Source organism: Ochotona princeps, chromosome Y (assembly GCF_030435755.1).
Source record: "Ochotona princeps isolate mOchPri1 chromosome Y, mOchPri1.hap1, whole genome shotgun sequence".
In the NCBI taxonomy this organism is placed as follows: domain Eukaryota; kingdom Metazoa; phylum Chordata; class Mammalia; order Lagomorpha; family Ochotonidae; genus Ochotona; species Ochotona princeps.
This window is the reverse complement of record NC_080866.1, coordinates 9,882,202-9,954,290: the sequence shown is the minus strand read 5'-3', so window position 1 is coordinate 9,954,290 and position 72,089 is coordinate 9,882,202. Positions and strand designations below refer to the sequence as shown.

The 72,089-nt window shown below is 40.0% G+C and overlaps 1 pseudogene; it reads left to right on the top strand.

The window, feature by feature from the left end:
* The first annotated feature begins 18,252 nt into the window (after window positions 1-18,252).
* LOC131478716 (histone-lysine N-methyltransferase PRDM7-like) lies at window positions 18,253-62,152 on the top strand (annotated as a pseudogene).
* The last annotated feature ends 9,937 nt before the right edge of the window (window positions 62,153-72,089 follow it).

Genomic DNA, 72,089 nt, shown 5'->3' with positions numbered 1-72,089 from the left:
TTTTGTCAAAGGCTTTTTCTGTATCTATTGATACTATCATATGGTTTTTGTTCATCAGTTTTTGGATGTGGTGTATCACATTTACAGATTTCCATATGTTGAACCATCCCTTCATTCCCGGGATGAATCCTATTAGGTCTGGAAGAATGTATGTATTTCAGTATAAACCACTGCGGTCCAGAGTGCTTTAAATATAGATTCTGATCTGTTGGAGATGTGTAAAAATGGTCAGAATTCTGGCATTTATCATATGACCTTTTCTGACACAGCACCTGAAGGGAGATACAGAGGTCATAGTGAAAGTTGTAGTAAAAAATGTGTTAATTTATATTAACACTAAATAAGCAGCAAATTCCGTGACATATATGTCATGTGTGTTTCAGTGATTCTGTGCCAGACTGAGAAAAGTAATGTAGATCAAGTCCAGCTATTTGTGTGACTTCATGTGATAGAATGGGTCTGTTCCATGGATTTTACACCATGAGCTGAAATGAACAAACAGACTGAAATATTGCACTAGAGACATGAAGCTATTAAATTTCCAGTTAGCAACACCATATACGAACATTTATTCACTGTTCATAGATGATCCTAGATGTGAAATGTTGTGGTAACATTTCTAGTTAAATTCATAGCCATACTCATGTGCATGTGTTAAAAAAAATCACTGTTAGCATCTCACACAGACTCTATTGCATGTTTGTATCAGTGAGTGTTACAGCAATGTTAATTCATGAAGCTTCCAAGTCAAGTGGCCATTTCATCTTCTGTGTAGGCTAATGTAAATTATTTCAATGCTTGGAGATGTCAGACTAAAAATTACAAAACTCACCTGTAGCTTGCCAAAACTGTGCAAATTTGCTACTCTTGTCTCTGGCTGCTGGATAAGAATGGCTAAAAAACGGATGGGAAATGGTATTCTCTGCCAAAGATGGAAAGGATCATTGGTATCTTTGGCATGCACCTAAACATAGTTTGGTTTCACTTGTTGTTAGCTTATATCATCATTAATTGGCAATGAAATTCAACACTTCAATACCAGATTTGGTAACATTTGCCACAGTATTTACAAATCAATTTGTGTTACTCCTCTCCCTTATAATGACTCCATTGTCTCTCACAGTGATATTAAAGTTCACCTCCTAGGTGTATGAAGTGACACATCTCCTAATTTTTGCATCCACAAATTAAATGCCCAGATTTCTACCATCTCTCACTCTCAACTTCAGCCCATTAAATGGGATGTGTTGCTAATCAATTTTTGCCATCTCTTTCATCTTTCATTTCTGACAAGATATTTCCTCCATTTTCTCTTATTTTCAGAATCACACTAATTGTTCTCCTCTTTGTATTGTCTTTTGGCCCATTCATGTTCCAATGACTGAGCTCCATGATTCAAACACTCGCAGAGATCTCCACACACTCAAATTTAATAATAAGAGCAGGGGAAGTGCTGGGGTACGTGCAGTGGATGTGGGGGACAAAGGTGTGAAGATTATTTGTCCATTGCAGACATGGCCTCAAGCAATTACCTGCTCTATGGCAGGGCCCGGTGCATGTCTCTACAACAACCTGAATGCAGCTCTACCTTCCTTTGCATGAACACACTGGACCAGCCTGGCGAAGAATTCGAATCCTTGCAGGCATTATTCGCTACCATGGAGTTGGGTTTATACTCAGTGTGAGCTTGGAGGTTAAGGCCAATGATAACATCTTGCAAAAGGGCCTTTTCTTATGCTTACTGCCTTGACCGTCTCCATTGACCTCATGCTAATCAAGGGACTTGTATTTAGGGTTTCATTCTTGCCTTGTTCTTCAGGTTCTCCTTTTCTTTGTGATACAAGATTTAGTTATAGCATAAGATTTGTACTAGGAACTTCTATTGTTTTTAGGTGAAACCAATGGCAGAATTACACTTGGATAGACTCTTTTGACTTTTATGTCAAAAACCTGTGTCAGAACTTGAGATTGCTTCTGTAAAATAAAGTTGGAAGCTTTACCGCATTGTCCATTATGATCCTGGGATTGTAGTGGTCTGTTTCATTGCCCTTGGTGCATCATCCACACAGCCTTCCAGAATTCTGAACTCAAATGGACCTGGACTCTGGCAAAAGTATTCTATGATGAACATTATAGAATACTAATTAAGCTAACCTTAATCAAATCAAATCTAATCAAACCATATCAAAACAAACCAAATTAGAGATATACAGAAAGTAAAGCATGGAAATTTCACCATGTTTCTAGACTTGTATAATCAACATCATGAAAACGTTCACATTGTGTACAGGGTGGTTGATTAACAAATAAATCCTCAATTTACACATGTCAGGAAACACTATGGCTACCGATTTTAATTCTGGTTCCCATCCAGCTCCATGCCTGTGGCCTTGAAAAGCAGGCAAGGATGGCCCAAAACCTTGGGACCCTGGAACTATGATGGAGACCAGGAAGAGGCTCCTGGTTCCAGGCTTTGGGTTGGCTCAGCTCTGCCTGTTGTTGCCACATGGAGAGTGAATCAGCAGAGGGACAATCTTCCTCTCTGTTTCTCATCCTCGCTTTTCATCTGACTGTGCACTAAAATGCATATAAATATTTAAAGAACAGGTCTATATTACTAAAAATAATGAAACAATTCAAGAGCTCCCAATCAAAATCCAAGCAACAATCTTCTCAGAAAAGAAAAGAGATCATGAATAGCCAAGTCTATCCTGAGGAAAAAAAAAAAAAAAAAAGCTGAAGGGACCACAATTCCACACAAGACATGGATAGAACAGAGCAGTGCCATCAAAACAGTCTGGCAATGAGAACATTTTACTCTTCAACTTAAAAAATGTAAAGGTATTTAGAAAAATGTTACTTTTATCTTTTCTATAGGAAACAGTCTTTTGCAAGACAATAGGATCTTGAAACTGCACAATTTTGTCACAAATAATCTTGAAATACTTCGTTTAAACCAAATCCCTTTGGTGCGTACTATGTGGACTTATGTTTCAGTGACATACTCTCAAGTAATTTGTATTCCATGTTACTTACCTTGGCCAAAGCTTTTCTTTCATTAACAATCTGTTGACTTTGAAAGAAAAGTTTTATGCTATGTAAGTGTAAGTGTAAGGAAGTGAGAGAGATTATTTTATCTGGTTTATACTCTCCAAAATATTTAATGGCTAGGGTTGCAACAGTCAAACTAGAAGATGTGTTATAATCTTTATTCCAGTTACAAGTTCCTAATAATAATTAGCTAGGCAAAGGCAAGCGAAATAAGTCATAACTGGCACTGCACAGCAGATCTGCACTGCAATGCCTTAATCGATTACAGAATTCTTAGTGCAGTAGTTGAGTGTCTGAGCAAAAAAGGGAATGAAACTGTGTCAAGGTGGTTAGAGACACCCACCAGACCCTGCCAAACTGCTGGCAGCTACCCTAGGTCCTGCCAAACAAGGGAGCTGTTCTCTTCACACCTTTGAAGTTGCTGTGTTATCCAAACCTACTGCATGGAGCCCAGCAACTAAATCAGCCTATACTATAATTCTACAAACGAATGATATTCTCACTTTAATGTAAGTGTACCTTCCAGTTTCCTTTGACATTCTCCATCGGTTAACTCCTATTGTTAGATATGAGAAATCTGTGGGTAAGTGTTTCAATGTATGTGGTGAGGTCGTGCTTGTTGTTAGAATGCATCCAACAAGGTAAAATGGGGGGCCAGATTCAAGGTTGGGGATGTGTCAAAAAGAGAATCCAAGAAGAGGAGGGACAGGGCCTCTCACCCAGCATACATGGTACCACCACTGAGTCCTCCAAGGTGTTTTCATGCACTCCTTGAGGAAAGGCGAACATCCGTGGTCAGTCTAATCAGTTAACCAAGGGCAGACAGTACTCTTTATCTCTTCTGCATTTTAACAGTGCTTGGACAAAGCTCCCTTGTTAATTTTCTTTGAACTTCCTGCTTACATTCATGATCTAATTCTGAGTTGTGTTTGAGTTATTGCTTTATAAGCATGTAAGAACTGAAACCCTGAAAATAAATCTTGATAGCTCTCCAGGCAACGGCCCCTGCCCCTTTCTTTTTGATTGTTCTTCTCCCCAATGACGCACAAGGCAAACTTGCAGCATTTGTTGAGATTTTTACAGTCTTCAGGACTAGATCAGTCATTTGTGTGAGAAAGAAACTCAAACTCAAACTTCCTCATGAACAGCAGGAAATATATTTCTTGGCCATCACCTGTTCCTTGCTAGGGTGCACAACTGTAAAAATATGTATCCAAAGAGGTATATGGCAAGACAAGAAGAATTCCAGTAGCGAATGTCATTGATCCAGGAATTTCACTGAGATATGTCTTTCCCAATTTCTCTATTGAAGACAAAATTTTAAAAGAACATATATGTTTAACATGCTAAATAATTAATTTCAAAGTAAGGAGAAATGTATCAGAATAAGATGATAGGATAACTCAAGTTTGGATTCACTTTTTATATATATTCAATTAGGATTTAACTTCTCTTCCATCTGTGTAGTTAAATTATCCTATCCAAATTTCAAAGGCAATTCTGAAAGTTTAGTATGTGTTTTTCAGAATATTCTGTTGCAAATATGTGGAATATTAATATGTAATGATACAGAAGAAAAAATGAGAAAATAGTTCTCCTCTCAATTTTCAAATCTCCAACATACACCTGACCTTGCATATATTACAAGATTATAATGTCAAGAAAAACTAAAAATTCAAGAGGATTATTCCATGAAGACAACAGCATTCCTTTATCTACCATAGGATGAAATGTAAATTTGACTCAGATTACAGGAAAATGCCAAGTCTTTTATCATCAATATACCACAGGTTAATATGTGGGGAATTCTGGTTAGATTACTTGCCATACACAAGGGAAATTAGGCCAGATTAAATTAACTTTACTCACAACTGATGCAGTGATTTGTCAGCATTGTAAATCTTATGTGTCTGATAATTTTCTAATTTGGATGAGGAGATTGCCTTCTCTACCAAATTATGTGGGATACAGTTTGAATTGTTGTTTGGAACAATCTGTCATTAATTCTGTTTCCATGTTGGTGGTTCAAATAAAAACAAGATATTTTAACATGTAAACCTTGGCATGTGGTTTCAGCTGCACATGGCCTTATAACGAATTCAATAACAATCAATGTCCTACATCATATGGGTAACACTGAACTGCAAAAAAAGTGCTTCCTCACAACTCAGAATTGATGTTCAGGGATTCAAAGAACAGTTCAAGTGAAAAGCTAGATGTACTGAGCTTTCCGTATTCAGGAAATTCACAAAGTGCTAGAAAATCACTTTTCTTTACAAAACTATCAATATTTGAGAGCATGATTCATTCTCTGTTTATAATCCGTCTTTCTTCCTTTAAGAAATGTGCACAAGCATCTAATAAATGCATTGCATTTCTTCTGTTGCTGCTGTTGCAGATGCGTTATTTGAGAAGCTTATATACACTTGATACATACAGAATAACACTCAATTAATCACGTTCAAATATTTTCTTGCATTCTCTCAATTTCTTCTTCCCTTGAATAGTTGTTCAAAATTTATACATGTTACAATATGTAATACATAATTAAAAATACATCTATTTTTAATATATATACATATATACATATATAATGTAAATATAATATATATATGATGAATGTATAATTTATGTAGATATGTATGTATATATGTGTATATGTATATATGTCTCTATATGTATTTTTGCATATATGTATGTAATGTATGTATAACATATGTATAATATATACATATAACACATATGTATAATGTATATTGTGTATATATATATATACATATATATAATTAAAAATATATAACTCATATGGACCAGTAGGAGATAGTGTCACTTTGGTGTGCCCTGGATTATTCAGGAGAAATCACCACTTTGAGATCAGCAGGTATTGTAGTGGCTGTGGTGCACACCTAGTTCTACAAGAGCACTGCTAGGTGATTGTATTATAAGGATAATGCGTGGTCCTCACTGACTTTGAGCCCAGTTTCTTGGGCACAAACTACGAAGGCAGGCCATTCATAACTGGCGCTGGAAACACCACTCCTCACCCTGCAGGTGGGGCAGATTCACAGAAACGAGAGAATCCCCAACATTTTGTGACTGTTGGAGTCTTCTATGCAAAGACTATGGGAATGCTGTGACTGCATGACAGTGTATGGTGTAAAGCTGGGTCTTTGGGCATTCAACATGGCTGACATCAAGGCTAAAAAATCTCTATGTATCCAAGGTGGATCATTGCAGGGCTCTCTGCACTTACAGGCCTACACTGAGGTTCTGTGTGGTGCAAGTGCTGACAGTTGAAGCCATTATGGGCTAGTCATGGCTATTGCTCTTCTTGAAAGAGAGGATGTGATACTGTGATTATGCTAACAGTCTTGATAATTCCATTGATCGATACACCCCCAGATCTTCACTGAAGAAGTCATGCAACCAAGTCACAGAGAGTAGTTCAAAGATAAAAGCCATCAGAGGCAACACCAAAATGTAGTTCTACATATGTCTAAAAATAAATACAGAAATACAAGAAACAAAAACACAGAAGTGAATAAGACTCCCTAAAGGAACACAGCAATTCTTGAAAACTAGAATATGAAAAGAGACATGAAATGCCTGATAGTGTCCCATTCACAAAGCTGAGAGAACTAGGTAAAAACCTCGAAAAAACTTAACCATGGAATTAAGGGATCTTTACAATGCAAATTTTACAAACTCGGCACTGATATTCCATTTAGCCTCAGAGTTTGTTAGACTTTAGTCTAATGTTTCGTGCTTTGCTAAGATTCTCCTATATATTATCACCCTAGACAAAAGATCATCTCGACAACACAGGATCCTAAGGTGTTCTTCAAGTATAGTACATGATGATCTGATAGAAACCCACAGCATGCTTTCCTATCTTTCTGAAATATTTGCCATACAGTTTAGCTTATTGGCTGTGAGAAATCTGAGTGGAGAACATTTTACATTTCTGACTCATTCAATTATGTCATGAATCAGAGTAACTAGCAGAACTGAACTTACTCAAAACACACTTACAAGTCATTCCACTTTACAAGAAACCTAATTTTGAGATTTATCCCCCTATTTGTATGTCTGAGTACAGAGCAAAGACCTGTTGCCTCTAAATTTCTTAGTCTTCAAACTAAACAAAAACAATCCTGGATTCAGATGATAGAGGCGAAAATAGGCTGTGGAATAGGGGTAAGAGGGAAGGTAAATCCTAGAGCCTATGGAACCACATCATAAAAAAATATTAAACTGCAGTTTTTTAAAATTGTGTATGAAAACAAATCTATCAGGTTGCTTCTCCCAGGAGTGGATATGGTGCTGCAATGTGACTATTGGGCTGCCTCTAAGAATACGCAAAACACCAGAGACAGACGTGGGTAAAGATGACCACAGTTGGCTCCACTTTGAGAGATGGGAGAGCTACTCTGTGTGTTCCTCCAAAGGAAAACCAGAGATGTGCATCTGCAGTCAGCCCTGCAGTGGTTCTGTGACCTGCTCAATGCAGACCTGTTCTCCCTGGAGCTGAGCTTCTGTGCGGCACTATTTCACTCTCAAAAGATGTGCAACATCCACAGCTAGGCTAAGCCAAAGGCTGGAATCAGAATTCCATTTACATTTCTCAGGCAGGTGACAGACATCTAGACTCAGGAGCCATCACTTGCTGCCTCCCAGTTTATGTGTTAGTAGATACGTTGAAGCAGGATCAGAGGGAAACTAATATCCCTTCACACAAGGACATCCTCCCTTCCAGTCCAAGTGCATGTCCTCTCTTGTTAATAATTGGTTGTAGGATGTTTACGCACGGTATTACTCAATGCATTATGCTCCATTTGGCATGACTCAACACTGTGTGGGAATATGACAAAGCATCTATAGAAAATGTGAAATGATATATGTATCTCCAGGGTCAGGTTTCTCATTGGAAAGGCATCACCCACAATCCTAGAATTTCATTTGGGGCATGATTGGAGTCTTCGTGCTCCTCTTCTGATCAAGCTTCCTGCTAATGTGACAGAATAGTGGAAGATAGCCAATGTGCTCTGGCACCTACACACATGCAGAGAACATCATAATGGCCTACTCCTGGCTTTTGTAGCGATTTCAGGCTGATTCAGCAGATGAGAGACATACTTTCCTGTATCCTACCCCAGCCAGTCTATTCCTTCCCACTCTCCCTTTCTCCTTACCTACCTTATTCTTCCTCCTCCCTTTCCAGTCCCCACATTACTCTTTCTAAAAAAAACAAATGGTTTTAAATTATACACAGATTCAAAAATGTATGGCAGCATAAAATAAAAAGCTTTCAGCTCCATTCCCAATGACATTATTTTTCTGTACTCTTACACAGATATGACATAATTGGTGCACCTGCTCACCCACTAACAAACCCTAGAAGAGTGTCCATCATTTTGTTGCAATGGATAGGGCTTTTATATGGATATGCACACACGTGGTTGAGTATAGCAAGCAACTTAGCAAGCACTGTATAACAAAAGTGAGCAAGTTCTCAGAAAAGAGTGATCTCATCACCTACATGCATTGTAATCATCTTAGTTTGAGCAAACATCAAGGTATTTATACACACAGAAAACTGCATGAGAATGTGTTTCTCAGGAAGTAAGCATTCTCACGAAGCAAGGAGTTACTGTATTGGGCTAGACCTGATTTGGTAATTACGTAGATTAAAGACAGCTGGAAAACAAGGTCATTCTGCATTTACCTTTGAAAAATTCCCAAAATAACTTTGACAGAACCAGAAATCTATAATGATATATATATATATGTACATACATACAAATAATATATATATATATATATACATACATACAAATAATATATATATATATATATATTAGTATCTTTTACAAAAGATACTTTTATTGGAAAGTCAGATATACAGAGAGACACAGAGACAAGGGAGAAGATCATCGGTTCACTGATTCACTCCCTAAGCAGCTGCAATGGCTGGAGCTAAGGCAACCCAAAGCAAGCAGCCAGGAGCTTCTTCCAGGTCTCCCCAATAGATGAAGGTTCCCAAGTCTTTCAAATGGCTTACCATGCTACAAGCAGGGAGCTGAGTGAGAAGCAGGGCCACTGAGATTAGAAATGGTGCCCAAATGGACTCCTAGTGTAGGTCAGAGATGAATTTCTGGTGATTCCCAGCAACAGTAAACATAAACATTAGGGCAAGAAAAAAAAAAAACCAAGAAAATTAAACCTAATGTACTTGTAAGGCCCCATTAAACTTGGAAAAGTGGAGGGAGAACATAGAAATCTACATCACCCTAGAAGGTGTGAGGCAGACGGGAAATATAACCTATCAGAATCATAACTGGTAACTCATAGACAACAGATTCAAATTAGCATTAGACAATAGTAAATATACAAAGGCATATGGGGGAATCAGGAGTAATCCTAACAACCTCTTAACAGATGGTCATATGCATAGAGCAAGGGGGACCCCAGAGTGGTCAGGCGGACAGGAGGAGGCGTTTATCCCAACCCTGAAGACTCCCAGATACTCACCAAGGACTATCAGTAGCAAGGAGCACCGAGGACTACATCCCTACTGCCAAGGAGAACATGAAGAAATGGAGCGCCTTCGGAGACCAAGAACTCTGAGGTCAACCACCCCCATTTGGATCTACCACATGAGATGGAAGAAGCCCAAGTCCTGCATTGCAGGATCCAAAGTCATCGGAACAACAACCAGGAACCCTGAGTGGTCCCCAGACACAGAACAGTAAACTTCCTTCAGGACTAGGGAGAGGAGCATTCTCTTGTCCTTGCCTGCTTCCAAATTTGGGTCCCCACCCCCTCTCTTTAATAACCATCAGGAGTGCTCCAGTAACCCCTCAAAACAAACACAAAAACAAACCAGCAAACCAAACTAGAATAGATAGAGAACAACAAGGAAAGCTTAGAAACAGACAGGAAATGGTTAGCATGGATGCATTTATAACTCACTGGGTGGGACACAAAGATTAGTTACTCCTCACTAGGGTATGGAACATTCCTCTGCACACCCCTGCTAAACATGCTCACCTAAACTGTTGACATATATCCAGTTAGAATTATAGAGTTAGACCACCTGAAAAAGAACCAGGTTCAGCAAAAACATGCTTCAATGCTATAAACTGCTAAAGACTAAAATGAAAATAGGCATGAGACAGCTGAATAGCAATCTAAGCCATTTTAAGATGTATAGAATACGGTTGAATGTAAACCAAAATTGAAATGTCTATGAAGAAGTCACAGCGTGTGGTTGAGAACCTGCATTTTCCCTATTAACATATTGGTTAATCAATACCATGTCAATTAATGTTATAATGTTGTAAATGAGTGGAAATATTATGTTGGGGCTTTTAATTGATCGGGATGATACTCTGCGGCTCTACCTTCAGACCAGAGATGGTCTCACCAAGAAATCATTAAACTTACCAGGACAATAAGATGCTGCAATTTATGATTGTTCAATACCTCGCATGAAAGAATCTCAACTGAATTTGAACTATAGAAAAGCAACAAGGTGAAGCAATCCACCATACTGGGAGGGTTTGGGGAGGGGCTGGGGGAATCCCAATGAATTAAAAAAAGTATCACATAATGCAATGTAATTAATTAAAAAAAGAAAATGCAATAAAAATATGGTTTTAAAAAAATTATCATTTGTTATATTTCTCTATGCTCATTGTGACATTTAATACATCTCTTGAATTTAATTTTTCTCTTCTGCTGAACACTTTTGTGGTTATTCAAGGCAAAGACATTCAAATTTGTATCTTTCTCTAAGTTGACATTATTTTTTCTGTCTCTAATACTTTATCTTCCCCTTCAGCTATAGATTCAAGTATTAAATATGTGTATTTCCTCTTTTGATTCTGTACTGTTAAGTTCTCCCTTATTCTGCTTCATTGTTTTGTCATTTTTCTCCTAGCAATACAATTTCATTTCTTTATCATTTTATTTTTCATGAATTGATTCATCAGGGTTAGCAAAGGTACACATTCACTACAACACAGACCTGGCAATGTGGTATTAACAACAGAAAATAGACTCCACAACTCACAGGTACAATCATAATGCTATAACTAATGGCTTAGGACTTGAAAATGAGACCAATACCACTGCCAGAGGAATACAAGTGAGAGCTATCATCGCACACTCCTAGGAAGTAACACAGGCACAGTCTCCAGAATTCAAGAAAACAAGATACATCTAATCCCAAGGTTCAAAGAGAAAGTCCCTACCTCAGAGCCCTGCCTCCAATAAAATAATTAACACATTGCCCCTAGCCTTTCCGCAAGCAGTACACATGGAGAGATACTGACCACCAATGAATATGCATTAGTTCAGATGGTGACATTTCAGAAAATAGCACACATATACACCCTGAACTCCCAGGAACCATCACACACATAGACACTGGCACACGCAGAAAAGCCCACATGTTCTTCAGCACACCCAGGACACAATACACAACACACAACAAGAATTTTGACTTTTCAGGACACAGCTGCTTCTGCCTGGAGTTGAGGTATTGGAAACAACTCTGGCTTTGGTTCCAGAAAGGCCCAGCATAAACGCAGCATCCTGAAGTTGAAGCTTGACTTGAGCTTGGCTCCTTCCTCTTCCCTGCACCATCAGTTCCTAGATTGCCAACCAGCACTACTGCTTTCATCATAGCATCATCAGAGAGCCAGTACCATACAAAACATTAACACTCCATGGTGGCATTTTCTGTTATCCCAGACGTGTCACAGGAGGGAAAACAATGGTTAACAGCACTTGGGAGAGCAGGAATAATAGACCAGAGCCCAGGCTGTGGCATTGTAGTGAGACCCATTTCACCTTAGCCTGTGCCACAGGCCCCTTCACTCTGATCACCTACCAATCTCCTCAGGGTGATAGAGTATGGGTCCTTTGCAGTTGAGAGACCATGTCCACTAGCCTGAGAGAGCCCTTTGCCCTCAAGCCTGGTGTGCTGCAATAACCCCCACCCAGCATGTCACCAATCACAGAGTTGCCCTTTGAATAAAATCCAGGGCCAGTCCTAAACTGCCCAACTTAAGAGATCCCAAGCCTCAAATAATGCATACACTTACCCAGGATTCAGTAACCTCAAAGTACCAAAGGCATATACTCATCAGTCAGGCTCATAAGCTTCCCATCTTAGATTCCAACCCTGTTTCACCTGAGACCGCAAATTTTATCCACCTGTGGGGAAGCCCATCATTCTTCAGTACAAACCTGAAGGTCTGCAAGTTGACATGCTTGGCCCCCTCCCCACCCCCATGGAACCCTTAATTCCAGTGTTCCATTAACTCCCTGTCTGCCCCACATTCTATTTTCCACGACGATGCACCTCTCTTTGTTGAGACAACAGATGTCTAGAGCTGTAGGAATTTAGTGAGTGTGCAGAGCCTGCCTGTTGATCACTATCCTGCTGGTACCACAGCCCATGGCTGGGTTCCTGGTTTTTGGACCTAGCTCACAGCAAGCCCCTGCATCTTCCCTCTCTCAGAATTCTTGCCTGATGACAAACTCAGAGGATTTTGAGTGGGATACCAGAATCACATGTGTCATGGTTCCTGCAAAGCAAGCTTGGACACACCCAGCTTCAGCACTGGGAAATCTGGAGGTGAGAGCCTTGGGAACATTGCTGTGTTAGTGAGGTTGGCACAGGAGGTTCAGGAGAGACTTTTAGCATTGGCAGAACAGACAACTGTATCGAAACCAGAGGACATGGCTGATACCTTGTTCTTCCGTGGCCACTATGATTACACAGCAACATCTCATGTCTTCTGACATTCCAAGATGCCTTCCAAAAACCTTCCATGTAATTCTCCAAGGGATAGTGTGCAAAGATTGGCAAGTCAGAGAAGACTTACTTTCAAAAAAATGAAGTGGAAATATAGCATGCAAGTCCACACAGACCTATGCAGCAACAGCCCATTGTGCCTGTGTGTTTCCCCTCCCCTTGTCCCACCTGTTCAGGGATGAATATGGACAAGGATGTTTGTGTTCTGACTATGCAGACCTCTCACCTGTACTCAATACTCCCAGTCCATCCTGGGAGTGCTATGAATCGCTTTGCCTTCCATTTCTCCTTCTAGGTGTATTGCCTAAAGGGAAGATTTTGCTTTAATCTAAATCTGAGAGCTCCCTCAACTGGCTTTCTTATGAGTGCTGGCTCTCACAGCCCCTGGACAACACTGAAGCTTTTGATAATAGATTCTTAGTAAAGAAAGTGAGGGCCAGGAGAAATAAGCAGCAACTGAAAACCATTCTTGGGATCAAACTCAGCAATATTTGATTAACACCATTTACTATCTTGAAAACAATGCCTGTCAGAGGCTGCTGACTTAAGATCCTAGAACAGCAACTGTGATATTGATTAGACAAAAAGTGGAAAATGTATGAACAATGACAGTTAACATGAACTAACTAATTCAAGAGGGAAATACAACCAAGCTTGTACATAAGTGGTGTGTGTATGTTGTTCAAAGTCAGAGACAGGGAGCGAAAAAGGGACAGAGAGATCTACCCATTTATTCACTCCCTAGTCTGTTCAGATGAACCTGGTCAACATTAGAGACCGGAAGCTTTCATTTGGGTAGAAGAATCCCAAGTATTAGGGCCATTGCTTCCTGCTTCCCCAATTGCACCCCCAGGTGATGAAGTGAAAGTGACAGGTGGAACTGAAACCAGTGCTCAAGAATGGGGTTGCTGATGTTATAGACAACTAAAACTGTCACCCAAAAATTCATTGGAAATGTTGACTTTCTTTCTGATGACTATGCCAGTTTTTTTTATTAACCCTCACAGGTTGTTAATGGGATTTTCAGGGTTTTCCATGTGTAAGCTCATGCCAAATGCGAATGTAGACAACATGTTGCTTCATTTCCAAATTGGAGAAGCTATTTCCTCACGTCATTGTTCTGTCTAGGAAAAGTTTCAGCTCAAATAATAGTAGCAAGTATGTAGAAACCATGCCTTGTTTCTGGTTTTAGAGCAAAGATTTTGAATTTTTAAAAACTAAGTATGCAATTAACTACAGATTTTTCCATATGATTTTAATTTTCGTTTCAAGGAAATTTCCTTCTATTCCTAAATTGTTCATCAGTTACATTCTGAAAATCAAATTACTTTATTTAATTGAACACAATAGACATAAGTAAGAGGTGAGGTGGAAATGAAGGATTTCTTTTGCTTTTTGGGTCTGTTTTAAAGAAAAAAATCTTCAACACATACACATACATCTCAGTGATAGTTAAAAGATATTTTCATGTCACATCTGGATCACGGTTAGAATCACTACTCTCTGATTCAAATTTCTTTCCTGTTAAGTGTTTGCAAAGTTTTGAAATATTTATCAATGCTTTCTTGTCACCTTCTAGTCAAACCTTGTCACATGGCCTGCAAAAAGAAACACACCGGACAGCAGAAGGTGAGTAGCTCTTAAAACCCATTCACTAAAAGAAAATAATAATAAATCAATAAATAATGATCTTCTTAAGTCCCACACAGGTAAGAGAAGAAAGGACACCAAATACTAATAACTGTCTTCTTCCTGTCATGATCTTTCGTAATAGCTAACATGATCATGAACTTAAAGACAAGCCAAATAATCACTACTTCTTGTGTTATTTTCACAGTATTTCAGACTTTGCAAGGTTTAACATCAACATACACAGTTAAACCTTCCAAAAACCCTATGAATCAGTTACTGAAATACACTCAATTAAACAGTGAGGAATGTGAGGTATAGTATGGTTAAGTGTTTGAGATAAGAGTGGGTGTCCGCACCTTCATAGGCACTTTATTTAGAGCAGAGAAAGTCTCCAAGGGCCTAGTGGCTAAATCCTCACCTGGCACAGTCCAACTGGCTTCCCACGTGGAAGCCAGTTCATTTCCCAGCTGTTCCACTTCCCATCCAGTTCCCTGCTGATGGCCTGGGAAAGCAGTGGAGGATGGCCCAAAGCCTTAGGACCATGGCACCACGTGGGAGACCTAGAGGAGGCTCCCGGTTCTGGGCTTCAGATTAGCTTGGCTCTCACTGTAGCTGTCACTTGGGAATGATCCAGTGGATTGATGATATTTGTTTCTCTTTCCCTCTGTGAATGATAACTACGAAGAAACATAAAATCTCACAGGAGAGAGAGAGAGATAGAACTTCCAAGCCTGAAGACTCCAGGGTATAATGCTGAGAATGTATCAAACAGACAGTAACTTAAACTTCCTTCTGTGTTCACTCATACATTAAACAGAATTGTATCTTAAACTCATGTCCTCATTCTTGTAGGACAAAACAACCTCTTCTTTCTCTGGGTACTAAGTAGGCAGTCCTTCCAATGTTTGCAATTCTTTTTGTTTCCTGTTGCTTCTACAATACAACGTGACTTTTGAGTGTCCAGTTGATTACAAATACTTCTCCAAAATTTTGGCAGAGTTTGGGTCATGAAGAACTTCCCCGAATTTTCTGGAAAATTCATTCAACATTTTCTGAAAAAACAGAAAAGCAAGTCCAAGGGTTTCTAAAGATATTTAATCAATATCATTAAAATGTCTATACTGCCAAAAGCAATATATATATTCAACACAATCCCAATCAAATTGTCCAAAGCATTCTTCACAGATCTGGAAACAGTGATTCAAAGGTTCATCTGGAAATACAAAAAACCACGAATAGCTAGAACCTTCCGCAAAGCAGGAAGTTCGCAGGGGGAATCACAGTCCCAGACCTATGGAAGTACTATAGGGCAGTGGTTTTCAAAACAGCCTGGTACTGGCAAAAAAATAGAGAAGAAGATCAATGCAGCAGAATAGAAACACCAGATGAGAACCCACACAAATACAACAAAATAATCTTTGACAAAAAGACAAACGACAACCCAGGCAAACCCAGGAATAAATGCTGTTGGGACAACTGGTTGATAGCCTGCAGAAACAAAAAGATATACCCACATCTCTCACCATACACCAAGATCAAATCTAAATGGATAAAAGATCTAAACCTACATCCAGAAACCTTCAAACTTTTGGAAGAAAATTTTGGAAATATATTGCAAGATCTAGGGGTAGGTCCCTACTTCCTAAAAATGACTCCAAAACCACTAGAAATCAAGACCAAAATAAACAAATGGGACCTCATCAAACTAAGAAGCTTCTGTACAGCAAAGGAAACAATCAATAAAGCAAAAAAGCAGCCCACAGAATGGGAGAAGATCTTCGCACACGACATAGGTGATAGAGGGCTAATCTCCAGAATATACAAAGAACTACGAAACAGCCAAAACACCAAAACAAACAAGAAACCCAAGAAATGGGTACGGGAAATGAGCAGACACTTCACAAAGGAACAATCCCAAATGGCAAATAAACATATGAAAAAATGCTCAAGTTCCAAGGCAATAAGGGAAATCCAAATTAAAACATCAATGAGGTACCACCTAACGCCAGTAAGACTGGCCCACATGAATAAAAGCACCAACAACACTTGTTGGTGAGGTTGCGGGGAAAAGGGAACCCTACTCCACTGCTGGTGGGGCTGCAGGCTGGTACAGCCTCTATGGAAATCAGTATGGAGAACATTCAAACAACTCAAATTCAACATACCATATGATCCGACAATAGCACTCCTAGGAATATATCCAGAACACTTGTTTTATGAGAAACCAACTTGCACTCCTATGTTCATAGCAGCACAATCAGTAATTGCAAAAACATGGAAGCAGCCAAAATGCCTATCAGCAGAGGATTGGATAAGAAAGTTATGGTTCATCTACTCCATGGGACACTACTTAGTTATTAAACAAAACAAAATGCAGTTCTTTGTGGCCAAATGGGCCAAACTGGAAACCATAATGCTAAGGGAAATGAGCCAATCCCAAAACGTTAAATACCACATGTTTGTCTTAATTTAAGATGATACGATGTTATGTATAACATGATATGTTATGAATGTTATATGTTGTGCATAAACTAAAATTGAAATGTAAATGAGATGGTCACAGAAGGTGGTTAAGAACTCGCATTTACTTTTACTATTGGTTACTCATTACTGTGTCAATTAATTCCATAATGATGTAAATTTTTGCTGATGATATGTTGGAGCTTTATTGATTGGGATGATACTCGTCTGGCTCTGTCTTCAGACCAGAGAGGGTATACCTAAGAAGCCATTGAACTTGACGGGACAATAAGATGCTGGACTCTATGTTTGGTATATGCTTGCAATGGGGGAATCTTAACGGAAATTGAACTGTGGTTATGCAACAAGGTGGAGGAATCCACCAAGGTAGGAGGGTCTGTGGAGTGGTGGGGTTAATCCAAGTACCTATGAAACTGTGCCACATAATACAATATAATTAATGAATTAAAAATAATAAATAAATTTAAAAAACAATATATATATATATCTTATATATATATATATCTGCTGTATATATCATATATATGATATATGTATGTATTACTTGGGATTCAGCTATAAAAACGTGGTAAACTGCAAGTAGCACTATAGCTATTACTTAATCAAATTAATGAGTATGTAATATCTCAAAGTGAACTTTCACTACATGTATGCCAATTTACAGGTCAAGAAGTGTAGCTGTGGAGAAGTATCTAACAGTACACCTGGCTTCAATCCAATTGATATAGGCACCAGCTTATCCAAACCCCAAATCAAATATGCTCAGGATATTATCATTTTCAGCTTTCATCACCATGTTACTTTTTGAACAATCATCTGATTTCACCTCTTCCTAACTTCATGTATGCCACCAAATTCTCCAGTTGTATTTCATCCTGTCTGTGCTTTCACATATATTCCCTTCACGGTCCACAGGTTGATAAGACATACTTTCCTAAAGAAGCCCTACCAACCTGCTTTCACAAATGTTCTCCAGATTATCTTTTTTAAATGTTCTCCCCTTTTCCACTTTCATTTGTGCAGAGGAAATTGAAAACCATCTGTAGAGAAACAGCTTCAAATGATGTGATCTATCCCCAAATACACTAGGAACACAGACACTGCTTTTCCCTTCAGTATTCAATCACCTCATATGTTCCCATGTTTGCTGATATTTTAAAGAATGCCATGTACCTGAAAACACTTTGCAATCCCAAAGGACAACTGGACTGAACAGTGAGTTTAAAAAAAATGTTACTTTCTCATTAAAGGGAAAGTCCAACATGCCTTTACGTAATGAAATCAGTACGAAGGAATCATCAGGAATAGCAAATTTACTAAACACAACTGGCTCAAAGAAGGGCCAGAAAGCAGTGTTCCATCCTAAGGAATCAAACCGCTCAGGACAGCACTCTACACAAAAAATTGGTAAGAAAATAATTTCAGGAGTTTTCTCTCTAGGCCCACTAGGAGGCCCAAGGAGGGTGAGGCTTGATGAGGATGGTCAAGCTGTGAGAGATGCAATCGCATGCTTGGGTCACACTCAACACAAAACAAATAGAGAATCTAGAAACATGATTACATCTTAAGCTCTTTGGGGATGATAAAAGAAAATATAATTGGGATCAGGTTGCTTAGCCTATATGCAAAACATTTGTAGGGAGGAATTCAGTTGTCCTAGGAGTGAAGATACTAGATAATATGCCTGTTTCCCATGACAGAGTGCCTGGATTCCAGAACTGACCCTATCTTTGACTCTAGCAAATTGTTGATATACACCTTAGTAACACTTGGTGAGGAGATAAGTGATTGAGGTCTTACAACGCCCTGGGAGAACTGAATAAAGCTTTCTGATCTGAGACTGATTTGGGTGCTATCCAGGTTACAGAGGAGTGAACCTCCCCAACTCTCTCTGCCTTCCGTATGCTCTAATATTCTTAACTGCTGTGTCAATCTCTAGATGTGTCTTTCTTTACCTTTAAAATAAACAGGTGTTCAAACTTCAGGGAAAATAAATTAAAACCAGAGATTGCAATGAAAAACAAATGTCCATGCAGTTTTTCCTTGTCTTGAAAGCTGTTTATGTTATTTGAAACATTAAACCCAAAAGAACTGATAACTTCACTGACTTAGTCTCTCCATCTCAGAACTCAGAAGAAAGGATGAGAATGAAGAATTTCAGATGTACAACTTGAAAGGAGAAAGGGTCAGACATACAAAGAGTTCAGTGAGACTGAGGATGATGACTACCTGTGTAAGTGACCCTTTGGCACATCCACAAAGAAAAATCCCATAGTCTGAATTGAAATTCCACTTGTAATTTGGTCTCACATCATTCTGTCTTCTGGTAACTTGGGGTGCAAGACTGAGGCTGAGTGATGTGAGCACTTGGCTGCTTCTGATGCTCTCTATAGCCAGCAACGTTTGGTATACTTTCCTAATCCCTTGCACTCTCATCTCCAGATTGTGAGAAGTGTCAGATCTGCTTCCTGAAGTGCTGTGCTGCTCATGGACCCCCCGTGTTTCTAAAGAACAATCCAGTGGATAAGGGACATCCTAGTCATGCTCTCTTCAGTGTGCCCACTGGACTTCGAGTTGGCCCATCGAGCATTCCGGAAGCTGGGCTTGGAGTATTTAATGAAGCATCTGATCTGGCTTTGGGGCTGCACTTTGGTCCTTTTGAGGGCAAGATCACAGAGGTAGAAGAGGAAGCCGACAGTGGGTACAACTGGCAGGTAAGAAGCACATCCCTTTCCAGTCTCATGGCTTTTCTCCTGTCTAGCATGAGATTGGTTCATGTGTCCTTCTACACATTATGGCATGAGTTGAGCCAACATGATGAACCAGGCTGTAAAGATTAGCATAGGGGTTGGCATCATGGTCTTATGGCTAAAGTCCTCACGTTGAACCTGCTGGGATCAAAACGGGGCACTGTTTCTCATCCCAGCAGTTCCATTTCCCATCCAGCTCCCTGCTTGTGACCTAGGATAGCAGTTGAGGACGGCCCAAAGCCTTGGCACCCTGCACCTCCATGGGAGACCCCAAAGCATCTCCTTGTTCCTGGCTTCAAATCGTCACAGTACCGGCAGCTGTGGTTAGTTGGTTGAGTGGCTCATCAGATGGTTGATCTTTCTCTCTCTCTGTCTCCTCCTCTGTGTACATCTTAGTAATAAAAATAAATTATTCCAAAAAATAAATAATATTAGCATAGAGAAGATCACTGGGCTGTTAAAGCAAAGCAGTGGCAACCTCGTCTATGGGCTTCTACTGTAGGGAAATAAACCAGAATAAATGGGTACCGACACTATGTAAAGTCTCAACATGTGTTGGACTCATGTAATGTCACAGAACATGATGATATTGTTGTTAATAATTCTGCTGCACTACCCCCATTTCAGAAACGTATTAACCTATTTGTCTGAAACTCAGATAAACAAGGGCAGGAACAGCCATTAATACGTGGATGGAAAGGATATTTCTTTGGCCAACTGGATGAGGTAAGAGCCATGGAATATTACAAATACAGAGGATATTTCTTTCCAAGACAAGATCACTTTCCTTTCTCCTTTACTTTCCTCAGTGACTTTTGCATCATATGTTCTCTTTCATGTTTATTCTAATGATCTGTGAATGTCATGACCAGTTTCTAAAAGCACATTCTATATAAATACTATTTATTTTTTAATGCATTAATTACATTGCATTATGTGACACAGTTTCATAGGTGCTTGGATTCTCCCCACCCCTCCCCAAACCCTCCCACCATTGTGGATTCCTCCACCTTTTTGCATAACCACAATTCAAGTTCAGTTGAGATTCCTCCATTGCAAGCATATACCAAACATAGAATCCCGCATCTTATTGTCCAGCCAAGTTCAATGGCTTCCTAGGCATACCTTCTCTGGTCTGAAGGCAGAGCCAGCAGAGTATCATCCCAATCAATTGAAAGCCAGGGATCTTGAGCATTTTTTTGTATGTTTATTTGCCATTTGGGTTTGTTCCTTTGTGAAGTGTCTGCCCATTTTCTGTGCCCATTTCTTGAGGGGCTTGATTGTTTTGACATTTTGGTTGTTTTGTAGCTTTTTGTATATTCTATCACCTATGTAGTGCGTGAAGATCTTCTCCCATTCTGTGGGTTACTTTGTTGATTATTTCCCTTGCTGTACACAAGCTTCTTAGTTTGATGACATCCCATTTGTTTATTCTGGTCTTGATTGCTATTGCCTTTTAGGAAGTCGGGGCCTACCCCTGGATCTTGCAGAGTATTGACAACCTTTTCTTCCAAAGGTTTGAAGGTTTCCTGATGTAGGTTTAGATCTGTTATCCATTTAGATTTGATCTTTGTGTATGGTGAGTGTGTACAGTGAGAGCCTGACTTGTTTCCCATTTAGATTATTCTGATTTCTTTTTCTTTTCTTATGGCCTCAGTGAGTACCTCTAGGACTATGTTGAATACTATTGGAAGAAGTGGACATCCCTGTCTTGTTGCAGATATCAGTGTAAGGGTTGCAGTGTTTCTCCATTCAGTATGATGATGGTGTTGGGTTTTTCATATATTGCTTTGATTATGTTGTGGATTTTTCCATCAATGTTTACCTTGTTTAGGGTTTTTAGCAGGAAGTGGTGTTGGATTTTTTGAAAGCTTTTTCGGCATCTATTGATACTATCATGTGATTCTTGTTTTTCAGTTTTTGGATGTGGTGTATCACATTTATGAATTTCTTTATGTTGAACCATCCCTGCATTCCAGGGATGAATCCTACATAATCTGGATGAATGATCTGTCAGATGATTTTTTGAATTCTATTGGCTAGGATTTTGTTGAGAATCTTAGCATCAATATTAACCAAAGAGATAGGTCTTAGTTTTCTTTCTCTGTGGATTCTCTGTCTGGTTTTCGGATTAAAGAAATTTTGGATTCATAGAATGACTTTGGAAGAGTTGTTTCCTTTTCTATTGTTTTGAAGAGTTTGTAGAGGATTGGGGTTAGTTCTGTTTTGAATGTTTTGTAGAATTCTGTAGCAAAGCCGTCTGGGCCTGTGCTTTTCTTTGATGGGAGATCTTTAATCACTGATTCAATCTCCGCTTCAGTTATGGGTTTGTTCAGTTCGTTTGTTGCCTCTGGGCTAAGTTTTGACAGGTGGTGTGAGCCTAAGAACTTTTCCATTTCTTGTTGGTCTTCTGATTTGTTGGAGTACAGTGCTTTGTAGTAATTTCTAATTATGTCCTTAATGGTTGCGGTGTCTGTTGTTATGTTGCCTTTTTCATCTTTGATGCTGTTAATTCTTGCTTTCTTATCATAACATAAATCACTATGCTTAATAAACAGAACACAAAGATGGGCCTTGAGGAATCTAGATCAACTGGGGCCATTAGACTCACTCTTTCTCTAATTAGCATTGGTTAAGCCCTTCCACTGTTGAAAATTTTCTAAATACAAGATAGTACCTGTATATTGTAATATTAGTGCAATCTCTAACAACCTGTATCCAATGCAATAAGATAATGCAATAATATAATGTATAAAACAACAATTAATGTCAGAATACTTAAGATCCTCATCAAAAAAGTGTAAAACCTACTATACCCTCAATACGCTATATTAACCGGTAATGGGGAGGGAGTGCAGGGAAATCTTTCAGGACCATAAAAAGAGTGAGAAAAAAGTACAATATAGCTTATCAAGGTCAAATCTGGTATTTCATAGACAGCAGACTCAATGCGGCACTAAACAACAATAAAACTACTATACCAATGTATGAGGGGGGAATCGGGTGCGATTCTGACAACCTCTTAACAGGAGGTCATGTGCGTGGAGCAGGGGGGCTCTCCAGATCGGAGCAGGTGGTAAGAAGGAAGCTTGGATCCCAACCATGAAGACTCCCAGACCTTCAACATAAACTAATAATACGAGCAACAAGGACTATACCCCAACTGCCAAGGAGGCCACAGGGAATGGGATGCCCTCGGAGGCCGAGTACTTTGAGGTCACCCACCCCCAACTGGAGCTCCCGCAGGGGATGGAAGAAGTCCAAACACTACCGCGTAGAAACCAACGTCATCGGAAAGACAGCCAGAAGCCCTGAGCGGTCAGCAGACACAGAAGAACAATTAATGTCCTTTGGGACCAGGGAGGAGAGCTTTCTCTGGTCCGAGCCTGGCTCCACCTCTGGACCCCCGCCCTCCCTCGCAGTGACCATCGGGATCGCTTCGAAAACCCCTCACAGCAAACAATCATACAAACTAAAAAAAAAAAAAAAAAAAAAAAAAAAAACCCTAAAATAAATAGACAAACAACAGAAAGTAGAGCTTGAAATCTGACAGGAAAGAGCTGGCATGGATTGGCTCATGCCTTGCTGGGTGGGACACAAAGATTGGTCACTCCTCACCATGGTGTTGAGGATTTCCCAGCACACCCTCCACAAAAAAAAAAAAAAAAATGTTCTGCACCTTAAATGTCGACAAATATCTTGTTAGAGTTACAGGCCAGTCTGGATTATCCCAAAATCTGCCAAGATCAACAAAATTATACTTCAACACAACAAATGGCTAAATACTAAAATGAAATAGACATGAGACAGCTGAATGGTACCCTGTGGCCTTTTCGGGGTATATAGCAGCCAGTCCGGTCCTGTATATAAACTAAAATTGAGATGTCAATGAGCTAATCATAGGTTGTGGTTAGGACTTGTTTTTTTGTTATTTTGTTCTTTGTTTTTTTTTTTTTTTTCTTTAACATACTGGTTACTCAAAACTATGTCAATTCCATAATATTGCAAATTGCTGTTGATGTTATATTGGGACTCTTAATTGACTGTGATGATATTCTGCCAGCTCAAACTTCAGACCAGAAATGGTCTCCCCAAGAAACTGTTCAACCCATCTGGACAATAACTAGCTGGACTCCATGCTTAATATATGTTTGCAAGGAAAGAATCTTGATTGAATTTGAACTGTAATGCTGCATCAAGGTGGAGGAATCCATCAGGGGGGAGGGGAGGGGGATTCCCAAAGCCTATGAAACTGTCATATAATGCTAAATATTAATTAAAAATTAAAAAAAAAAAAAGAAAAAAAGAAAATTTTCTAAATACATGGAGATTCCATGAGATTGGTGCCTGGCAGTAATGTTTCTTAGTCTTTTGACAATCATACACTGTCAGAACAACTTCACACTTAAGACCTTCAATCGATGAGACAGTGAAAGACAAAAAAAAAAAAAAAAAAAAAAAAAAGAGGAAACAGCCTGGTTCTGGGCACAGGCATTGTCATGCATTGGGCTAAGGCAGTGACTGTGAAGCCTGCATCCCAAGTACTGGTTGCTCTACTGCCAAACCAGTGGCTTCCCCATGCAGCCAGGGGAGTTTTAGAGAATGTCCTCAATCTTTGACCTTTGTGCACACATGGATGACTTGGTTGAAGCTCTTGCCTGCCACTGTGTCTTTTCTGTGTCCCCACTCCACCCATTCTCCTGGAATCTCTGTCTTTTGCCCCTTGTCCTCTTTGCTTCTCTGCCTCTCAAATAAAAATAACATACAAATCTTTATCAACTTAACAAAACAAAACTAAACCTGGGATGTGGATGAGAGAAGGAAGCTGCATCTGGACTAGGGATTCTGTGAGCAGATCTGTGAAAGGATAAGAAACAATGAAGACTCCTCTACATTTCTGTATCTGGATCTTGGACTCCCAAGATCCAGGAGAAAGATCCAACAGAAAGGACTCCAAAGGATTGCCTTGGGGAAAGCTGAGTTGTGGAGCATGTGTGGAAAGCTAGATGTAAGGAGTGTGTCCACTCATCCAATTCTGTAGCAGAAAACTGAATGAAATTTGGAGTTTAGGGAAACTCTGTGTGCTTCATGGCAGTCAAGGTGGGAGTAAGGTGGGCTTGGGTTTTGAGGATGACTAGTGAAGAAGGAAGGAAGGAAGAAAGCATGCTTATCACAATGCACATTGTATCTACAACTTGTACCTGGGAGTTCACTGATCTCATGAGAGAGGTACATATTTGCAGGGAGAGCTCTTGCAGAATTGGGATTCAAGCAGGGTGGAGGCTATTACAGAACACATGAGATTTGAACATGACAGAGCATGCAAACTCAGTATTTATCACCACCCCAGGTATGTAAACTGTGCCAGGAATGATGAGGAGCAGAATTTGGTGGCCTTCCAGTACCACAGGCAGATATTTTACCGCACCTGCCAGGTCATCAAACCAGACTGTGAGCTGCTAATATGATATGGGGATGAGTATGGCCAGAAGCTGGGTATCAAGGGAAGCAATGAGAAGAAAAAGAAGGGAAGAAAAAGGAAGAGCTCACAACAGTGAGAGGTAAGTAGCACTGTTGTTTTGAAGTAAGCAAAGGAGACACCTTGGGAATATTTCTGATTCAACTCTAAGGAGTCAAATGTAATGTAAGTGTTGCCAAAGTTCAATTCAAATATGATTTCCATTTAGCAAAAAGAAAGACTTACTTATCAAAGGAAAGGAAGAGTTATAGAGAGACTCAAGCACAGAGATAGAGATAGATAGAAAGGAGAGATCACTATCTACTGTTTTATTCCCCAAAAGCTGCACTAAGGCATAGTATGGCATTCTATGGCTAACGTCCTCACCTTGGACATGCTGGGATCCCATATGGACACCAGTTCATGTCCTGACTGCTCCAAATCCCTGCCCAAAACCTGCTTGTGGTCGTGGGAATCACGTGAGGATGGCTTCAAGCCTTGGGATCCTACACCCAGATGTGGGACACTGGGAGAAGTTCCTGGCTCAAGACTTTGAATGGACACATCTCTGGATATTGTGGCCACTGGGGAGTGAATCAAAAGACAGAAGATTTCCAATCTGTGTCTACACCAATCATGCATCTGCATATGATATATAAATATATAATATAATATCTGTGTATATATATACATATGTAAATACAATTAGATTTAATGCTGCACCTGCGGAGAATATCACTGGCTTGAGCCAAGAGTCTGGAATGCATCTAGGTTTTCCATGTATTTCAGCACTTGAACCATCTTGTGCTCTTTCCCTGGGCACAGTAACACACAAGAGAGTGGACATGGAGCAGCTAGAGCTCAGTCTAGTGCATCTACGGCATACTAGTATCATAGTCAATGACTTAGACCAGTGTAACCAAATCCTGACCCATTTTTTATGTCTCTGACTCCTGGGAACAACTGATACCATTTTCATTTAGTTCTTTTATTTGTTAAAAACTTGGTGCACAAAAATATCCCACAACACCCCTTTTGGAGAGGGCCCAAGAAAAAAAACCAGTTCTTGGTCACTTTGCAGCTCTTCTACTATGGAAGTTCCTTCTGGGTCATGAACAGTTTATTTTACATTTTCTCCATGCTCCCTGACCCCCACACCCCAAAAAGGCTTATGTTTCTATTTAGTCATTGTTTCAATGGGATGTTGTCATGTGAATTCTGGGCTTAAGACTGTCCATGCAAATGGAGATGTGCTGAATAGTACAATTGAGTGAAATATGAGTATGAGCACAGCAAGTGTTTCAGATTAGGTCTGGTTTTCATGTCTGTTTGCCTCTTTAGAAAGACTTTTCCATTTACTTGAAAAGCTACAAACAGGGAAGCGAGAAATCCATTATCTGCTGGCTCACTTCCCAAATAGCCCCAACAACCAGGGCGGGACCAGACTTAGGTCAGAGCCAAAGAATTTCTTTCAGGTTTCCCACATAGTGGCATCCACAAACTAAGGCCATAGTCTGCTGTTTTCCCAGATGTGCTCTCAGGGGGGTTGCTCAGAAGCAACATAGCTACGAGTCCAGCAATCATATATACAGGCTGGCAGCACTGCAGTCTGAAGCTTAACGCACCTCACCACCACGCTGTTTTCCCCCGTCTAGATTTTCCTGATGAAAAAAGACTCTTGTGGAGATTTGGCTCATCACACTGAGGCTGATAGAGTCTTATGTGTAAACTATCAGAGGGCAGTGGGTATCTGAAGTTGGAGTCAGAAAGCTAGTCACTCAATGGAGGGAAGTATCATTGAAGTGAGACATTCCAATGCATGGAAAATAGGCAAACGCTGAGATTGGTCAATACAGAGAGGCATGACACCTGACGATAGTCTTTCACATGATTTGTGGGACAGGGAGGAAAAGCAATCCTTGGCATAGGCATGAGTCAGTGGTATTTAGGTGGTCTCAGACTCAGGAATGGGCATTACTGTCCCTTGGCTAGCCAGAGCAGTAACACAAAACATCAAGTTGCACAGATCTATTCTTTGTCTTGTCTTACGGCTTCTGCAAGTACCTCTTGGAATATGATGAATAGCAGTGGTGATAGTGGGCATCCTTGTCTTATTCCAGATCTCAGTGGGAAGGGATCCAGTTTTTCTCCATTTAGCATGATGCTGGCATTAGGTTTTCATATATTGCTTTGATTATATTGTGGATTGTTCCTTCTTTCCCCACCCTGGTTAGAGTTTTTAACATGAAGTGGTGTTGAATTTTGTCGAAGGCTTTTTTTGCATCTATTGATAATATTATATGGTTTTTGTTTTTCAGTTTTTGGATGTGATGTATCACATTTATGGATTTCCTTATGTTGAGCCATCCCTGCATTCCCTGGATGAAACCTCCCTGGTCTGGATGGATGATCTGTATGATTTTTTTTTTTTTTTTGTATTCTATTGGCTAGAATTTTGTTGAGAATCTTAGTGTCAACGTTCATCAGGGAGATTGGTCTGTAGTTTTCTTTCTCTGTGTGTTCTCTATTCGGTTTGGGGATTAAGTGATATTGGCTTCATAGAATGAGTTTGGAAGAGTTGCTTCCTTTTCTATTGTTTTGAAGAGCTTGTAAAGGATTGGGGTTAGCTCTGGTTGGAATGTTTTGTAGAATTCTGCGGCAAAACAATCTGGACCTGGGCTTTTCTTTGTTGGGAACTCTTTAATCACTGATTCTATCTCTGATTCTGTAATGGGTTTATTCAGGTCTTCTGTTGCTTCTCGGGTGAATTTTGGTAAGTGGTGGGAGTCTAGGAATCTTTTTTTTATTATTATTCATTGATTACATTGTATTATGTGATACAGTTTCATTGGAACTGGGAATCACCAAACCCCTCCCCAGGCCCTCATTCTATGTGGAATGTTCCACCTTGTTGCATATCCATATCTAGGAATCTTTTCATTTCCAAGAGGTTATCGGATTTGTTGGCATATAGTTCTTTATAATAATTTCTATTTATTTCCTTAATGGTAGTAGTTTCTGTTGTTATGTTGCCTTTTTCATCTTTGATGCTGCTAATTATTGCTTTCTCTTGCTTTTTCTTTGTCAGTCGGGCCAGTGGGGTATCTATTTTGTTTATCCTCTCAAAGAACCAGCTTCTTGATTCATTTATTTTCTGAATGGTTTTTTAAATTTCTTTCTGATTTAGTTCTTGTCTTGTTTTGATAATTTCTTGTTTCCTCTTGTTTATGGGGTCCTTCTACTGTTGCTTTTCCAGTTCCTGGAGGTGTGTGCTTAATTCCTGCATTTGTTGCCTTGCTTGGGTTTTGATGTACGCGCTAATTGCAATACACCTACCACGTAACACTACTTTGACAGTGTCCCATAAGTGTTGGACTTTTGTATCTGGGTTTTCGTTGGTTTCCATACATTTTTTGATCTCGTCTTTAATTTTTTCTCTAGCCCTTTGTTCGTTTAATAGCATATTGTTCAGCCTCCAGGTGTTTACGTGTTTCCTGGGACATTTTGAGTTGTTGATTTCCAGTTTTACTCCGTGATGATCTGAGAAGGTACATGGTATGATTCTGATATTTTTGTAGTTAGTTAAACTTGCTTTGTGTCCTATTATGTGGTCTATCCTGGAGAAGGTGCCATGCACTGCTGAGAAGAAGGTGTAGTCTGTGGCCTTAGGATGAAATATTCTATATATGTCTACTAGGTCCAGTTGTTTTATTGTTTGTGTGAGTTTTGTGGCTTCTCTGTTGAGCTTTTGCTGTGTTGATCTATCTATTGGTGTTAGTGGGGTGTTCAGAACTCCCAGAATTATCGTATGTTCATCTATGTCTCCCTTTAAGTCCAAAAGTAGTTGCTTCACATAACTTGGTGCAACTTGGCTAGGAGCATAAATGTTAAGAAAGGCAATTGGTTCTTGTTGGATCCTCCCTTTCAAGAAAATGTACCGCCCATTCCTGTCCTTTTTGACATTTGTTACTTTGAAGTCCATATCATCTGAGAATAGGACTGCCACACCAGCCTTTTTTTCTCGTCCATTGGCATGGAATAATTGTTTCTACCCTTTCACCTTTAGTTTCTTGGAGTTTCTTCTGGTTAGATGTGTTTCTTGCAAGCAGCATATAGTTTGGTCCTGATTTTTAACCCAGTCTCCTAATTGGTACCTTTTGAGTGATGAAATTAAGCCATTTGTATTGAATGTTAATATTGAGAAATTATAATTTTGCCGTGCCATATGTCTGTGTCTTTGAGGTTGTTGGTAATTGATTGTTGTTACTGTGGTTGGACTTTATTGAGATTTCCCAGATTGCCCTCCTTGCTTATGGCTTGCTTCTTTTTTCTCTGGGAGTAGCACATTTCTAAGGAGATTTTGTAGAGTTGGTTTTGTGTTGGCATATTCTTCTAATTTCTCTTTACTGTGGAAGTATCTAGCTTCATTCTGGAATTCAAATGAAACCTTTGCTGGGTAGAATATTTTTGGTTGATGGTTGTTCTCTTTCAGTACTTGAAAGATTTTGTTCCACTTCCTTTTTGCCTGGATTGTCTGTCCTGAGAAGTCGGCAGTGATTCTGATGGTCCTGCTCCTAAATGTAAGCTTCTCTTTGGATCGAGCTACCCTTAGGATTCTTTCTTTGTATTCATTGGAGGGTAACTTGATTACCACGTGTCTTTGGGAGGATCATTTTGGGTCAACTCTGTGGGGAGACCTCTGGCCTTCCTGAATTTGGATTGGGTTCATGTTCCAGGTATTTTGGAAGTTCTCCTGCATAATTTCCTCAAGTACTGGTTGTATGCCTGTCTCTCTTTCCACTCCTTCTGGGAGCCCCATGATTCTGATATTTGACTTCTTGATGTTGTCGTTCATCTCCTGGATCGTCTTGGTTGCCTTGTGTAGTTGTGACACTAGTTGGTTAATAATCTGCCTGCTTTCATTCTGGGAATCTTCCAAGTCGGATATCCTGTCTTCTGCTGGTGTTGTAATTCTGTTGGCTAAGCTCTCAACTTTGTTCTTGAAGCCTAGGATCTCATTTTTGAGTAATTTTGTTTCTGTGATTATGTGATTTTTGAAATCATTGAGCTCGTTCCATCGTTTCTCATTGTCTCTGAAGAGTTTTATAATTATTTTTCTGAACTCCTTATCAGACGTCTTCAGTTTCTTCATCTGTAATCTCTGCGATTGACCAGGCTTTATGGTGGCTATTTGGGGTGGCGCTAGCTGTTTCTACTTCGCTAATTCTCTTATTTCGTCCCATATTTGTGGCCCAAGTTGTTACTGGATTCTCACCCTTGACCTCTGTTGCCACCTAGTGTGTGGCCTGTGGTCTTGCTGGTCTAGGTTTTTTTCCATTTGGACCAGGGAGTTTTAGTTTTTTTGTTTTCCTTCTGGGTTTCAGCTTTCAGGGCCTCAGGTTTCAGTGCCTAGGCGCCCAGGTCTCATCTCTTGGGATTTTGTTGTTGTTTTTGTTGTTTTGTTTGGCTTGGTTTGGTTTGGTTTGCTTTGCTATGTATTTTCATAGGACGCATGGGATCTGGCCGACCCCATTCCACCGCCTCTTTTCCGGACTGGGTTGGCCCAGAATTTAGATTAGCTGTGATCCTGGGGATTTCACCCTCACTGCTGCAGCTGCTGACTACTGCACTTCAGGGTCCTAATGCCCTCGAAGCAGAGTAGCTTTTGGTTATGGGGGAGTATGTGTTAGGTAGCCTTCCCTGTCTTTGCCTTTGTCCCGCCAAGGTTATTAATATCACCACTAGTGCTAGAGGTTTCAGCACCCCTGCAGTTTCTATCCGCCACTGGAGGGGCTTTGTGCAACGATTTCCTAAAGTTGCCTGTATATCCTCCGGTTAAAATTCCTGCCGACTTTTCTCCTGCTGGGTTCTTAAATCACCCTTTTCGAACCGACAAGCCGAGCTGCCCAAGCCACTGAGCACTGCCTTGGTTTTTTTGTTGTTGTTGTTATTATTGGTTGATTCTCCAGATTGCATAAATCGTGTTGATTCTGCAGGGTCCTGGGAGGTTTGCAAACGTGCTTATACTATTTTTAATTATACTTGCTCCTTCTTCTGGCACTTTTTGGCCCTCGTTCTCAACCTTCCCCCTTACATCAACCCTCCATGGTAGGCCATTTTCCCCCCTCTGGAGTACGATTAGAGTAACTGTGTAGGAGTCATTGTATGGTGCAGAGTCTCAGCATAGACTTGTAAGCTGATTCACTATGTGTGGGCACTAGTTCAGGGTTGTTAGTGTGTGTAACATAGAACAACAGATACCATTAATAGAAAAAACATGCATGAAATTGAAGTTCATAACTGATGTATCAGCGAATGTTGTCTTAAAGGTTGCAATATCACTCTAAATGGGGCACCTTCACTATCCATGGTCAGGACCCATGCTATAGGATCAATTCTTGCAGAGATTCAAAGTGCTGCATCCGTACTCTACAAGCTGCACAAATCTGAATTCATATTGAACTGTATGGCTTAGTTCTATGTTGTTGTAACAATAATTTGTTGTAACCCATGAAATATGTGCCAATCAAATACACAATATTATTTGCACTGGTCATGAGATCCAGTGAAAATCAGTGAAAGTTTGCATTCTGCAAGAGATGCAAATGAGACAAAGAAAGATTTTCTAGTGGCTTTTATATGACAGACACAAACAGAGATAAAAAAGAAAGATATAATTTGACTCACAGCAAATTAATCACACACTAAATATCGCCAGATGCTTATTTTGATTGGTAACTGTTCTCTAAGCCATTAACTTCTGGACAGAACACATTTCTAGTGTCTTCCTGTGGAACAATTCCATTGTGATGGAAGAATGAATACTCTTTCGCAGGATTGTTTAATAACTTAGTGTGGTTCCATTGATAATGTTGAGTTGTTATTCATATTCTTTAAAACCCTGCCAAGATACAAAACATAAAGTTATTGTCCAAGTTGTACTTTGTGTGTTATCCACATTAGATTCAGGTGGCTAAAGAGTCCCAGGAGCTTTCATATGCTTGTTTGATAATATACTGTCATGATTTTGCAGTCTGTATCATGTGGATCCCTAACTTTTTCAGTATTATTTTTCAGTAAGTAGTGTATGATTTTGAAGTATAAATCACATGGATCCCTTAAGTGACAAGTGGAATTTTCAAACACTTTGATTTGCAGAAAGAAACTACTTTCCTCCATTTAACATTGAGGGGATGAGTAAAGCAGGGCTGGCTTTGAACAGTACATGCGGAATGTGTATAGTCACTTCTCACTTTCTCAGTAGTAAAGACAATAGACCGATTGTGGAAGTTTTCACCATAACTTTCAAATTACTTAATATTATATACTACAATAATCTCTTCCTCTTGCAAAATTCAATTTTTTTCAGTCACTGTTGTCTCCTGCTGTAAGATCTCTTTGTGAAGTAATTCTTCGTTGCCATTAAATATCCTCCATTCTCATGACACATCCATATTTAAATGTGGGTCTGCCTACTACCTGCACTTTTCAAATAAAGAAAACTGTCATCTTTCAGGTCCTGCTGCTCTACTTCTGAGTCAGGTCCTTGCTCACGAGCATGTGAAGGCAGCAGATGATAGCTCAAGCCCTTATGTCATTAAATCCACATGAGAGAACTGCAAGGAGCTCTGGGCTCCCAGTCTCCTAACTGCTCAGCTCTGGACATTGCAGTGATTTGGGGAATGAAGCAGTATTTGAGAGATGTCTCTGACTTTGAAATAAGTTACCCTTTAGAAACAAAGAAAGACACTCTACATTCAACACTGAAAAGACAAATGAAAAAGAGAAAAAAAAATCTAAACAGCAACACAATTACAAGGTTTGCAGCTTTCCAGGAAAGACACAAAGCAACACTCAACATCCTTTCATAAGGAAAAGATGCACAGAATATACAGCAATAATGTACACCAACCAAAAGAGTCAAGAGCCTCCTAGCACAAATTAAAACTTCAGTAAAGCATGATGGAAATAGAAATTCTCACTCATTGCTGGTGGAACATGTAATAGTTTGCTGGTTTGGAAGAATATTAAGCAATTTTCCAATGTTAACCTGAGTCTCAGCATATTCTCTAGCACTTTGGAAACCATAAATCATAAAACTTCAAAAATAGCTTTGAAGATGGCTATCCAAATAACATTAAAATATGGTAGAATTTAGTTGATACACCAAACAACATGAGCAATCGCAATGCCCTTCAATAGATGGGAAAATGACAAAATCATTTTAGTGGCTGAGTAGTGTTCTGTGGAGTAGATGTTCCACATTTTCTGTTAGATGTGCTAAAGAAAGAAAATACCAACTAAGTACAAACAGACCATTATTATGCAAAGAGAAGTCTGTTCCTGGGCCTATCCCTTGTGGTGGAGGAACGCACAGGAGAAGAGAGGGTCTCAAGTTAGAAAAACAAGCAGGGTAGTGGAGATGAAGGTTTTATATCCCCACTGACATCAGCCCTGCTTGAGCTCTGATAGGAGAGGGCATGTTGGCCTTTCTCAAGCATCGGCCTCTACATGGCATTGGCGGCCTTCGAGGAGTGCCAGATCTCTGACAGAGCTCACTGTGGTGTCCACCCATTTTCTGTAACCAGATAATTAGGTCATGTAGAGTTTTTTGTTTTTGCTTTTGTTTGTGTGTTTGTTGTTCAGGTGAACTGGCATTTTCCTAATCTTGGGCACTGAGTGAACATAGAAATCAACTCGCACACATGCAGGTAATTCATCTTAAGAATCTGCATTAAGGAGAAGAACCTACCAACCAGAATGGCAATGGCAAAAGATAGAAGAAAAGACAGAGGCACTGTGAATGTTACTGAAGACGCTCCAGCAAAGGAGCATTCTACAGCACAATCAAAGCTGTATAGGAGAAAACCAATGCCAGCATCATGCTAAATGGAGAAAGATTGGAAACCTATCCACTAAAATCAAGAATTAGACAGGGAAGACATCTATCACCACTACTCTTCACCATAGTATTGGAAGTCCTTACCAGAGCCATCAGACAAGAAAGAAAAGAATTAAAGGAATCCAAATTGGAAATGAGGAACTGAAAATATTGCTACTTGAAAACTACATGATTCTCTATATACGAGAACCAAAGACTCAGTCAAGAGACTGTTGGAACTCATTAGAGATTTTGGCAGAGTAGCAGGATACACAGTTAGTGAACACAAGTCTATGGCACTGTGTACACAAGCAATTTCAAGGCTGAGAAACAAATTGTAAGTACAGATCCCTTTAACATAGAAGAGAGCAACCTTAAATGCCTTAAATGGGACTACATCAAACTAAAAAACTTCTTTGTAGCAAGGCAGACAGTTAACAACGTGAGGAAGTAACCAACAGAGGCAGAGAATTATTTGCACACCACACAAGTGATAGGAGAGTAATATCCAGGATTTACGAAGAGCCACAGAATCACAGGGACAATAAAAAACAAACAAGCAAACAAGCCTGTCAAGAAATGGGCAAAGGATTGAGCAGACATTTTTCAATAGAACAGACTCAAATGGCTAACTGACATATAAAAAGATACTCAGGTTCTCAAGCCATCAGAGAGATCCAATTGAAAGCCATGTTGAAGTACCAGCTAACTCCAGTGAAACTGGCCTACACTCAGAACTCAAGTAACAGTACCTGCTGGCAAAGATGTGGGGAGAAAGGTAGTTCCCTTCACTGCTGGTGGCAGTGTAGGCTAATGCAACCATTGTGGAAATCAGTGTGGAATTGTAAACAAGTCTACCATATGATACAGTTCTCCTGCTTCTAAGAATATACCTAGAAATATATTCATTTCATAGGAGTGAAATCTGCATATATGAAGGGGATATATAAGCCTATATTTGCAGAATCACAATCTACACTAGCAAAGACATGGAAACAATCCAGATGTGCTCCCAAAGAAGAACAGTTAAAGAAGCTGTGCTACTTCTACCCCATGAAATAGTATTATCTTTTAAGAAGATTAAATTATGCCATTTATAACCAGGTAGTCCCTAGGAGGGTCCGTTATGCTCACTGAAATGTATCAATACCAAAAGAGTAAATAAATACGTTCTCGCTAATATAAAGAAACTGCCATGGAAAGTATAACTTCAATGACCTGATCCATACTGGGTTTTGTTTGTTAGTTTGTTAGTTTTTTACTGTTTTTTTTATTATTTTTTTTTTGCTGCATCCCATCTTTTGATGTTTTAGATCTCAGTTTCATTTATCCCAGATACATTCTTTCCTTTTTTTTGAATTCCTCACTGCATCATGGATTACATGGTGGCATCATTTTTCCCAAGAGACTTTTTTTTTGATAAAGATTGCTTAATTTTTATTGCAAATACAGATATACAAAGAGGAGGAGAGACAGAGAGGAAGCTCTTCCGTCCGATGATTCACCCCCCAAGTGAGTTCAAGGGCCGATGCTGTGCTGATCCAGAGCCAGGAGCCAGGAAACTCCTCCAAGTACCCACACGAGTGCAGGATCCCAAAGCTTTGGGCTATGCGTGACTGCTTTTGCAGGCCACAAACAGGGAGCTGGAAAGAAGGGGAGCTGCTGGAATTAGAACCGTTGCTCATATGGAATCCCAACATGCTCATGGTGAGGACATTTGCCACTAGGTCACACCGCTTGGCCATAAGAGACTTTTATGTTTTTTTTTTTTTTTTGTCACACTTGTGTTGTTTACTCAGTGGAGGTTTTTCCATGGTGTTGGAATTGCTGTGGTGATTCCTGTTGCTGTTATTCTAATTCATACCAGTATTTGACCTTGTTTCATGGCATCTCATTTATGGAAATGTATAGGGATGAAATACTGGGGCGTACCATATCCAGATGTGGGGGAACAATGCAACATTTATTCCTGCTTCCAAACAAAAGGTGGACTCCCAACAAAATTTTTGGGAATATGTAGACAATGGGTTGCTGAACTGTTTGACATTGTCTGTACCAGCAATGCTTGGGCACACTTCAATTTGAGACTGATGGAATTATGACATAATTATGGAATTATTGAGAAAATTTGTTGTGCTGTGGGGCAGAATCCCAGTCTATACAATATTGAACCACAAAATTCAAAAATTCAAAATAAAAATACTTACAAAAAAGCAAAAGAATCAGCTAATGAGAAGTACAATGATCACGAGTAAAAGCAGAGACCAAATCACAGCATAGATAACTGAAGACTCCCATGCCAAGGAAGAAAAGCCTTTAGCACCCTCCGTGATAACTGAGGTCTACATTGAGAAAATAGAGAATACAGAATGACAGTGGCAGATGAATAATCTCAGAGTTCAAAGATATTTCTGTTACAATGGGAAAACAATTAAAACGGTGGAAGCAGAGCTGGGTAAAGCTATAAAAGAAGAAAAGATATTTAAGAAGTAAGACACACTATTAGAAGGCCCACATAGAAGAGTTATAAAAATCCTAGAATGTGCAGAAAGAGAAGTTTTGGTGTTTAAAAATGCATTCAATGGGTCAAGCGGCATGGGCTAGCAGCTGGGATCCTTGTCTTGGAGGTGCCCGGGGTCCCGTTTGAATGCTGGTTCTAACCATGGCAGCTCCACGTCCCATCCAGCTCCCTGCTTGTGGCCTGGGTAAGCAGTTGTGGACAGCCCAAAGCTCTGGGATCCTGCACCCATGTGGGAGACCCAGAAGAAGCACCTGGCTCCTGGCTACGGATTGACTCAGCTCCAGTTGTTGTACTCAATGGCAGAGTAAATCATCAGATGGAATATCTTCTTCTCTGTCTCTCTTCCTCTATGTATATCAGACATTGCAACAAAAATAAATAACTCTTTATCTAAGAAATGAATTCAATGGGCCTGGCATGGTAGCCTAGAGTTCAGAATCATTGTTTTCATGCATCAAGAATTCATAGGACACTAGTTCTAATACCCGTGACCCTACTTACCCTACAGCTCTTTTCTTGTGTCCTTGGAAAACAGTGAAGGATTGCCAAACCATGCAATGCTGCTGTACCCAGACTGGAGACCTAGAAGAGGCTCCTGGCTCCTGTTTTCAAATCAACTCAGCTCCTGCCATCACTGATGCTTGGAAAGTGAATCAACTGGAAGAAGATCTTCCCCTGACTCTCCTGCTCTATATATTAGACTTTCCAATAAGCATAAAATGAATCTATTTTAAACAACAAATTCGGGCCCGGCGGCATGGCCTAGTGGCTAAAGTCCTCGCCTTGAAAGCCACGGCATTTATATGGGCACCGGTTCTAATCCTGGCAGCTCCACTTTCCATCCAAATCCCTGCTTCTGGCCTGATAAAGTAGTCGAGGACGGCTCAAACCCTTGGGATCCTGCACGCATGTGGGAGACCCAGAGGAGGATCCAGGTTCCCAGCATCAGATCGACGCGCACCGGCCCATTGCAGCTCACTTGGGGAGTGAATCATTGGATGGAAGTTCTTCCTCTCTGTCTCTCCTCCTCTCTGTATATCCAGCTTTCCAATAACAATAAAATCTTTAAAAAATTTCAATGAAATAACAAATGAGAAATTTCATAAACTGCAGACAGAATGGACATTAATATCCAGGAACGGCACAGAACTCCCTACAGGTGTTTTGACCAAAAGAAACCTTGACCACAATGCAAGATAATCAAGCTCTAGTCAATGGAACACAAGGAAGAAATCCTTCAATATGCTTGAGAAAAAAAAAGCTAATCAATTGACATATAGAGGAAGTACAATTAAATGCATAGCTGATCTCTCACAGGAGACTATAGGCCAGAAGAGAATGGTGTGATATATTCCAAATTCTGAAAGCAAAGATTGTGAGTTCAGGATAACATCTCAGCAAAGCTTTCCTTTGTCATCTTCTCCTATTTTTTGGATTTTTATTTATTTTCTCCTATTTTTGGTGATTTTTACATAGGTGATTAGGATGAATAGGGTCAAGGGCTAAAGGACATTGGGTGAGATCACAATTTCCATGTTCTCTTTTTTAATTGCTGAATCTGGAGGAAGGGAGAAGTCAAGGAGAGAAGTCACATTCAGCGTCCTTTATTGAAAAGGCAGATAAACAGAGAGGAGGAAAGACAGAGATCTTCTGTTCAATGATTCAGTCTCGAAGTGACCACAATGCCCAGAGCAGAGCTGATCTGAAACCAGGAGCCAGGAACTTCTTCTAGGTCTCCCATGTGCATGCAGGGTTTCAACGCTTTAGGTCATGCTCGACTGCTTCCCAGGCCACAAACAGGTGCTGGATGGAAAGCAAAGTGGACCACTGGGATTAGAACCAGCACCCATATGGGAACCTGGCCTGTGCAACTACTTCTGCTTACTAATTTATGAATACATGGTATCTCTTAACAGTATTTAAGGTTCCTGCATATTCTTTTTTGTGGTTCGCTGGGCAACACTTTCCTGTAGATCTTCTAGATGAATCTGCCATCACAATAAAACAAACTGAAAGGTGGCTTAAGATTATAACTGCTGTTGCCTTGAGAAAGTAGATTCAAACTAAAGCAAGCAAATACTCTATCTCTTGAATATGTGTGTCTTCTGTTTTTAAAATGTTATTAATTGTCAACAAGAGAAAGTAACAAAGACAGCATAAAAGAGGGACACATGGACAACGGTTAAAGGCTGAAAGACTAGATATTCACCTTGCACATGATACTTAAATCCACATAGGAGCTGCTCCATTTTCTCCTAGCAGGTGGCCAAACTCCAGCTTCCCAAGAATTGCATCAAGATCAGGTTGTTCTTCCTCAGCAATCACTATTTCTCTAACACAGTGATTGTTAAGGAATATAAAGCTAACCTCAAAGGTGAGATGTTTCTCAGAGACTAGATATTGGACATGAGTGACAGGTAACTGGCGATGTGATCCTATCCTGTCCTGCATACTTCTCTTCCTGTTGGAAATCAACCATGCTGTTCCTATCCACATCTCTTCTTGCACTGAATGCCACCAATTTCACTGGAGTGACGGGGAACTTTTGTAAGCTTTTTTTCTTTTTTAAAAATTACGGTGCATCATGTGACACAGATTCATAGGCTCTGGGATTCCCCATGCCCTCCTCCCTTTGTGGGTTCTTCCATCTTGTTGCAGTATTACAGTTCAACTTCAGTCAAGATTCTTTCGTTGTAATCATATACCAACCATAGAGTTCAGCATCTTATTGTCCAGATCAACTCAACAGTTTGTTGGGGAGATCTTCTCTGGTCTGAAGGTAGAACTGTCAGAATATTGTCCTTATTAATTACAAGCCCCAGCACAACATCAACAACATTCTACAACATTATAGAATTAATTGATACAGTATTGAGTAATCAATATATTATAACAGCGCAAGTTCTTAACCACCTCCTGTGATTACTTCATTGACCCTTCAGTTTTTTGTTTGTACTCAGCCCTGGCTGCTATACACGTTAAAGTGTCTATAGGCTACTATTCAGCTGCCTCGTATCTGTTTTCATTTTATTATTTATCTGTTTATTGTGTTGATGCATAATTTTGCTGAACTTGGTAAATATTAGGATAGTTTGAAATTGGCTTATAATTCTAATCAGGTCTTTGTTTACAGTTGAGGTTAGAACTGTTTTAGTAGGGGTGTGCAGGGAAATCGTCCATACCCTAGTGAGGAGTAAGCAATCTTTCATCCCATCTAGTAAGGTATATGTGGATCCACGATGATCATACCCTGTTTGGTTCTAAGCTTTCCTTGTATTTTTCTTTCTATTATATTTGATTGATAGATTGATTGATTGATTGATTGAATTTTGTGGTGTGAGGCTCCAGAGCAATCCTGAAGGTCATTGCAAGCGAGGGTGGGGATCCAAAGTTGGAACTAAGTAAGGACCAGAAGAATCTCCTCTCCCTAGTCCCGAAGGAAGTTTGCTGTTCTTCTGTTTCTGCAAATCTCTCAGGACTCCTTGGGTCCTGTTGTTCGAATGATCTTGGGTCTGTTGAGGAAGGAATTTGGTCTGTTCCATCCCATGTGATAGATCCAGATGGGGCTGGGTGACCTTGGACATCTCAGCCTTGGAAGGCATTCCAATGCCCCATGTGTTCCTAATCTGTTGGGATGTAGTCCTTGGTGCCCTTACTGATAGTCCTTGGTGAGAATTGGAGTCTTCAGGGTTGGGATACAAGCCTCCTCTTGTCCACCTGCTTCACTCTGGGGTCCCCCCCTGCTCTGTGCATATGACCTCCTGTTAAGAGGTTGTCAGGATCACTCTTGATTCTCCTATATGTCTTTATAATTAAACGATGGTTTAATGCTGATTTGAGTCTATTGTCTATGAATGACCTGCTATGTTTCTGATAGGTTATGCTTTATGCCTTCTTCACACATTCTAAGGAGATGGAAGATTTCCCTGTTCTTCCACCCCATTTCCGAGTAGCTTAGTGTCTTAAAAGTATATTTGGTTTTACAATTCTTTCATGTAGAACATAAGCAGTCTGATTCACATTAGTTGTATGTTCCTTGATACATCACAATATCATAATGCATTAGATAGATACACAGACTGTTTGAAGTTAAAATACTATTACAGGGCTTGGTGGCTTGGCCTAGTGGCTAAAGTCCTCACCTTGAAGGAAACAGGATCCCATATGGCACCTGTTCTAATTCTGGCCAGTCTACTTTCCATCCAACTTCCTGCTTGTGGCCTGGGAAAGCAGCTGAGGATGGGCCAAAACTTTGGGACAGTGCACCCACGTGGGAGACAAGCATGAGGTCCCTGGTTCCCGGCTTTTGATCAGCGCAGCACTGGCCATTCAGCTTACTTGGAAAGTGAATCATCGGACAGAAGATCTTCCTCTCTGTCTCTGATCCTCTCTGTATATCTGACTTTGCAATAAAAATAAATGAATCTTAAAAAAAAAAAAAAAAAAAAAAACAATCAAGAGATGAAGCCAAAACAGCACAATTTAAATCTAATAATAATATTACAATATAGGGGTACCATTTCCTGGATTGACATCCTTTCACCTTACAGTAAGCCAAACATGTGGTATCTAACCTTTTGGGATTGGCTCATTTCCCTTAGCATAATGGTTTCCAGTTGGATCCATTTAGCCACAAAAAACTGCATTTCAGTTTTTTTAATAGTTAAGTAGTAGTCGATGGAGCCAATGAGCCATAGCTTTCTTATCCAGTCTTCTGTTGATGAGCATTTTCGTTGCTTCCACATTTTTGCAATTATTGATTGTGCTGCTACAAACATAGGGATGCATGTTGGTTTCTTGTGTAGCACGTTTTTTGGTTATATTCTTAGGAGTGCTATTATTAGATTGTATGGTATGCAGATTTTCATTTCTTTGAGTGTTCTCCATACTGATTTCCATAGAGGTTGAACAAGTTTGCAGTTCCACCAGCAGTGGAGTAGGGTTCGCTTTTCCCCACATCCTTGCAAGCAAGTGCTGTTGGTGTTTTTGTATGTGTGCCATCCTTACTGGTGTTAGGTGGTACCACATTGTTATCTTAATGAGGATTTCCCTTATTGCCAAGGTATATGAGCATTTTTTCATATGTTTTTTTGTTTGCCATTTGGGTTTGTTCCTTTGTGAAACATCTGCCCATTTCTTGAGTGGTTTGTTTACTTTGCTGTTTTGGTTGTTCTGGAGATGCTTGTATATTCTGGATATCAGCCCCATATCCCCTATGTAGTGTGCAAAGATCTTCCATTCTGTGGATTGCTGTTTTTTTTTTTTTTTAAGATTTATTCATTTTATTACAGCCAGATATACACAGAGGAGGAGAGACAGAGAGGAAGATCTTCCGTCCGATGATTCACTCCCCAAGTCAGCCGCAACGGGCCGGAGCACACCGATCCGATGCCGGGAACCTGGAACCTCTTCCGGGTCTCCCACGCGGGTGCAGTGTCCCAAAGCATTGGGCCGTCCTCAACTGCTTTCCCAGGCCACAAGCAGGGATCTGGATGGGAAGTGGAGCTGCCGGGATTAGAACCGGCGCCCATATGGGATCCCGGGGCTTTCAAGGCGAGGACTTTAGCCACTAGACCACGCCGCCGGGCCCGTGGATTGCTTTTTACTTTGTTGATTGTTTCCCTTGTTGCACAGAAGCTTCTTAATTTTTTTGAAGTCCCATTTGTTTACTTTGGCCTTGATTGCTAGTGCTTTTGGTGTCCTTTTTAGAAAGTCAGGGCCTACATCTAAATCTTGCAATGTGTCTCTAACATATTCTTCTGAAAGTTCAAAATTTCTGGGTGTGGGTTTAAGTCTTCTACGCATTTAGATTTGAATTTGTTGCGTGGTTAAAAATGTGGGTCTATCTTCTTGTTTCTACAAGCTATCATTCAGCTGTCCCAACATCATTTATTGAAGAGCCCTTCCCGTTTGCTTGGATCATCCACTGTCTTTCTCTTAAAGATTATTTGGCTGTATCTGTGTGGGTTTTCTTCTGTTGTTTCTATTCTGTACCATTGATCCTCCTCTCTATCTTAGTGTCAGTACCAGGCTGTTTTGATAAGCAATGTAGTTCCCAGTGTTAATTTCCTGTTCTTCAGAATGATTCTAGCTATCGTGGTTTTTGTGTTTCCAGATGAAACTTTATATCATTTAATCCAGTTCAATGTAGACTGTTTTGGATTATTTGTTTGGGATTATGTTGAATGTATATATTGCTTTTGGTAGTATAAGCATTTTAATGATATTGATTTTGCCCTTCCAGGATCATGGGAGGTTGTTTTATCTTTTGAGGTCTTGCTCAATTTCTTTTTTAAGCATTTCATAATTTTCTTCATAAAGGTCTCCTACATTTTTGGTTAGATTTGTTCCTAGATCATTCATACTTTTCTCTGTTATTTGGAATGGTATCTTGCTGGTTAGATCTTCTTGCATTTGAGGGCTGCTCGCATACACTATGGCTGTTGATTTTTGTTCATTGATTTTGTACCCTGCCACTTTACCAAATTCTTGCAGAAGTTCTAGGAGTCTCTGTATTGAGTCTCTTGGTTCTTCTATGTAGCGGATCATGTCACCCTCAAACGGTGAAAGCTTCAATTCTTCCTTTCCCATTCGAACGTGCAATTTGGATTCCTTTGATTTCTTTGTCTTGTCTTATGGCCTCTGTGAGTACCTCTAGGACTATGTTGAACAGCAGTGGTGATAGTGGACATCCTTGTCTTGTTCCAGATCTCAGTAGGAAGGGATCCAGTTTTTCTCCATTCAGTATGATGCTGGCATTTGGTTTTCATATATTACTTTGATTATGTTGTGGATTGCTTCTTCTGTGCCTACCTCTGTTGGTTAGAGTTTTGAACATGAAGTCATGTTGGATTTTGTTGAAGGCTTTTTCTTTATTTCTTGATATTATTATATGGTTTTTGTTCTTCAGTTTTTGGATGTGGTGTATCACATTTATGGATTTTCGTATGTTGAACCATCCTTTCATTCCCATTATGAATCCTACTTGGTCTAGATGGATGATCTGTCTGATGTGCTTTTGAATTTTATTGGCTAGGATTTTGATGAGAATCTTAGGATCAGTTTTCATCAGGGAGATTGGTCTGTAGTTGTCCTTTTGTGTTAATTCTCTATCTGGTTTTGGGATTAAAGTGATGTTGGCTTCATTGATTGAGTTTGGAAGAGTTGCTTCCTTTTCTATTGTTTTGAAGAGCTTGTAGAGTGCTGGGGATAGCTCTGGTTGCATTGTTTTGTAGAGGTCTACACTGAAGCCATCTGGACCTGGGCTTTTCTTTGATGGGAGTTCTTTAATCACTGATTCTATATCTGCTTCAGTTATGGGTTTGTTCAGATCTTCTGTTGCCTCTCAGGTTCATTTTGGTAAGTGGTGGGAATCTGGGAACCTTTCCATTTCCTGGTCAGTTTCTGATTTGTTGGAGTAAAGTTTTTTGTAGTTAATTCTAATTATTTTCTTAATGGTTGCATTGTCTGTTGTTATATTGCCTTTTTCATCTTTGATGCTGCTAATTCTTGCTTTCTCTTGCTTTTTCTGTGTCAGTCAGGCCAATGGTGTGTCTATTTTATTTATCTTCTCAAGAAACCAGCTTTTTGATTCATTGATTTTGTATATAGCTTTTATTTCTGTTTGATTAATTTCCTCCATTCCTTTGAAAATCTCTTGTTTGCTGTTGTTTGTGGGGTCATTTTGCTGCTGTATTTCCAATTCTTGAAGGTGTGTGCTTAATTCTTTTATTTGATATCTTTCTTGGGCCTTGACATGAGCACCAATTGCAATAAGCTTACTGCAACACTGCTTGGCGGTGTCCCACAAGTTTTGGGGTGCTGCATTTGAGTTTTGAATGATTTCCATAATTTTGTATCTTGTCTTTAATTTCTTCTCTAATCCATTGATCCTTTAATAACATATTATTCCATCTCCAAGAATTTCTGTATTTCCTGGGGCATTTTGAATTGCTGATTTGCAGTTTCATTCTGTGATGATCTGAGAAGGTACATGGTATGATTCTGATTTTTGAAGGTAATTAGACTTGCCTTGTGTCTTATCATGTTGTCTATGCTGCAGAAGGTGCCATGCACTGCTGAAAAAAATGTATAGTCTGCAGTCTTAGCATGAACTGTTCTGTATATATCTACTAGGTCCAGTTGTTCTATTGTTTGTGTGAGCTCTGTAGCTTCTCTGTTGAGCTTTTGTCTCATTGATCTATCTATTGGTGTCAATGGGATGTTCATATCTCCCAGGATTATTGCATGTTCATCTCTATCTCCCTTTTCGTCTATAAGAAATTGTTTCACATTGCTGGGTGCATCTGGACTTGCAGCATGAATGTTAAGCATGATAATCACTTCCTAATGGATCTTTCAACAGTATAAAATGCCCATGTGTGTTCTTTTTGATGTTTGTCACGTTGAAGTCTATATCATCTGAAATTAGGACCAGTACAGCAGCCTTTTTTTCTCTTCGGTTGGCATGAAATATCTTTTCCATCCCTTCCCTTCCCTTTCAGTTTCTTAGCATCTCTTCTGCTTAGATGCGTCTCTTGTAGGCAGCATATAATTATGTCCTGTTTATTGATCCAATCTGTTAATCTATGTCTTTTGACTGATGCATTTAGGCCATTTGTGTTCGGGGCTAATATTTAGAGATTACGATTTTGTCCTGCGCTGCGTGTGTTTTTCAGGTTGTTGGTATCTAATTGTCCTTCCTTGCATGGACTTTAGTGTGGACATCTTCCCATTTGCCATCCTTGCTTATTGTTTTCTTTCTTTTTCTCTGGCCAAGGAGCATTTCTAAGTAGATTTTGTAGAGCTGGTTTTGTGCTGGCATATTCTTCTAATTTCTCCTTGCTATGGAAGTATGTAATTTCATTCTCGAATGCAAAGAAGATCTTGACTGAGTACATTATTCTTGGTTGACAATTGTTCTGTTTCAGGATTTGAAAGACTTTATTCCATTCCCTTCTTGCTTGGAGTGTCTGTTCTGAGAAGTCAGCAGTAATTCTGATGGACCTGCCTCTAAATGTAAGCTTGCCTTTCATTCGTGCTAACGTCAGGATTCTTTCTTGGTATTCGTTTGTGGGGAGCTTGATTATCACATATCTGGGTAAAGATCTATTTGGGTCAAATCTGTGGGATGTTCTCTGCCCTTCTGGATTTGGACTGGGCTCATGTTCCAAGTGTTTTGGAAGTTCTCCAGTATAATTTCATCGAGCGCAGATTATATGCCTGTCTCTCTTTCTACTCCTACTGGAAGGACTATAGTTCTGATATTTGACTTCTTGATGTTGGCATTCATCTCCTGCATTGCCTCGCTGGTTTTGTTCTAGTTGGTTAATAATCTGCCTGCTTTCATTCTGGGAATATTGCAATTTGGACATCCTGCCTTTTTCTGCTATAATTCTGTTGGCGAAGCTCTCAACTCTGTGCTTCAGGTCAAGGATGGCATTTTTGACTAATTTTGTTTCTGTGATTATGTGGTTTTTGAATTTCTTAAGTTTCTCCCATCGTTTTTCATTGTTTCTGAAGAGTTTCATCATTACTTTGTTGAACTCCTTCTCGGATAGGTCTTCAATGTCTTCATCTGTAATCTCTGTGATTGACCAGGCCTTTCAGTGACTTTTTGGGGTGGCACTGGCTCCTTCCTCTGACTCATTTATTGTTTTGTGACCTCGCCTCATGTCTATGTGATAATGGACATTGCTGGATTCAATCCCATGTCCTCCGCTGCCACCTAGTGGGTGAACTGACGTCTTGCTGATCTAGATTTCTTTTTTCTTCTTTGTAGCATCCCCCTCCCTACTTAGGTCTGTGATTTTGTGGGCTCTTTAAAACCGGGATTTATGTTAGCTTTTTGTTTTTTTCTTGGAAAGATTTATTTATTTTTATTACAAAGTCAGGCATACAGAGAGGAGAAGGATTACAGAGGAAGATATTCTGTCTGATGATTCACTCACCAAGTGAGCCGCAATGTCCAGTGGTGTGCCAAATTAGGCTAGGGAACCAGGAAACTCTTCCGTGTCTTTCATGTGATTGTAAGGTCCCAAAGCTTTGTGCCATTTTCAAGTGCTTTCCCAGGCCTCAAGCAGGGAGTTGAATGGGAAGTGGAACTGCTGGGATTAGAGCCAGGGTCCATATGGGATCCTGGTGCATTCAGGGCAAGGACTTTAGTTGATAGGCCACACCATCGGGCCCTACAGTAGCTTTTGAATGTCCCTTCTGTGAAGTTTTCGTGGCCCGGGGATTGGCACCACCCATTGGTGGGAGTTCCAGCTACCAGGATAGCCCAAGTTCTCCGTTTCTGTGCCTTGTTGCCCTCTCCAACCCGTCTGCCCAGATCCAATCCTGCCCAGATTCGATTAAACTTCACCGTGTTTTTATCCCAGGTTCTTCTTGCTATGGGCGGGTACTTCTCTGTGTTGGCGACTCATCTATGTTCGCTCCCAGAATTTTGCTCACCCGATTTGGCCTCCTGCTAAGGGTGGACATTTCCCTGTGTTAGCAACTCACCAGGGTTTGCTCCCCAAGTTTTGCTTGCCAATTTCACTTGAGATTTTGCAGCACGGGGCTCCCTCTTTGTCCTTCTCATGTTTCTGATCCCAGTATTTTGCGTTCTTTTTTCTGCTGTGTGCCACTTTTTCAGTCCAGGGGATTGTAGGGAATTTCCCACAGTGTTCCTCGTGGTTCTTTCCTCTCAGGCTCACTTCAGGTTGCTCCTGTCCCTCAATTTTAGAACCCTCGTTTACATCAGTCTCCAGTTTTTTTTTTTCTAAATAGAATGTCAGATATACAGAGAGGAAGAAACACAGAGAGCAAAATGTTCAATCCAATGTCATTCCCCAAGTGGCTGCAATTTCCGCAGGTGAAAAAATCAGAAGCCAAAAAGGAGGATCCTCTTGCTGGTCTCCTAAGTGAGTGCAGGATCTCAAGCCATGGACCATCCTTGAGCATTGCCTTAGGCCACAAGTAGGGAGCAGTAATAAGGGACACAGGGTTGCTCAGATGAGAACGGGCACCTCTATGGATACCAGAGCATACAAAGTGAGAACTTTGGCCACTATGCTACTGTGCAGGTCCTGAGGAAACAGATTTTGATCTTTTGTGGGCACATTAAATAAAAGCTCACACATGAGGGTTGGGTTAGTTTTCTATGCAGCTCCTTGACAGTCTGAAACATATTTAGTGCTCTTCTGACAGAATACATGTCAGTATAAACTGGTGTGCTCCAGAGTGCTTTAAATTTAGAATTTGATCGGTTGGAGATGTGTAAAAATGCTCAGGACTCTGGCATTTATCAGACGACTTGTCTCCCATGGCACTTGAAGGGAGATACAGAGGTGAAAGTTGTAGTAAAAAATGTGTTAATTTATATTAACACTGTATAAGCAAAAATTTCTGTGACATATATGTCATGTGTGTTTCAGTGATTCTGTGCCAGACTGGGAAAAGTAATGTAGATCAAGTCCAGCTATTTGTTGACTTCATGTGATAGAATGTGTCTGTTCCATGGATTTTACACCATGAGCTGAAACAAACAAACAGACTGAAATATTGCACTAGAGACATGAAGCTATTAAATTTTCAGTTAGCAACACCATATATTCACATTTATTCACTGTTCATAGATGATCCTAGATGTGAAATGTTGTGGTAATATTCTAGTTATTTAAATTCATAGCCATACTCACGTGCATGTGTTTAAAAATCACTGTTAGCATCTCACACAGACTCTATTGCATATTTGTATCAGTGAGTGTTACAGCAATGTTAATTCATGAAGTTTTCAAGTAAAGTGACCATTTCATCTTCTGTGTAGGCTAGTGTAAATTATTTCACAGCTTGGAGATGTCAGACTAAAAATTACGAAACTCACCTGTAGCTTGCCAAAACTGTGCAAGGTTGCTACTATTGTCTCTGGCTGCTGGATAAGAATGGCTAAACCTCGGATGGGAAATGGTATTCTCTGCCAAAGATGGAAAGGATCATTGGTATCTTTGGCATGCACCTAAACATAGTTTGGTTTCACTTGTTGTTAGCTTATATCATCATTGATTGACAATGAAATTCAACACTTCAATACCAGATTTGGTACCACTTGCCACAGTATTTACAAATCAATTTGTGTCACTCCTCTCCCTTATAATGACTCCATTGTCTCTCACAGTGATATTAAAGTTCACCTCCTAGGTGTATGGAGTGACACATCTCCTAGTCTTTGCATCCACAAATTAAATGCCCAGATTTCTGCCATCTCTCACTCTCAACTTCAGGCCATTGATTGGGATGTGTTGCTAATCAATTTTTGCAATCTCTTTCATCTTTCATTTCTGACAAGATATTTCCTCCATTTTCTCTTATTTTCAGAATCACACTAATTGTTCTCCTCTTTGTATTGTCTTTTGGCCCATTCATGTTCCAATGACTGAGCTCCATGATTCAAACACTCGCAGAGAACTCCACACACTCAAATTTAGTAATAGGAGCAGGGGAAGTGCTGTGATACATGCAGTGGATGTGGGGGAGAAAGGTGTGAAGATTATTTGTCCATTGCTGACATGGCCTCAAGCAATTACCTGCTCTATGGTAGGGCCCGGTGCATGTCTCTACAACAACCTGAATGCAGCTCTACCTTCCTTTGCATGAACACACTGGACCACCCTGGCGAAGAATTTGAATCCTTTCAGGCATTATTTGCTACCGCGGATTTGGCTTTATACTCAGTGTGAGCTTGGAGGTTAAGGTCAATGATAACATCTTGCAAAAGGGCCTTTTCTTATGCTTACTGCCTTGGCCGTCTCCATTGACCTCATGCTAATCAAGGGACTTGAATTTAGGGTTTCATTCTTGCCTTGTTCTTCAGGTTCTCCTTTTCTTTGTGATAAAAGATTTAGTTATTGCATAGGATTTGTACTAGGAACTTCTATTGTTTTTAGTTGAAACCAATGGCAGAATTGCACTTGGATACACCGATTTAACATTGATGTCAAAAATCTGAGTCAGAAGTTGAGTTTGCTTCTGTAAAATAAAGGGGGCAGCTTTCCCGCATTGTCCATCATGATCCTGGGATTGTAGTGGTCTGTTTCATTCTTCTTTGTGCATCACCCATGCAGCCTTCCAGAATTCTGAACTCAAATGGAGCTGGACTCAGGCAAAAGAATTCTATGATGTACATTGTTGAATACTAATTAAGCTAAACTAAATTAAATCAAATCTAATCAAACCATATCAAAACAAACCAAATTAGAGATATACAGAAATTGAAGAATGGAGAAATTCACCATGTTCCTAGATCTGTATAATCAGAATCATGAAAATGTCCATATTGGGTACAGGGTGGTTGTTTAACAAATAAATCCTCAATTTACACAGGTCAGGAAACACTATGGCTACCGATTTTAATTCTGGTTCCCATCCAGCTCCATGCTTGTGGCCTGAAAAAAGCAGGCAAGGGTAGCCCAAAACCTTGGGACCCTGCAACTATGATGAAGACCAGGAAGAGGGTCCTGGTTCCAGGTTTTGGGTTGGCTCAGCTCTGCCTGTTGTTGCCACTTGGAGAGTGAACCAGCAGAGGGACAATCTTCCTCTCTGTTTCTCATCCTCTCTTTTCATCTGACTGTGCACTAAAATGCATATAAATATATAAAGAACAGGTCAATATTACTAAAAATAATGAAGCAATTCAAGAACTCCTGATCAAAATCCAAACAACAATCTTCTCATAAAAGAGATCATGAATAGCCAAGTCTATCCTGAGGAAAAAAGCTGAAGGGACCACAATTCCACACAAGACATTGATAGAACAGAGCAGTGCCATCAAAACAGTCTGGCAATGAGAACATTTTGCTGTTCAACTTAAACAATGTAAAGGTATTTAGAAAAATGTTACTTTTATCTTTTCTATAGGAAACAGTCTTTTGCAAGACAACAGGGTCTTAAAACTGCACAATTTTGTCACAAATAATCTTGAAATACTTCATTTAAACCAAATCCCTTTGGTGCGTACTATGTGGACTTATATTTCAGTGACATACTCTCAAGTAATTTGTATTCCATATAACTTACCTTGGCCAAAGCTTTTCTTTCATTAACAATCTGTTGACTTTGAAAGAAAAGTTTTATGCTATGTAAGTGTAAGTGTAAGGAAGTGAGAGAGATTATTTTATCTGGTTTATACTCTCCAAAATATTTAATGGCTAGGGTTGCAACAGTCAAACTAGAAGATGTGTTATAACCTTTATTCCAGTTACAAGTTCCTAATAATAATTAGCTAGGCAAAGGCAAGCGAAATAAGCCATAACTGGCACTGCACAGCAGATCTGCACTGCAATGCCTCAATCGATTACAGAATTCTTAGTGCAGTGGTTGAGTGTCTGTGCAAAAAGGGGATGAAACTGTGTCCAGGTGGTTAGAGACACCCACCAGACCCTGCCAAAGTGCTGGCAGCTACCCTAGGTCCTGCCAAACAAGGGAGCTGTTCTCTTCACACCTTTGAAGTTGCTGTGTTATCCAAACCTACTGCATGAAGCCAAGCCACTAAATCAGCCTATACTATAATTCTACAAAAGAAGGCTATTCTCACTTTAATCTAAGTGTATCTTCCAGTTTCCTTTGACATTCTCCATCAGTTAACTCCTATTGTTAGATATGAGAAGTCTGTGTGTAAGTGTTTCAATGTATGTGGTGAGGTCGTGCTTGTTGTTGGAATGCATCCAACAAGGTAAAATGGGGGTGCCAGATTCAAGGTTGGGGATGTGTCAAAAAGAGCATCCAGGAAGAGGAGGGACAGGGCCTCTCACCCAGCATACATGGTACCACCACTGAGTCCTCCAAGTTGTTTTCATGCACTCCTTGAGGAAAGGCGAACATCCATGGTCAGTCTAATCAGTTAACCAAGGGTAGACAGTACTCTTTATCTCTTCTGCATTTTAATAGTGCTTGGACAAATCTCCCTTGTTAATTTTCTTTGATCTTCCTGCTTACATTCATGATCTAATTCTGAGTTGTGTTTGAGTTATTGCTTTATAAGTATGTAAGAAGTGAAACCCTGAAAATAAATCTTGATAGCTCTTCAGGCAAAGGCCTCTGCCCCTTTCTTTTTGATTGCTCTTCTCCCCAATGACGCACAAGGCAAAACTGCAGCATTTGTTGTGATTTTTACAGTCGTCAGGACTAGGTCAGTCATTTGTGTGAGAAACTCAAACTCAAACTTCCTAATGAACATCAGGAAATATATTTCTTGTCCATCACCTATTCCTTGCTAGGGTGCACAACTGTAAAAATGTGAATCTAAAGAGATATGGCAAGACAAGAAGAATTCCAGTAGAGAATGTCATTGATCTAGGAATTTCACTGAGACATGTCTTTCCTAATTTCTCTATTTAGACAAAATTTTAAAAGAACATATATGTTTAACATGCTAAGTAATTAATTTCAAAGTAAGGAGAAATGTATCAGAATAAGATGATAGGATAACTCAAGTTTGGATTCACTTTATATATATAGAGAGAGACTTTTTTTACATATATATTCAAATAGCATTATGCGGATGTCTAGAGCTGTATGAATTCAGTGAGTGCAGAGCCTGCCTGTTGATCACTACCCTGCTGGTGCCACAGCGCTTGACTGGGTTTCGGGTTTTTGGACTTAGCTCACAGCAAGCCCCTGCATCTTCGCTCTCTCAGAATTCTTGCCTGATGACAAACTCAGAGGAGTTGGAGTGGGATACCAGAATCACATGTGTCAAGGTTCCTGCAAACAAGCTTGGACACACCCAGCTTCAGCACTGGGAAATCGGGAGGTGAGAGCCTCGGGAACATTGCTGTGTTAGTGAGGTTGGCACGGGAGGTGCAGGACAGACTTTTAGCATTGGCAGAATAGACAACTGTATCGAAACCAGAGGACATGGCTGATACCTTGTTCTTCCGTGGCCACTATGATTACACAGCAACATCTCATGTCTTCTGACATTCCAAGATGCCTTCCAAAAACCTTCCATGTAATTCTCCAAGGAATAGTGTGCAAAGATTGGCAAGTCAGATCAGACCTACTTTCAAAAAATGAAGTGGAAATTTGAATGCAAGTCCACACAGACCTATGCAGCAACAGCCCATTGTGCCTGTGTGTTTCCCCTCACTTTGTCCCACCTGTTCAGGGATGAATATGGACAAGGATGTTTGTGTTCTGACTATGCAGACCTCTCACCTGTACTCAATACTCCCAGTCCATTCTGGGAGTGCTATGAATCGCTTTGCCTTCCATTTCTCCTTCTAGGTGTATTGCCTAAAGGGAAGATTTTGCTTTAATCTAAATCTGAGAGCTCCCTCAACTGGCTTTCTTATGAGTGCTGGCTCTCACAGCCCCTGGACAACACTGAAGCTTTTGATAATAGATTCTTAGTAAAGAAAGTGAGGGCCAGAAGAAATAAGAGGCAACTGAAAACCATTCTTGGGATCAAACTCAGCAATATTTGATTAACACCATTTACTATCTTGAAAACAATGCCTGTCAGGGGCTGCTGACATAAGATCCTAGAACAGCAACTGTGATATTGATTAGACAAAAAGTGGAAAATGTATAAACAATGACAGTTAACATGAAGCAACTAATTCAAGAGGGAAATACAACCAAGCTTGTACATAAGTGGTGTGTGTATGTTGTTCAAAGTCAGAGAAAGGGAAAGAAAAAGAGACAGAGAGGTCTATGCATTTATTCATTCCCTAGTCTGTTCAGATGAATCTGGTCAACATTAGAGACCGGAAACTTTCATCTGGGTAGAAGAATCCCAAGTATTAGAGCCATTACTTCCTGCTTCGCCAATTGCACGTCCAGGTGATGAAGTGAAAGTGACAGGTGGAACTGAAACCAGTGCTCAAGAATGGGGTTGCTGATGTTGTAGACAACTTAAGCTGCTGTCCAACAATTCACTGGAAGTGTTGACTTTCTTTCTTTCTGATGACTATGCCAGTTTTTTTTTTTTTATTAACCCTCACAGGTTGTTAATGGAATTTTCAGGGTTTTCCATGTGTAAGCTCATGCCAAATGCGAATGTAGACAACATGTTGCTTCATTTCTAAATTGGAGAAGCTATTTCCTCACGTCATTGTTCTGTCTAGGAAAAGTTTCAGCTCAAATAATAGTAGCAAGTATGTAGAAACCATGCCTTGTTTCTGATCTTAGAGCAAAGATTTTGAATTTTTAAAAACTAAGTATGCAATTAACTACAGATTTTTCCATATGATTTTAATTTTCTTTTCAAGGAAATTTCCTTCTACTCCTAAATTGTTCATCAGTTACATTCTGAAAATCAAATTACTTTATTTAATTGAACACAATAGACATAAGTAAGAGGTGAGGTGGAAATGAAGGATTTCTTTTGCTTTTTAGGTCTGTTTTAAAGAAAAATTTCCTCAACACATACACATACATCTTAATGATAGTTAAAAGATATTTTCATGTCACATCTGGATCACAGGTAGAATCACTACTCTCTGATTTAAAATTCTTTTCTGGTAAGAGTTTGCAAAGTTTTCAAATATTTATCAATGCTTTCTTGTCACCTTCTAGTCAAACCTCGTCGCATGACCTGCAAAAAGAAAGACACCGGACAGCAGAAGGTGAGTAGCTATTAAAACCCATTCACTAAAAGAAAATAATAATAAATCAATAAATAATATTCCTCTTAAGTCCCTCACAGGTAAGAGAAGAAAGGACACCGTATACTATTAACTGTCTTCTTCCTGTCATGATCTTTCATAATAGCTAACGTGATCATGAACCTTAAACAAGACAAGCCAAATAATCACTACTTCTTGTGTTATTTTCACAGTATTTCAGACTTTGTAAGGTTTATCATCAACACACATAGTTAAACCTTCCAAAAACCCTATGAATCAGTTACTGAAATACACTCATGTAAACATTGAGGAATGTGAGGTATAGTACTGTTAAGTGTTTGAGATAAGAGTGGGTGTCCGCAGCTTCATAGGCACTTTATTTAGAGCAGAGAAGGTCTCCATGGGCCTAGTGGCTAAATCCTCACCTGGCACAGTCCAATGTCCCATGTGGAAGCCAGTTCATTTACCAGCTGTTCCACTTCCCATTTAGTTCCTGCTGATGGCCAGGGATAGCAGTGGAGGATGGCCCAAAGCCTTAGGACCATGGCACCACGTGGGAGACCTAGAGGAGGCTCCCGGTTCTGGGCTTCAGATCAGCTTGGCTCTGGCTGTAGCCGTCAGTTGTGAATGATCCAGTGGATTTATGATATTTGTCTCTCTTTCTCTCTGGAAATGATCCTTACGAAGAAACATAAAATCTTACAGGAGAGAGAGAGAGAGAACCTCCAAGCCTGAAGACTCCAGGGTTTAATGCTGAGAATGTATCAAACAGGCAGTAACTTAAACTTCCCTCTGTGTTCACTCATACATTAAACAGAATTGTATCTTAAACTCATGTCCTCATTCTTGTAGGACAAAAGAGCCTCCTCTTTCTCTGGGTACTAAGTAGGCAGTCCTTCCATTGTTTCCAATTATTTTTGTTTCCTGTTGCTTCGACAATACAATGTGATTTTTGAGTGTCCAATTGATTACAAATACTTCTCCAAAATTTTGGCAGAGTTTGGGTCATTTAGAACTTCTCCAAAATTTCTGTAAAATTCATCCAACATTTTCTGATGAAACAGAAAAGCAAGTCCAATTAATTCTAACTGTATATATTCCAAACATATATATTCTAAATATATATTACATAAAAATATAAAAGTATAAAGATAAATATATATTATATAATAATATAAATGTATACACATACACACGTATATATGTATAACTTTCTGAATTGGGATTCATGTATAAAAACATGGTAAACTGGTAGTAACACTATAGATATTACTAAATCAAATAAATGAGTCAGTTGTATCTCAAAATGAACTTCAGCTACATGTATTCCAATTTACAGGTCAAGAAGAGTAGCTGTGGAGAAGTATCTAACAGTACAGATGGCTTCAAGCCAATTGATATAAGCACCAGCTCATCCAATCCCCAAATCAATTATGCTCAGGATATTGTCATTTTCAGCTTTCATCACCATCTTACCTTTTGAATAATCATTTGATTTCACCTCTTCCTAACCTCATGTATGCCACCAAATTCTCCAGTTGTATTTCATTCTGTCTGTGCTTTCCTATATTTTCCCTTCACAGTCCACAGATCGATAAGACATACTTTCCTAAAGAAGCCCTACCAACCTGCTTTCACAAATGTTGTTTCCAGATTATCTTTTTAAATGTTCTCCCCTTTTCCACTTTCATTTGTGCAGAGGAAATTGAAAACCATCTAGAGAAACAGCCTCAAATGATGTGATCTATCCCCAAATACACTAGAAATACAGACACTGCTTTTCCCTTCAGGATTCAATCACCTCACATAGTTCCCATGTTTGCTGATATTTTGAAAAATGCCTTGTACCTGAAAACACTTTGCAATCTCAAAGGACAACTGGACTGAACAGTGAGTTTAAAAAAAATGTTACTTTCTCATTAAAGGGAAAGTCCAACATGCCTTTACATAATGAAATCAGTACGAAGGAATCATCAGGAACAGCAAATTTACTAAACACAACTGGCTCAAAGAAGGGGCGGAAAGCAGTGTTCCATCCTAAGGAATCAAACAGCTCAGGACAGCACTCTACACAAAAACATGGTAAGAAAATAATTTCAGGAGTTTTCTCTCTAGGCCCACTAGGAAGCGCAAGATCGGTGAGGCTTGATGAGGATGGTCAAGCTGTGAGGGATGCAATTGCATGCTTGGGGCACGCTCAACACAAACAAATAGAGCCTCTAGAAACATGATTACATTTTAAGCTCTTTGGGAAAATGATCTAAAAAATATAATTGGGATCAGGTTACTTAGCCTATATGCAAAACATTTATAGGGAGGAATTCAGTTGTCCTAGGAGTGAAGATACTAGTTAATATGCCTGTTCCCAATGGCAGAGTGCCTGGGTTCCAGAACTGACCCTATCTCTGACTCTAGCAAATTGTTGATATACAACTTAGCAACACTTGGTGAGGAGATAAGTGATTGGGTCTTACAACCCCCTCTGGGAGAACTGAATTAAGCTTTCTGATCTGAGACTGATTTGGGTACTATCCAGGTTACTCAAAAAGTGAACCTCCACACCTCTCTCTTCTGTATGCTTTGATTCTCTCAACTGCTGTGTCAATCTCTAGATGTGTCTTTCTTTGCCTTTTAAATAAACAGATATTCAAACTTCAGGGGAAATGAATTAAAACCAGAGATTGCAATGAAAAACAAATGTCCATGCAGTTTTTCCTTGTCTTGAAAGCTGTTTATGTTATTTGAAACATTAAACCCAAAAGAACTGATAACTTCACTGACTTAGTCTCTCCATCTCAGAACTCAGAAGAAAGGATGAGAATGAAGAATTTCAGATGTACAACTTGAAAGGAGAAAGGGTCAGACATACAAGGTGTTCAGTGAGACTGAGGATGATGACTACCTGTGTAAGTGACCCTTTGGCACATCCACAAAGTAAATTCCCATAGTCTGAGTTGAAATTCCACTTGTAATTTGGTCTTACATCATTCTGTCTTCTGGTAACTTGGGGTGCAAGACTGAGGCTGAGTGATGTGAGCACTTGGCTGCTTCTGATGCTCTCTATAGCCAGCAACGTTTGGTGTACTTTCCTAATCCCTTGCACTCTCATCTCCAGATTGTGAGAAGTGACAGATCTGCTTCCTGAAGAGCTGTGCTGCTCATGGACCCCCCGTGTTTCTAAAGGACAATCCAGTGGATAAGGGACATCCTAGTCATGCTCTCTTCAGTGTGCCCACTGGACTTCGAGTTGGCCCATCGAGCATTCCGGAAGCTGGGCTTGGAGTATTTAATGAAGCATCTGATCTGCCTTTGGGGCTGCACTTTGGTCCTTTTGAGGGCAGGATCACAGAAGTGGAAGAGGAAGCCAACAGTGGGTACAGCTGGCAGGTAAGAAGCACATCACTTTCCAGTCTCATGGCTTTTCACCTGCCTAGCATGAGATTGGTTCATGTGTTCTTCTACACATTATGGCATGAGTTGAGCCAACATGATGAAACAGGCTGTAAAGATTAGCATAGGGCTTGGCATCATGGCCTTGTGGCTAAAATCCTCACTATGAACCTGCTGGGATCAAATTCCCAGCAGTTCCACTTCCCATCCAGCTCCCTGCTTGTGGCCTAGGATAGCAGTTGAGGATGGCCCAAATCCTTGGCACCCTGCACCTCCATGGGAGACCCCAAAGAGTTTCCTGGTTCCTGGATTCGGATCAGCACAGCACCAGCTGCTGTGGTTAGTTCGGCGAGTGTCTCATCGGATGGTAGACCTTCGTATCTCTCTTTCTGTCTCCTCTTCTGTGTACATCTGACTTAGTAATAAAAATAAAAAATTCCATAAATAAATAAACATTAGCATAGAGAAGATCACTGGGCTGTTAAAAACAAAGCAATGGCAATCTCCTCTATGGGCTTCTACTGTAGGGAAATAAACCAGAATAAATGTGTACCAACACTATGTAAAGTCTCAACATGTGTTGGATTCATGTAATGTCACAGAACATGATGATAGAGTTGTTAACAATTCTGCTAAACTACCCCCATTTCAGAAATGTATTAACCTATTTTTTTGAAGCTCACATAAACAAAGGCAGGAACAGCTATGAGTCCGTGGATGGAAAGGATACTTCTTTGGCCAACTGGATGAGGTAAGAGCCATGGAATATTACAACTACAGAGGATATTTCTCTCCAAGACAAGATCACTTTCCTTTCTCCTCTATTTACCTCAGTGACTTTTACATTATATGTCCTCTTTCATGTTTATTCTAATGTCCTGTGAATGTAATCAACAGTTTCTATAAGCACATTTTATATAAATACTATTTCTTTTATCATAACATAAATCACTATGCTTAATAAACAGAACACAAAGATGGGCCTTGAGGAATCTAGATCAACTGGGGCCATTAGATTTACTCTTTCTCTAATTAGCATTGATTAAGCCCTTCCAGTGTCAAAAATTTCCTAAATACGTGCAGATTCCATGAAATTGCTGCCTGGCAGTAATGTTTCTTAGTATTTTGACAATTGTGCCCTGTCAGAACAACTTAAGACAGAAGAACTTCAATTGATGAGACAGTGAAAGACAAAAAAAAAAAAACAAAGGGTGGAAACAGACGGGTTCTGGGCACAGGCATTGACATGCAGTGGGCTAAGGCAGTGACTGTGAAGCCTGCATCCCAAGTACTGGTTGCTCTACTGCCAAACCAGTGGCTTCCCCATGCAGCCAGGGGAGTTTTAGAGAATGTCCTCAATCTTTGACCTCTGTGCCCACCTGAAACCCCTGGTTGAAGCTCCTGCCTGCCACTGTGTCCTTTCTGTGTCCCCACTCCAACCATTCTCCTGTCATCTCTGTCTTTTGCCCCTTGTCCTCTTTGCTTCTCTGCCTCTCAAATAAAAATAAAGTACAAATCTTTACCAACTAAACAAAACCAAACCAAACCTCGGATGTGGATGAAAGAAGGAATTTGCATCTGGACAATGGTTTCTGTGAGCAGATCTGTAAAGGATAAGAAACAATGAAGACTCCTCTACATTTCTGTATCTGGATCTTGGACTCCCAAGATCCAGGAGAAAGATCCAAGAGAAAGGATTGCCTTTGGGAAAGCTGAGGTGTGGAGCATGTGTGGGAAGCTAGATGTAAGGAGTGTGTCCACTCATCCAATTCTGTAGCAGAAAACTGAATGAAATTTGGAGTTTAGGGAAACACTGTGTGCTTCATGGCAGTCAAGGTGGGAGTAAGGTGGGCTTGGGTTTTGAGGATGACTAGTGAGGAAGGAAGGAAGAAAGCATGCTTATCACAATGAACACTGTATCTACAACTTGTACCTGGGAGTTCACTGATCTCATGAGAGAGGTACATGTTTGCAGGGAGAGCCCTTGCAGAATTGGGATTCAAGCAGGGTGGAGGCTATTACAGAACACATGAGATTTAAACGTGACAAAGCATGCAAACTCAGTATTTATCACCACCCCAGGTATGTGAACTGTGCCAGGAATGATGAGGAGCAGAATTTGGTGGCCTTCCAGTACCACAGGCAGATATTTTACCGCACCTGCGAGGTCATCAAACCAGGCTGTGAGCTGCTAATATGGTATGGGGATGAGTATGGCGAGAAGCTGGGTATCAAGGGAAGCAATGAGAAGAAAAAGAAGGGAAGAAAAAGGAAGAGCTCACAACAGTGAGAGGTAAGTAGCACTGTTGTTTTGAAGTAAGCAAAGGAGACACCTTGGGAATATTTCTGATTCAACTCTAAGGAGTCAAATGTAATGTAAGTGTTGCCAAAGTTCAATTCAAATATGATTTCCATTTAGCAAAAAGAAAGACTTACTTATCAAAGGAAAGGAAGAGTTATAGAGAGACTCAAGCACAGAGATAAAGAGAGATAGAAAGGAGAGATCACTACCTACTGTTTTATTCCGCAAAAGCTGCACTAGTATGGCATTCTATGGCTAACGTCCTCACCTTGGACATGCTGGGATCCCATATGGACACCAGTTCATGTCCTGACTGTTCCACATCACATCCACAATCCTGCTTGTGGTCGTGGGAATCACGTGAGGATGGCTTCAAGCCTTGGGATCCTACACCCACATTTGGGACCCTGGAAGAAGTTCCTGGCTCAAGACTTTGAATGGACACATCTCTGGTTATTGTGTCCACTGGGGAGTGAATCAAAAGACAGAAGATTTCCAATCTGTCTCTACGCCAATCTACGTATCTCTATATAATATATATAAATATATAATATGTATACCATATATAAATATATATATATATATGTATATATGTATATACATATATACACACACACACACACACACAATTAGATTTAATGCTGCACCTGATGCGACTATCACTGGCTGAAGCTAGAAGCCTGAAATGCATCTAGGTCTCCCATGTATTTCAGCATTTGAACCATCTTGCGCTCTTTCCCTGGGTACATTAACACACAGGAGATTGGACATGGAGCTGCCAGAGCTCAGTCTAGTGCATCTACGGCATACTAGTGTCATAGTCAGTAACTTAAACCACTGTACCCTAATACTGACCCATTTTTTATGTCTTTGACTCCTGGGAACAATTGATACCATTTTCATTTAGTTCTTTTATTTGTTAAATACTTTGTGCACAAAAATATCCCACAACACCCCTTTTGGAGAGGGCCCAAGACAAAAAACCAATTCTTGGTCACTTTGCAGCTCTTCTACTATGGAAGTTCCTTCTGGAGCATGAACAGTTTATTTTATATTTTCTCCATGCTCCCCGACCCCCCACACCCCAAAAAGGCTTATGTTTCTATTTAGTCATTGTTTCAGTGGGATGTTGTCATGTGAATTCTGTTCTTAAGACTGTCCATGGAAATGGAGATTTGCTGAATAATACAATTGAGTGAAATATGCGTATGAGCACAGCCAAGTGCTTCAGATTAGGTCTGGTTTTCATGTCTGTTTGCCTCTTTAGAAAGACTTTTCTATTTACTTAAAAATCTACAAAGACAAAAGAGAGAAATCCATTATCTGCTGGCTCACTTCCCATATAGCCCCAACCACCAGGGCGGAACGAGATTTAGGTCAGAGCCAAAGAATTTCTTTCAGGTTTCCCACATAGTGGCATCCACAAACTAAGGCCATAGTCTGCTGTTTTCCAGGTATACTCTCAGTGGGGTTGCTCAGAAGCAGCATAGCTACGAGCCCAGCAGTCATATATACAGGCTGGCAGCACTGCAGTCTGAGGCTTAACGCACCTCACCACCACACTGTTTTCCCCCGTCTAGATTTTCCTGATGAAAAAAGACTCTTGTAGAGATTTGGCTCATCACACTGAGGCTGATAGAGTCTTATGTGTAAACCTATCAGAGGACAGTGGGTATCTGAAATTGGGATCAGAGAACTAGTAACTCAATGGAGGGAAGTATCTTTGAAGTGGGACATTCCAATGCATGGAAAATAGGCAAACACTGAGATTGGTCAATGCAGAGAGGCATGACACCTGAGGATAGTCTTTCACATGATTTGTGTGACAGGGAGGAAAAGCAATCCTTGGCGTAGGCATGAGGCAGTGGTAGTTAGGTTGTCTCAGACTCAGGAATGGGCATTACTGTCCCTTGCCTAGCCAGAGCAGTAACACAAAACATCAAGTTGCACTTATTTTGCGTTGAGAAACACAGATCTACTCATAGGTGCTCATCTTAAACAAAATATGTCTTCCAAATTTGTGAAGATCCTGTTGTGTGGCTTCTTCATTCATAGAGCTCTTCCTGTTCATAAAGAGTGTCAAGAAGGAAATTCTATCCTGAGTGATCAGAGTTCATTTCAACACAAGAAGATAGCCTCAAGTAACTTTTCAGACAAAGTGTCAGGGATGCAAGTGAAGGCTGTGGGGGACAGAGAAGTACAGGCAAAAAGGAATGAAGAGGACATCCTCAACGGATGTGGTAGAGGCCCCTGAGTTCTAAGCTATGAAGGAAGTCTAAGTGTGAAACTAGAGAATGGTAGTTGGGTTGCACTGGACTGGTTCATATGTGAAAATGTCTGCTGATACAGACCTTGTAGATTTCTAAAGCTGTCGTAGAAAATTAAAAAAATTTTAAAAAAAGATGAAGATGATTGACGTACCACACAGGATCACCTGGGGGATGCCAGCCGTTGCTAGTACATGAGGAACAAATAGTAGGACAGGCTTAACCCAAGTGAAAGCAGGCAGCCAGGCTGCTTGTCTGTATCTGTCCTAACCTCAAATCATCTTATTTTAGAAGACACAATGTAGTCAGAGATCCATCCTGGTCACCTATGCTCGCTTGTCTTCTCCAGTCACAAGTCCCTCATTTGACATGCCATCCTTAGTTACTGCTCTTGGGACTTCTCAGAAACATCTGCAAGACAGCTCCTGTAACCAGTGAACCACTCTCAAGCGCATGGGAACCATCTGATCCACATAGATGCCATGACACAGTTAAGGACGAGAGGTCCATAAAAATTCCAAACCCATTTCAAAAACAAAAAAGCAGAGGGAGAAATAAGGGTCATTCTTTTTTCTTTCAGCCTCTTCCCAAAATTCAGTGGAGGCTTCGAGTGAGAGTGAGAAAAAGAGGACGATCCCACAAGAGGCGAGGTAGTGAATGCAGAGGAGGCATTCAAATCTTCTGTGAGAGGTAGCATTCCCAAACAGAGTAGGAGCTCAGCATGGCAACTGTTTGTAAGGCATCAGTGATATGTCACAGATTATTATCTGTCACCAGAGTTTGCAAACTGGGAAGAAACCCAATGAGTGCAAATAATGTAGGCAATTCTTCACACAAAAATCACACCTCACCAGACACCAAAAGACTCACAAGGGAGAAGCTCTCAATTTGAAGGGAGTGTGGGAGGGTTTTCACACAGACCTTACATTTCACCACAAACCAGAGGACACAGAAGGTAGAAGCCATATGCTTGCGGGGAGTGTGGTTGAGACTACACTCATCAGCTTACTAGAGAATACATGTGGGAAGAAGCAGCGTGTTTGTGGAGAAGGAGAGTAAAAGAGACACAAAATCATCTATCAACCAACACAGGCCAGCAGCCTTGAGTTCAGAAAGGTCTTGAGATATTCGAGTCTTGAGTACTCCAACAGTGTACAGACTGAAGAAATATTTAAGCACGTTTCCACTTTCATGATGAGAAATGGGTTAGAGAAACAGAGGAGTGTTGCTGAGATTGTTGGGGGATGTTGACTTGCGACCCTTAGACACATCTTTCACCAACCTGTTTTCTTCATGCTAATGAATGTTGTCTGCATACGCACCTGAAAACCAAGTTACATTTCACCACTGCTACTACGGTTTAGGACAGATTTCCATAACTCTTCTATGTGGGCCTTCTAATAGTGTGTCTTACTTCTTAAATACCTTTTCTTCTTTTATAGCTTTACCCAGCTCTGCTTCCACCTTTTAATTGTTTTCCCATTGTTATAAGAAATATCTTTGAACTCTGAGATTATTCTTCTGCCACTGTCATTCTGTATCCTCTATTTTCTCAATGTAGAGCTCAGTTATCACTGAGGGTGCTAAAGGCTTTTGTTCCTTGACAGGGGAGTCTTCAGTTATCTATGTTGTGATTTGGTCTCTACTTTTACTCTTGATCATTGTACCTCTCCTTAGCTGATTTTTTTGTTTTTTTGTAAATATTTTTATTTTGAAATTTTTGAATTTTGTGGTTCAATATTGTATAGACTGGGATTCTGCCCCACAGCACAACAAATGTTCCCCATAATTCCATAATTGTGTCATAATTCCATCAGTCTCTTATTGAAGTGTTCCAAGAATTGCTGGTACAGACAATGTCAAACGGTTCAGCAACCCATTGTCTACATATTCCCAACAATTTTGTTGGGAGTCCCCCTTTTGTTTGGAAGCAGGAATAAATGTTGCATTGTTCCCCCACATCTGGATATGGTAGGCCCCAGTACTTCATCCCTATACATTTCCATAAATGGGAAGCCGTGAAACAAGGTCAAATACTGGTATGAATTAGAATAACAGCAACAGGAATCACCACAGCAATTCCAACACCATGGAAAAAGCACCGCTGAGTAAACAACACAAGTGTGACAAAACAAACAAACAAACAAACAAACAAACAAACAAACAAACCTCAAAGGTCTCTTATGGCCCAGCAGAATGGCCTAGAGTCTGAAGTCCTCACCATGAGCTCGTTGGGATCCCATTTGAGCAACGGTTCCAATTCCAGCAGCTCCACTTCCCACTCAGCTCCCTGTTTGTGGCCTGCAAAAGCAGTCAAGCATAGCCCAAAGCTTTGGGATCCTGCACCCATGTGGAGACTTGGAGGAGGTTCCTGGCTCCTGGCTCTGGATCAGCACATCATGTTGCCTTCAAGTAGCGATAATTTCAGTTCCTCATTTCCAATTTGGATTCCTTTAATTCTTTTCTTTCTTGTCTGATGGCTCTGGTAAGGACTTCCAATACTATGGTGAAGAGTAGTGGTGATAGATGTCATCCCTGTCTAATTCTTGATTTTAGTGGATAGGTTTCCAATCTTTCTCCATTTAGCATGATGCTGGCATTGGTTTTCTCCTATACAGCTTTGATTGTGTTGTAGAATGCTCCTTTGCTGGAGCGTCTTCAGTAACATTCACAGTGTCTCTGTCTTTTCTTCTATCTTTTGCCATTGCCATTCTGGCTGGTAGGTCCTTCTCCTTAATGCAGATTCCTAAGATGCATTACCTGCATGTCTGCGAGTTGATTTCTATGTTCACTCAGTGCCCAAGATTAGGAAAACGCCAGTTCACCTGAATAACAAACACACAAGCAAAAGCAAAAAGCAAAGAACTCTGCAGGACCTAATTATCTGGTTACAGAAAATGGGTAGACACCACAGTGAGCTCTGTCAGAGATCTGGCACTCCCCGAAGGCTGCCAATGCCATGTACAGGCCAATGCTTGAGAAAGCCCAACATGCCCTCTCCTATCAGAGCTCAAGCAGGGCTGATGTCAGTGGGGATATAAAACCTTCATCTCCACTACCCTGCTTGTTTTTCCCACTTGAGACCCTCTCTTCTCCTGTGCATTCCTCCACCACAAGGGATAGGCCCAGGAACAGATTTCTCTTTGCATAATAATGATCTGTTTGTAATTAGTTGGTATTTTCTTTCTTTAGCACATCTAACAGAAAATGTGGAACATCTACTCCACAGAACACTACTCAACCACTAAAAAGATTTTGTCATTTTCCCATCTATTGAAGGGCATTGCAATAGCTCATGTTGTTTGGTGTATGAATTAAATTCTACCACATTTTAATGTTATTTGGATAGCCATCTTCAAAGCTATTTTTGAAGTTTTATGATTTATGGTTTCCAAAGTGCTAGAGAATATGCTGAGACTCAGGTTAACATTGGAAAACTGCTTAATATTCTTCCAAACCAGCAAACTATTACATGTTCCACCAGCAATGAGTGAGAATTTCTATTTCCATCATGCTTTATTGAAGTTTTAATTTGTGTTAGGAGTGCTCTTGACTCTTTTGGTTGGTGTACATTATTGCTGTATTTTCTGTGTATCTTTTCCTTATGAAAGGATGTTGAGCGTTGCTTTGTGTCTTTCCTGGAAAGCTGCAAACCTTGTAATTGAGTAGGTGCTTAGATTTTTTTTCTCATTTTCATTTGTCTTTTGAAAGTTTAATGTATAGTGTCTTTCTTTGTTTCTAAAGTGTAACTTACTAATTTGAAAGTCAGAGACATCTCCCATGTACTGCTTCATTCCCCAAATCACTGCAATGTCCAGAGCTGAGCAGTTAGGAGACTGGGAGCCCGGAGCTCCTTGCAATTCTCTCATGTGGATTTAAGGACACAAGGGCTTGAGTCATCATCTGCTGCCTTCACATGCTCGTTAGCAGGGATCTGACTCAGAAGTAGAGCAGCAGACGTGAAAGATGAGAGTTTTCTTTATTTGAAATGTGCACGTAATAGGCAGACCCACATTTAAATAGGGAAGTGGGATGAGAATGAAGGATATTTAATGGCAACGAAGAATTATTTCACAAAGAGATCTTACAGCAAAAGACAACAGTGACTGAAAAAAATTGAATTTTGCAAGAGGAAGAAATTATCATAGTATTTAATATTTACTAATTTGAAAGTTATGGTGAAAACTTCCACAATTTGTCTATTGTCTTTACTACTGAGAAAGTGAGAAGTGACTATACACATTCTGCATGTATTGTTCGAAGCCAGCCCTGCTTTATTCATCCCCTAAATGTTAAATGGAGGAACGTAGTTTCTTTCTGCAAATCAAATGTTTGAAAATTCCACTTATCACTTACGGGATCCATGTGATTTATACTGCAAAATCATACACTACTTACTGAAAAATAATACTGAAAAAGTAAGATATCCACATGGTACATACTGCATAATCATGACAAGCATATCAAACAAGCATATGAAAACTCCTGGGACTCTTTAGCCACCGGAATCTAATGTGGTTAACACACAAAGTACAACTTGGACAATAACTTTATGTTTTGTATCTTGGCAGGATTTTAAAGAATATGAATAACAACTCAACATTACCTATGTAGCCACACTAAGTTACTAAACAATCCTGCAAAAGAGTATTCATTCTGCCATCATAACAGAATTGTTCCACAGGAAGACATTAGAAATGTGTTCTGTCCAGAAGTTAATGGCTTAGAGAACAGTTACCAATCAAAATAAGGCCCTGGCGATATTTAGTGTGTGATTAATTTGCCGTGAGTCAAATTATAGCTTTCTTTTTTATCTCTGTTTGTCTGTCATATAAAAGCCACTGGTGAATCTTTCTTTGTCTCATTTGCATCTCTTGCAGAATGCAAACTTTCACTGATTCTCATTGGATCTTATGACCTGTGCAAATAATATTGTGTATTTGATTGGCACATATTTCATGGGTTACAACAAATTATTGTTAGAAGAATGTCGAACTAAGTCATACAGTTCAATATGAATTCATATTTGTGCAGCTTGTTGAGTATGGATGCAGCGCTTTGAATCTCTGCAAGAATTGATCCTATAGCGTGGGTCCTGACTATGGATAGTGAAAGTGCCCCATTTAGAGTGATATTGCAACCCTTAAGACAACATTCACTGATACATCAGTTATGAACTTCAATTTCATGCATGTTTTTTCTATTAATGGTATCTGTTGTTCTATGGTACACACACTAACAACCCTGAACTAGTGCCCACACATAGTGAATTGGCTTACAAGTCTACGCCGTGACTCTGCACCATACAATGACTCCTACACAGTTACTCTAATCATACTCCGGAGGGGGGAAATTGGCCGACCATGGAGGGTTGATGTAAGGGGGAAGGGTGAGAGGGCCAAAAAGTGCCAGAAGAAGGAGCAAGTGCAGTTAAAAATCGTATAAGCACATGTGCGCACCTCCCAGGACACTGCAGAATCAACAAGATCCATGCAATCTGGAGAATCAACCAATAACAAGGCAGTGCTCAGCGGCTAGGGCAGCTCGGCTTGTCGGTTCGAAAAGGGTGAGTTAAGAACCCAGCAAGGGAATGGCCAGCCGGAATTTTAACTGGAGGATATACAGGCAACTTTAGGAAATCGTTGCACAAAGCACCTCCAGTGTCAGCTAGAAACTGCAGTAGTGCTGAAACCTGCAGACCTGCTGGTGATATTAATAACCTTCTAGGAACCCATGCAAAAACATGGATGGCTACCTAACACACACTACCCTATAATGAAACGCCACGGTACTTGGATGGCATTAAGATTCTGAAGTGCAGTAGTCAGCAGCTGCAGCAGTGAGGGTGAAATCCCCAGTATCACAGCTAATCTAAATGCTGGGCTAACCCAGACAAGGGAAAAGAGGTGGTGGAGCGGGATCCGCCAGATCCCATGCCTCAGACCAAATAACAAAGCAAAGTAAACCAAACTAAACTAAGCCAAACAAAACAACAACAACAACAACAAAAATCCCAAAAGACGAGACCCAGGCGCCTAGGCACTGAAACCTGAGGCCCTGAAACGTGAAACACAGAAGGAAAACAAAAACCTAGGCCAGCAAGACCGCAGGCCACCCACTAGGTGGCAACTGAGGTCAAGGGTGAGAATCCAGCAACACCTTGGGCAACAAATATGGGACGAAATAGGAGAATTAGCAAAGTAGAAACAGCTAGCGCCACCTCAAAAAGCCAACATAAAGCCTGGTCAATCGCAGAGATTACAGATGAAGAAATTGAAGACGTCTGATAAGGAGTTCAGAAAAATAATTATAAAACTCTTCAGAGACAATGAAACAATGGGACGAGCTCAAAAATTTCAAAAACCACAGAATCACAGAAACAAAATTACTCAAAAATGAGATCCTAGACTTGAAACACAATGTTGAGAACTTAGCCAACAGAATTACAGCAGCAGAAGACAGGACATCCGACTTGGAAGATTCCCAGAATGAAAGCAGGCAGATTATTAACCAACTAGAGTCACAACTACACAAGGCAACCATGATGATCCAGAAGATGAATGACAACATCAAGAAGTCAAATATCAGAATCATGGGGCTCCCAGAAGGAGTGGAAAGAGAAACAGGCATACAACCAGGACTTGAGGCAATTATGCAGGAGAACTTCCAAAATACCTGGTACATGAACCCAATCCAAATCCAGAGAAGGCCAGAGGTCTCCCCACAGAGTTCACCCAAAACGATCCTCCCAAAGACACGTGGTAATCAAGTTACCCTCCAATGAATACAAAGAAAGAATCCTAAGGTTAGCACGAACCAAAGAGAAGCTTACATTTAGGAGCAGGACCATCAGAATCACTGCCGACTTCTCAGAACAGACGCTCCAGGCAAGAGGGGAGTGGAACAAAATCTTTCGAGTACTGAAAGAGAACAACTGTCAACCAAGAATGCAAAGGTTTCATTTGCATTCAAGCATGAAACTAGATACTTCCACAGCAAAGAGAAATTGGAAGAATATGCCAACACAAAACCAACTCTACAAAATCTCCTTAGAAATGTGCTACTCCCAGAGAAAAAGGAAGCAAGCCATAAGCAAGAAGGGCAATCAGGGAGATCTCAATAAAGTCCAACAACAGAAACGACAATCAATTACCAACAACCTCAAAGACACAGACATATGGCATGGCAAAATTATAATTTCTCAAAATTAACCATCAATACAAATGGCTTAAATTCATCACTCAAAAGGCACCGATTAGCAGACTGGGTTAAAAATGAGGACCAAACTATATGCTGCTTGCAAGAAACACATCTAACCAGAAGAAACTCCAAGAAACTAAAGGTGAAAGGGTAGAAACAATTATTCCATGCCAATGGATGAGAAAAAAAGGCTGGTGTGGCAGTCCTATTCTCAGATGATATGGAATTCAAAATAACAAACATCAAAAAGAACAGGAAAGGGCGGTACATTTTCTTGAAAGGGAGGATCCAACAAGAACAAATCGCCATTCTTAACATATATGCTCCTAGCACGGTTGCACCCAACTATGTGAAGCAACTACTTTTGGACTTAAAGGGAGACATAGATGAACATTTGATAATTCTGGGAGATTTGAATACCCCACTAACACCAATAGATAGATGAACTCAGCAAAAGCTCAACAGAGAAGCCACAGAACTCACACAAACAATAAAACAACTGGACCTAATAGACATCTATAGAATATTTCATCCTAAGTCCACAGACTACACCTTCTTCTCAGCAGTGCATGGCACCTTCTCCAGTATAGACCACATAATAGGACACAAAGCAAGTTTAACTAACTACAAAAATATCAGAATCATACCATGTACCTTCTCAGACCATCACGGAGTGAAACTGGAAATCAACAACTCAAAATGTCCCAGAAAACACGTAAACACCTGGAGGCTGAACAATGTGCTGTTAAACGAACAATGGATCAAAGAGGAAATTAAAGACGAGATCAAAAAATTTATGGAAACCAACAAAAATCCAGATACAAAAGTCCAACACTTATGGGACACTGCCAAAGCAGTGTTACGTGGTAAGTTTATTGCAATTAGCGCGCACATTAAAACCCAAGCAAGGCAACAAATGCAGGAATTAAGCACACACCTCCAGGAACTGGAAAAGCAACAGCAGAAGGACCCCATAAACAAGAGGAAACAAGAAATTATCAGAACAAGAGAAGAACTAAATCAGAAAGAAATTTTAAAAAATTCAGAAAATTAATGAATCAAGAAGCTGGTTCTTTGAGAGGATAAACAAATAGATACCCCACTGGCCTGAATGACAAAGAAAAAGCAAGAGAAAGCAATAATTAGCAGCATCAAAGATGAAAAAGGCAACATAACAACAGACATTACTACCATTAAGGAAATAATTAGAAATTATTACAAAGAACTATATGGCAACAAATCCGATAACCAGTTGGAAATGGAAAGATTCCTAGACTCCCACCACTTACAAAAACTTACCCCAGAAGCAACAGAAGACCTGAATAAACCCATTACCGAATCAGAAATAGAATCAGTGATTAAAATCCTCCCAACTAAGGAAAGCCCAGGCCTAGATAGTTTTACCAAGGAATTCTACAAAACATTCCAACCAGAGATAACGCCAGTCCTTTACAAGCTCTTCAAAGCAATAGAAAATGAAGCCACCTTCCAAACTCATTCTATGAAGCCAACATTACCTTAATCCCCAAACCGAACAGAGAACCCACAGAGAAAGAAAACTACAGACCAATCTCCCTAATGAACTTTGACGCTAAGATTCTCAACAAAATCCTATCCAATACAATACAAAAATACATCAGACAGATCATCCATCCAGACCAAATAGGATTCATCCAGGGAATGCAGGGATGGTTCAACATATGGAAATCCATAAATGTGATACACCACATCCAAAAACTGAAAAATAAAAACTATATAATTTTATCAATAGATACAGGAAAAGCCTTCGACAAAATTCAACACCACTTCTTGTTAAAAACCCTAACCAGGGTGGGGATAGAAGTAAAATTCCACAATATAATCAAAGTAATATATGAAAAATCCAATGCCAGCATCATACTGAATGGAGAAAAACTGGATCCCTTCCCACTGAGATCTGGAACAAGACAAGGCTGCCCACTTTCTCCACTGCTATTCAACATAGTCTAAGAGGTACTTGCAGAATCCATAAGACAAGACAAAGAAATCAAATGAATCCAAATTGGAAATGAAGAAGTCAAGATTTCAATATTCATATAAGATATGATTCTTTATATAGAAGAACCAAAAACTCAATACAAAGTCTCCTAGAACTCATACAAGAATTTGCAAAGTGGCAGGACACAAGATAAATGAACAAAAATCAACAGCCATAGTGTATGCAAACGGCCGCATGATGGAAGAAGATCTAACCAAGCTGCCATTAAAATAACAGAGAAAAGCATGAAACATCTGGGAATAAATTGAACCAAAAACGTAGAAGATCTTTATGAACAAAATTACTAAACACTCAAAAAACAAATAGAACATGATTCAAAAGATGGAACAACATCCCATGCTTCTTGATAGGTAAAATTAATATCATCAAAATGTCTATACTACCAAAAGCATTGTATACATTCAATGCAGTCCCAATCAAATATTCCACAGAATTTTTCATTGAACTGGAAAAAATGATACAAAGATTCATCTAAAAACACAAAAAAACATGAATAGCCAGAACCACTCTGAAGATCAAGAACTTAACAGGGAAATCACAGTGCCGGATCTCTGGACATACTCAAGTGCAATGGTTATCAAAACAGCCTGGTACTGGCACAAAGATAGAGAGGAAGATCAGTGAAACAGAATAGAGACAACAGATGGAAACCCACACAGATACAGTCAATTAATCTTTGACAAAAA